Consider the following 72,089-nt stretch of genomic DNA (forward strand, 5'->3'; position numbering starts at 1 on the left):
CAGAAAATTGGTTATTTTGACATCAAGTTAAACTAATAATTCATTCTGCTCTTTTATTAATAGAGACGTACTCATTGAAAAATTGCCATCTGCTAAGTACATCTGCTAAGTAGGCTCTGGAATTTATAGATGAACTCACCACATTTTTTTACTCTCAAGTAAACTGAAATTTTATGGGAGAGAGAGGATGATCAACTTACAAGGACAGTGATTTCACAGGTTACTATGTACTTACTATGCACAATCATGGATGTCAGGAAATTCTTCCTGAATGAGGACTATCTGAGTACAAAAGTATAAGGAATTATCCCAGAGTTTGGGATAGGGTGGACATAGGAGTGGGATGTAGGAAGGCAATAATAAGAGTGAGAGTGGATATGTTGGATTGTGTCATCTCATGTTGCAAATAACGATTCTCAAATTCATGTTTATGCCAGCATTTATAAGAATTTCCATTATTCTACATTCATGCAAATGGTAATATCACTATTTTATTTACTTTTTAAATAATTTCAACTTTATTTAGGCGATACATGTGCAGGTTTGTTACATGGGTGTATCGTGTGATGCTGAGGTTTGCGTTATTAATGACCCCATCATCTAGACAGAGAGAAGTTTGGAAAACAGTTTGGTGTTATATATTAAAGTTAAACATACACAGAATCTATGACTTGACAATCCACTTATAAAGGCATATGCCAGTGGTGTTGTATTTATAGGAGAATGGTTCAAAATAGCCAAATTAGAAAACAAATGTCCACCCACAGAAGATTGGATAAATGAGTTGTGCTATATGCATTGAATGAAATAATATACACCAATAAAATGACCTATAAACAATTAGATGAAATAACATGGATAATCTTCACAAATACAAAGAATAGCAAAAGAAGCCAGATACAAAATTATACACTGTGTAAATCAATTGTGTAAAGTTCAAAAGCAAGAAAAACTATACTGTAGTATTAAAGGAAGTAGTGAAGGGAAACAGGACACAGGAAAAGGCCTTCTGTGCAGACAAAAATCTCCGTCTTAACCTAAGCACTGGTTACGCAGGTGTCTGCTTTGCAATGATTCACTGAACCTGCACATATATTTTTGCCCCCCTTAAGTGTGTTTACTTCCCATAAAAAGTTCAAATTTCATAATCTCCTTAAAATAAATTTATCTTTGAAAGAAATTTTACTTCTGGGAATTTTATTCTTTAGATATAATGTATCAGTATGTTAAAAATCAGGTTCAAGCATTTTTGGTGAAAGCAAAAGACTCAAAGCAACCTAAATACCTATCAGTAGATGACAGGTTCAGTATATTACAGCACATTCAGGAATACTACGGCAACTTTCACAAGAATGAGGCATCTCTATATGTGCGAATACAGGACAATCTCCAACATATTTTTAAGCAATCAGTGGGACGGTGGGTGTGATGGTTAATATTAGTTGTCAGTCTGATTGGATTGAAGGATGCCTAGATAGTTGGTAAAGTATTGTTTTGGGGTGTGTCTGTGAGGGTGTTGCAAGAGGAGATGGACATTTGAGTTGGTGGACTGGGAGAGGAAGACCCGCCCTCAGTGTGGGTGGGCACCATCCAATTGGCTGCCAGCCAAGCTAGAGCAAAGCAGCCAGCACGTCAGACTCCAGGTTTTCCAGCCTTTGAACTCTTTGACTTACACCAGTAGTTCTCCCGGGACTCTTGGGCCTTTGGCCACAGACTGAAGTCTGCATTTTCAGATTCCTTGCTTTTGAGGCTTTTGGACTTAGACTGAGCCACTACTGGATTCTTTTTTCCCCAGCTTGCAGATGGCCTATCGTGGGACTTCACCTTGTGATCATGTGAGCAAATTCTTTCTAATAAACTCTCTTTCACGTATGCATATATCTTATTAGTTCTGTCCCTCTGGAGAACCCTAATACAGTGGGAGATATAAAACAGTGCAGGATATGCAAATGTGTGGTTTATCTTCTGGAAGGATAGGTGAAAAATAAAACTCAGTAATGGTGCTGTCCCTGAAGTGGGAAACTGGAACACTAGAGGTCCTCAATGGAAGGGAAGCCTTTTTTTTTTTTTTTTTTTTAAATACTGTTCTAGTTGACATCATATTAACTTAATCATGTATATATTATTTTTTCAAAATAACAAGGTGATATATATTTTAAAAAAGAATTATGTCAGTGTTGGCTTTATTCACTGCAGTGAGCCATTTAAAAAATCTGTATGGAATTATAAGCTTTAATTATTTTTGTTTTAAGTTGACCGATTTGACCAGGGTGTGTCTTAATACTTTGAATCATGTCTATGTATTTTAACTTCTACAATTTTAGTTTTTTGCACTGTATTCTCCAGAGATCCTTTTTGGATCTTTCAAGGCACTAATTCAATTTTCATCTCTCTTCATTTTTCTAATCTTTCGTCTCTCTTCATCTTCTAATTAATACTTTAAGCAAATGTTTTGCAATCGTATTTTATTGTCCATAAATTCATGTTTCTCCATAAATTCAATCCTGTTTGGGAGGCTTGGCTAACATAAACTGGTCAATTACAACCCAGAAATTGTATATGAAGTGTCAAGCTATGTTTATATTTTGTGTGGATTTATATACTAATATTCTTATGAATTTCATGTGTTGTATGAAACGATTTTTTCCTTTTCTCAATGTTTTATCAGGATAATATGTTAGTGCAAGGTTTGGTTGAATACTCATGACAAAATAAAAGAGTTAAGATACTGCTAATGTACGATAGTGAAGGTACTGTTGCATACTGTTGTCTTTGCCAGTTGAAAATAGTCCATGTCTATATATTTTGTCAAATGAAGACAGATCGTCATCACTTTAATGGCTATATATTCTTTGCCGTGAGATGCTTGATTTGTTTCAGAAGAAAAACCACATGTAGAGCAGCAGCTGCAATTGCAGACACTGATTGATTAAAATGGATCAGGTAGTACAGGAAAGTGAAACTAATTTTAATTTCTGTATTTCGTTGACATTCTGCATAGTCCAAGCTGCCCAGTGAAAGATAAATATAATTTTAAAACCTTGTGTCTATCTGTTCTTAGGTGGGGTCACCAATCTTTCTGAAATCCCATAGTTAAGGTGGGGTTTTATAATTACTGTCATAATTTTGGTTGGGAATGGGAGATTATACGATTTACAGCTGAACCTCTTTACCACTATATTTTCTTTTCCATAAGTGAAGAAGTCAGCAAAAAGTTGCTGTAATTGTAAGAGGTAATTATTTAAGTATAGCCTCTATAACTTGAAGTGACACCTTGTAGGATTCAAAATTTCACAATCAGACATATCATGGTCTAATCGTTTTTTATCATCTGACACTTATTATCATGTATTGTGACTGTTGGACTGGAGTTGCATTGTGGATTCAAGAAACTAGAGTCATTATCAAATAAGCTGTAAAATATTTATGTAGTTCTCTTTCCTCTTATCTGGTTATCTGAATAAATGACATGGATAAATTTAAGAAGATTAGAGGGTAAGATCAATTTACATGTATGTACTATAGAAAGATTCTTCTTCAAGGGTATCGGTCAAGCTGTCACACAATAATACAACAGTTTTTCAATTGATGGGCTGCATTACATTACCTGACCTCAAATTATACTACAAATCTATAGTAAAACAGCATGGTACTGGTATTAAAATAGACACATAGATAAATGAAACAGAAGAGAATACCCCCAAAATAAAGCCACATATCTACAGCCAAATGATATTTGGCAAAGTAGAAAAAAATACACTGGGAAAGCTGCGCATGGTGGTGTATGCCTGTAATCCCAGCATTGTGGGAGGCCGAGATGGGTGGATTATGAGGTCAGGAGTTCAAGACCAGCCTGAGCAATATGGCGAAACCCCATCTCTACTAAAAATACAAAAATTAGCCAGGCCCAGTGGCAGGTGCCTGTAATCCCAGCTACTCAGGAGGCTGAGGCAGGAGAATCACTTGAACCTGGGCAGCGGAGGTTACAGTGAGCTGAGACTGCACCACTGCACTCCAGCCTGGGTGACAGAGTGAGACTCTGTTAAAAATAATAATAATAATAAACACTGAGAAGGCCGGGTGCAGTGGCTCATGCCTGTAATCCCAGCACTTTAGGAGGCTAAGGCAGGTGGATCATGAAGTCAAGAGTTTAAGACCAGCCTGACCAATATGGTGAAACCCCATCTCTACTAAAAATACAAAAATTAGCCGGGTGCAGTGGCAGGTGCCTGTAATGCCAGCTACTCAGGAGGCTGAGGCAGGAGAATCACTTGAATCTGGACAGCAGAAGTTTCAGTGAGCTGAGACTGAGCCACTATACTCCAGCCTGGGTGACAGAGTGAGACTCTGTCTCAGAAAACAAAACAAAACAAACTTTTAAAAAGCACTGGGAAAAAGACACCCTTTTTCTGGACTCCCTATCCTTTTCCTTTCACAAAAATCAACTCAAGATGGAATAAAGACTTAAGTGTAAGACCTGGAACTGTGAAAGTCCTAGAAGAAAACTGAGGCAACACTCTTCTGAATATTGGCCTAGGAAAAGAATTTATGACCAAGTCCTCAAAAATAAACACAATAAAAACAAAAGTAGGCAAATGAGACTTAATTAAACTACAAATCTTCTGTGCAGTGAAAGAAACAGTAAACAGGCAACATAAAGAATGGAAAATGTATTTGCAAACTGCATCTTACAAAGGGTTAATATTTACAATCTGTAAGAAACTCAAAAAACTCAAAAAACAACCCCAATAAAAAGTGGGAAAATGATATGAACAGACAGTTTTCAAAAGAAGACATAGAAGCGCCCAATAAACATGAAAAACTGCTCAACATCAGCAATCATCAGAGAAATGCAAATTAAAACTGCAATGAGAGGTCATGAGACTTTCTGTTTCTGAGTTGTTCACTAAAGATTTAGCCTCCAGTTCCATCCATGTTACTGAAAGACATTATTTCATTCTTTTTGTTTGTTTGTTTTGAGATGGAGTTTCGCTCTTGTTGCCCAGGCTGGAGTGCAACCTCTGCCTCCCAGAATCAAGCAATTCTCCTGCCTCAGCCTCCTGAGTAGCTGGGATTATAGGCACCCACCACCACACCCGGCTAATTTTTTGTATTTTTAGTACAGACGGGGTTTCACCATGTTGGCCAGGCTGGTTTCGAACTTCTGACCTCAGGTGATCCACCCACCTCGGCCTCCCAAAGTGCTGGGATTACAGGCATGAGCCACCATGCCCGGCCTGGCTAAAGAGTATTCCATCGTGTGTGTATGTGTTTACTGTAGAGAGATTATTTATTTCTTTGTATATACATACACAAACCCAAACACATATATGTACACACATCACCATATATATGTGCACATACCACCACCACAATATGTATACAAACCAAATATATATGCACACATATATGTATAGCGTATATATAGTGCATATATATACACACACACCATATATATACACACAGACTTCACCTCTACTCAATATATCCTTGTATACAAAACTGCACTTGTATCCCTTAAATATATGCTAGTAAAAATAAATCAGGTCTGAGAAATGAATGCAGAGTAGTTTTATGGCTAAGTCTGTCTTCTCTCAATAGTACTGTTTTTTGGTTTTTGTTTTTTTTGGTTTTAATTTCATTTTACTTTACTTTCAACTGTGGTATTACTTACAGTAGACTCAGCAAGATGATAAACACTACAAGATATCATTTCAAAGTTTACTTTGCCTAGCATTCTATTTAATTTTAGGGATTTATGAATTGTTAATCATAAGTAGAGGTCCATATTTTTTTTTTGTTTTCTTTTTATTTTATAATTTAAGTACAAATTTAATGGGCTTTATTTCTATCAACCTTATAATTTTTCAACTATAGATGAAGATTCATATTTAGGTCATATGCTTATTAGAATGCTAACTGCAAATGAATCCAGTTGGTTATTATGATACCCATCCCACTGTGTGCCTGGAGGCTACATACATACTTGTACTTAATGCATTCCCACTGAAATCAGGAAGTTAACATGTATTTGTAGTCACTTTCACCAATATCCCTGCTGAAGACAAAATAAGAAAGTTGTTTTAAAAACATTTAGTTGCTACTTTCCCCAATTTATTCCTCAAAATCTGGTATTTTGAGCTTTCTTGGAAACTATTTTTTTTTTTTCTTTGAGATGGAGACTTGCTCTCTCACCCAGGCTGGAGTGCAGTGGCATGATCTTGGCTCACTGCAATCTCCGCCTCCCGGGTTCAAGCAATTCTCCTGCTTCAGCCTCCTGAGTAGCTGAGATTACAGGTGTCTGCCACCATGCCTGGCTAGCTTTTGTATTTTTAGTAGAGACAGGGTTTCACTATGTTGGCCAGGCTTGTCTCGAACTTCTGACCCCAGGTAATCTGCCTGCCTTGGCCTCCCTTACTAGAATGCACTTAAAATTCTAGTGGTTAGTGTAGTCATATTCAGGTCAACATAATAGTTTGAATGGTGCTATGGTTTGAATTTTTGTGTCCCCCCAAAGTTAATATGTTGAAGCCTAATTCCCAATAAGGGTATTACAAGGTGGGGTCTTTAGGAGGTGATTAGTTCATATATGTGGAGCCTTCGTTAATGGGTTTAGCACCCTGGTAAGGGGTTGAAGAGCTCAGAGATTTTCCCTTCTACCATATGCAAACATAGCAAGAAGGTATTATCTATGAACCAGAGTGACCCCATGGCAGCCACCTAATTTGCTGGCACTTTGATCCCAAGATCAAGACTTTCCAGTCTCCACAACTGTGAGAAATGCATTTCTGTTGTTTGTAAGCTGTCCAGTTTATGGTATTTTGTTGTAACAGCACTTACATTGGTCAGAGGCAGTAGGCATTATTTCGTTATCTGCCAATTTTAATATTCTCAATATCATTACAGATATTTTATCCTATGGTAAAGCATGATCACTAATTTGGAAGAAAAAAGAAAGAAAACTTTTTTTTTTTTTTTTTTTTTTTTGTCTGTCAGCCTTGGTACTAAGAAGGTTGGGTAGAAGAATTCAAAGGAACAACAATGAGAGGTCTCTCTCCTTCTTCGAGACGGCTTCCCTGATACGGTTTGGCTCTGTGCCCGCACCAAAATCTCATCTTGTACTTCCCATAATTCCCACATGTTGTGAGAGGGACCCTGTGGGAGATGATTGAATCACAGGGGCAGGTCCTTCTCGTGCTGTTCTCGTGATAGTGAATGGGTCTCATGAGATCTGTTGGTTTTTAAAATGGGAGTTTCTCTGCACAACCTCTCGTTTTGCCTGCTGACATCCACGTAAGTTGTGATTTGCTCCTCTTTGCCTTCTGCCATGATTTTGAGGCCTCTCCAGCCATGTGGAACTGTGAGTTCAATTAATCCTCTTTCTTTTGTAAATTGTCTGGTCTCGGGTATGCCTTTATCAGCAGTGTGAAAACTGACTAATACACCTGCCCTGAAACACCCTCCTCTGTAGTGATGTTGAGGAAATGGTAGACTATGAGAAGCAGAACATGGAACAGAAGACTATTCTGCAAGGCTGAAGGGAAAAGAAGGGAAGAAAAGAAAGAATGCCTAATGTCTAAGAGTGGTTTCCATAATTATGTGTCAAGCAATGTCTTCTGTTTGCAATATACATTCACATGAGAAGGACACAAATACATGTAAAAAGTTTCATATTCACATGAGAAGAACACAAATACATGTCTGAGTTTGAGACTGGCTAGAGTTCAGCAATGTCTAATAGGACTTTTTCTGATGATGAGAATGTTCTATATCTATGATATAGAGCAATAGCCATTAGCCACATGAAGCTGTTTAACATGAAGTGTGGCTACTATGACTAGATTTTTAATTTTATTTCATTTTGATTACTTTTATTCATAATTGACATTAGTAATTGTACATATTTACAGAGCATAATGTGATGTTTCAATGCAAATAGCCCTATGTGATGACTGGTTAATGTATAACACAAGTGACTGCTTTTTTTTTTTTTTTTTAAATACTTAAAGTTCTCGGGTACATGTGCACAACGTGCAGTTTTGTTACATATGTATACATGTGCCATGTTGGTGTGCTGCACCCATTAACTCGTCATTTACATTAGGTATATCTCCTAATGCTACCCCCCCCCAACAATAGGACCTGGTGTGTGATGATCCCCTTCCTGTGTCCAAATGATCTCATTGTTCAGTTCCCACCTATGAGTGAGAACATGTGGTATTTGGTTTTCTGTTCTTGTGATAGTTTGGTGAGAATGATGGTTTCCAGCTGCATCCATGTGCCTACAAAGGACACGAACTCATCCTTTATTATGGCTGCATACTATTCCATGGTATGTATGTGCCACATTTTCTTAATCCAGTCTGTCACCAATGGACATTTGAGTTGATTCCTAGTCTTTGCTATTGTGAATAGTGCCACAATAGACATACTTGTGCATGTGTCTTTATAGCAGCATGACTTATAATCCTTTGGGTATATCCCCAGTAATGGGACGGCTGGGTCAAATGGTATTTCTAGTTCTAGATCCTTGAGGAATCGCCATACTGTTTTCCATAATGGTTGAACTAGTTTACAGTCCCACCAACAGTGTAAAAGTGTTCCTGTTTCTCCATATCCTCTCTAGCACCTGTTGTTTCCTGATTTTTGATGATTGCCGTTCTAATTGGTGTGAGATGGTATCTCATTGTGGTTTTGATTTGCATTTCTCTGATGGCGAGTGATGATCAGCATTTTTTCATGTGTCTGTTGGCTGTATGAATGTCTTCTTTTGAGAAGTGTCTGTTCATATCCTTTGCCTACTTTTTGATGAGATTGTTTTTTTCTTGTAAATTTGATTGAGTTCTTTATAGGTTCTGGATATTAGCCCTTTGTCAGATGAATAGATTGCAAAAACATTCTCCCATTCTGTAGGTTGCCTATTCACTCTGATGGTAGTTTTTTTTGCTGTGCAGAAGCTCTTTTGTTTAATTAGATCCCATTTATCAATTTTGGCTTTTGTTTCCATTGCTTTTGGTGTTTTAGACATGAAGTCCTTGCCCATGCCTATGTCCTGAATGGTATTGCCTAGGATTTCTTCGAGGGTTTTTATGGTTTTAGGTCTAACATTTAAGTCTCTAATCCATCTTGAATTAATTTTCGTATAAGGAGTAAGGAAAGGATCCAGTTTCAGCTTTCTACTTATGGCTAGCCAGTTTTCCCAGCACTATTTATTAAATAGGGAATCTTTTCCCCATTTCTTGTTTTTGTCAGGTTTGTCAAAGATCAGATGGCTGTAGATGTGTGGTATTATTTCTGAGGGCTCTGTTCTGTTTCGTTGGTCTATATCTCTGTTTTGGTACCAGTACCATGCTGTTTTGGTTACTGTAGCCTTGTAGTATAGTTTGAAGTCAGGTAGCGTGATGCCTCCAGCTTTGTGCTTTTGGCTAGGAGTGTCTTGGCAATGCAGGGTCTTTTTTGATTCCATATGAACTTTAAAGCAGTTTTTCCCAATTCTGTGAAGAAAGTCGTTGGTAACCTAACGGGGATGGCATTGAATCTATAAATTACCTTGGACAGTATGTCCATTTTCACAATATTGATTCTTCCTATCCACGAGCATGGAATGTTCTTCCATTTGTTTGTGTCTTCTTTTATTTCACTGAGCAGTGGTTTGTAGTTCTCCTTGAAGAGGTCCTTTTCATCCCTTGTAAGTTGGATTCCTAGGTATTTTATTCTCTTTGAAGCAATTGTGAATGGAAGTTCATTCCTGATTTGGCTCTCTGTTTGTCTGTTACTGGTGTGTAAGAATGCTTGTGATTTTTGCACATTAATTTTGTATCGTGAGACTTTGCTGAAGTTGCTTATCAGCTTGAGATTTTGGGCTGAGACAGTGGGGTTTTCTAAATATACAATCATGTCATCTGCAAAGAGGGACAATTTGACTTCTTCTTTTCCTAACTGAATACCCTTGATTTCTTTCTCTTGCCTAATTGCCCTAGCCAGAACTTCCAACACTATGTTGAATAGGAGTGGTGTGAGAGGGCCTCCCTGTCTTGTGCCAGTTTTCAAAGGGAATTTTTCCAGTTTTTGCCCATTCAGAATGATATTGGCTGTGGGTTTGTCATAAATAGCTCTTATTATTTTGAGATACATTCCATCAATACCAAATTTACTGAGAGCTTTTACCATGAAAGGCTGTTGAATTTTGTCAAAGGCCTTTTCTGCCTCTATCGAGATAATCATGTGGTTTTTGACTTTGGTTCCATTTATATGCTGGATTATGTTTATTGATTTGTGTATGTTGAACCAACCTTGCATCCCAGGGATGATGCCCCTTGGTCATGGTGGATAAGGTTTTTGATGTGCTGCTGGATTCAGTTTGCCAGTATTTTATTGAGGATTTTTGCATCGATGTTCATCAGGGATATTGGTCTAAAATTCTCTTTTTTTGTTGTATCTCTCTCAGGCTTTGGTATCAGGATGATGTTGGCCTCATAAAATAAGTTAGGGAGGATTCCCTCTTTTTCAATTGATTGGAATAGTTTCAGAAGGAATGATACCAACTCCTTCTTGTACCTCTGGTAGAATTTGGCTGTGAATCCATCTGGTCCTGGACTTTTTTTGGTTGGTAGGCTATTAATTATTGCCTCAACTTCAGAGCCTGCTATTGGTCTATTCAGGAATTCAACTTCTTCCTGGTTTAGTCTTGGGAGAGTGTAAGTGTCCAGGAAATTATCCATTTCTTCTGGGTTTTCTAGTTTATTTGTGTAGAGGTTATAGTATTTTCTGATGGTAGTTTGTATTTCTGTGGGGTCAGTGGTGATATCTCCTTTATCATTTTTTATTGCATCTATTTAATTCTTCTCTCTTTTCTTCTTTATTAGTCTTTCTAGTGGCCTATCAATTTTGTTCATCTTTTCAAAAAACCAGCTCCTGGATTCATTGATTTTTTAGAGGTTTTTTTGTGTCTCTATCTCCTTCAGTTCTGCTCTGATCTTAGTTATTTCTTGCCTTCTGCTAGCTTTTGAATGTGTTTGCTCTTGCTTCTCTAGTTCTTTTAATTGTGATGTTAGGGTGTCAACATTAGATCTTTCCTGCTTTCTCTTGTGGGCATTTAGTGCTATAAATTTCCCTCTACACACTGCTTTAAATGTGTCCCAGAGATTCTGGTATGTTGTATCTTTGTTCTCGTTGATTTCAAAGAACATCTTTATTTCTGCCTTCATTTTGTATGTACCCAGTAGTCATTCAGGAGCAGGTTGTTCAGTTTCCATGTAGTTGAGAAGTTTTGATTGAGTTTCTTAGTCCTGAGTTCTAGTTTGATTGCACTGTGGTCTGAGAGACAGTTTGTTATAATTTCTGTTCTTTTACATTTGCTGAGGAGTGCTTTACTTCCAATTACGTGGTCAATTTTGGAGTAAGTATGATGTGGTGCTGAGAAGAATGTATATTCTGTTGATTTGCGGTGAAGAGTTCTGTAGATGTCTATTAGGTCCACTTGGTGCAGAGTTGAGTTCAATTCCTGGATATCCTTGTTAACTTTCTGTCTCATTGATCTGTCTAATGTTGAGAGTGGGGTGTTGAAGTCTCCCATTATTATTGTATGGGAGTCTAAGTCTCTTTGTAATTCTCTAAGGACTTGCTTTATGAATCTAGGTGCTCCTGTTTTGGGTGCATATATATTTAGGATAGTTAGCTCTTCCTGATGAATTGATCCGTTTACCATTATGTAATGGCCTTCTTTGTCTCTTTTGATCTTTGATGGTTTAAAGTCTGTTTTATCAGACACTAGGATTGCAACCCCTGCTTTTTTTTTTTTGTTTTCCATTTACTTGGTAGATCTTCCTCCATCCCTTTATTTTGAGCCTATGTGTGTCTCTGCATGTGAGATGGGTCTCCTGAATACAGCAAACTGATGGGTCTTGACTCTTTATCCAGTTTGCCAGTCTGTGTCTTTTAATTGGATCATTTAGTCCATTTATATTTAAGGTTAATATTGTTAAGTGTGAACTTGATCCTGTCATGATATTAGCTGGTTATTTTGCTTGCTAGTTGATGCAGTTTCTTCCTAGCATCAATGGAGTTTACATTTTGACATGTTTTTGCAATGGCTGGTACTTGTTGTTCCTTTCCATGTTTAGTGCTTCCTTCAGGATCTCTTGTAGGGCAGGCCTGGTGGTGACAAAATCTCTAAGCATTTGCTTGTCTGTAAAGGATTTTATTTCTCCTTCACGTATGAAACTTGGTTTGGCAGGATATGAAATTCTGGGTTGTAAATTCTTTTCTTTAAGAACGTTGAATATTGGCCCCCACTCTCTTCTGGCTTGGAGAGTTTCTGCCAAAAGGTCTGCTGTTAGTCTGATAGGCTTCCCTTTGTGTGTCTTGGTGACAATCCAATGCACCCAAGGATGGATAGGATCCCTATCAACTAGAGGTCCCCCGTTGTACTGCCAACTGTGAACCCTGCTCCTGACCTAGTGGCAGACATGTGACCTGGTTCCAACCACAATCCTGAAGACAATCTCATCAGCCTAAGAACCTAACAGAAAAAGGCCTTAATCTGCAGAAAATGGTCTATATATACTGTAAAAGGTGTTTTTTCCTTCAAAACCACAGACACCATTGCAAGGCTAAACAGATAATAAAGAAATAGGCACACATGAAACCATCAAACGAAACTAATAAAGATCCAGCAACTGGTCCCAAAGGAATGGAGATCTATATATTGTCTGAAACAAAATTCAGAATAATCATCTTAAAGAAGCTCAACGAGATTAAAGAAACACAATTATATGAAATTTAAAAAGACAATGAATAAACAAAACTGGAAGTTTAATAAAACATAGAAACCATAAAAAAGAACCAAATTGAAATTCTGTAGGTGAAGAATACAATAGCAAAACTGAAAATTTTAATAATGAGCTTCAATAGCAGACTTGATGCAGAAGAAAGGATTAGCAATCTCAAAGACAGGTAATTTGAAATTAGGCAATTAGGGAAACAAATCTACAATAGAATAAAAAAGAGTGAAGAAAGAACAAGGGACCTACAGGACAATATCAAGCATATTAGTACTCTAATTATGGGAGTTCCAGAAGTAGAAGACAAAGATAAAGGAAGGAGAAGGTCATATGGTTTGGCCATGTCACCACTCAAATCTCATCTTGAATTTTAGTTCCAATAATCCCCATATGTTGTGAGAAGAACCTGGTGGGAAGTAATTGAACAATGGGGGTGGTTTCCCCCATGCTGTTGTTCTCATGATAGTAGGTGAGTTCTCATGAGATCTGATGGTTTTATGAGAAGCTTTCCCTCCCTCGCTCCGCAGTTCTCCTTCCTGCTATCATGTGAAGGACATATTTGCTTCCCCTTCCACCATGATTGTAAGTTTCCTGAGGCCTCCCAGCTATGTGGAACTGTGAGTCAATTAAATCGCTTTCTTTATAAATTACCCACACTCAGGCAGTTCTTTATAGCAGCATGAGAATGGACTAATACAGACGGCTTCTTTAAAAAACACAATGGCTGAAAAATTTCCAAATCTTATGAGGGAAATAGACATCTAGAGTCATATTTCTCTAAGAATTCCAAGAAAGAGAAACTCAAATAAAATTACAGTCATCCCTCCATATCCATGGGTTCCACATTTGTGGATTCAATCAACTGCTGATCAAAAAATTTGAAAAAATAAATCCAGAAATGTTTTAGAAGCAAAATTTGAATTTGCCTTGCATCAAGTACTACATTGAACTCATGAGAAAGAAGTGATATTAAGGCATTGTATTAGGTACTATAAATAATCTAGAGAGGATTTAAAGTACACAGAATATGCATGGGCTATATGCAAATATGATGCCATTTTATATGAAGAACATGAGCATAAACAGATTTTGGTATCCACAGGGGGTCCTGGAAACAACCCCCCACACTTACAAAGAGAATACTGTTTTATGATACATATATAATCAAGCATAATCCAGCATATAAACAGAACCAAAGACAAGAACCACATGATTATCTCAATAGATGCAGAAAAGGCTTTTGACAAAATTCAACAGCCCTTCAATTTGAAGAAGTCAAATTGTCCCTGTTTGCAGATGACATGATTGTATATTTAGAAAACCCCATTGTCTCAGCCCAAAATCTCCTTAAGCTGATAAGCAACTTCAGCAAAGTCTCAGGATACAAAATTAATGTGCAAAAATCACAAGCATTCTTATACACCAGTAACAGACAAACAGAGAGCCAAATCAGGAATGAACTTCCATTCACAATTGCTTCAAAGAGAATAAAATACCTAGGAATCCAACTTACAAGGGATGTAAAGGACCTCTTCAAGGAGAACTACAAACCACTGCTCAGTGAAATAAAAGAAGACACAAACAAATGGAAGAACATTCCATGCTCATGGATAGGAAGAATCAATATCGTGAAAATGGCCATACTGCCCAAGGTAATTTATAGATTCAATGCCATCCCCATCAAGCTACCAATGAGTTTCTTCACAGAATTGGAAAAAACTGCTTTAAAGTTCATATGGAACCAAAAAAGAGCCCGCATTGCCAAGACAATCCTAAGTCAAAAGAACAAAGCTGGAGGCATCACGCTACCTGACTTCAAACTATACTACAAGGCTACAGTAACCAAAACAGCATGGTACTCGTACCAAAACAGAGATATAGACCAATGGAGCAGAACAGAGTCCTCAGAAATAATACCACACATCTACAGACATCTGATCTTTGACAAACCTGAGAGAAACAAGAAATGGGGAAAGGATTCCCTATTTAATAAATAGTGCTGGGAAAACTGGCTAGCCATAAGTAGAAAGCTGAAACTGGATCCTTTCCTTACTCCTTATACCAAAATAATTCAAGATGTATTAGAGACTTAAATGTTAGACCTAATACCATAAAAACCCTAGAAGAAAACCTAAGTAGTACCATTCAGGACATAGGCATGGGCAAAGACTTCATGTCTAAAACACCAAAAGCAATGGCAGCAAAAGCCAAAATTGACAAATGGGATCTCATTAAACTAAAGAGCTTCTGCACAGCAAAAGAAACTACCATCAGAGTGAACAGGCAACCTACAGAATGGGAGAAAATTTTTGCAATCTACTCATCTGACAAAGGGCTAATATCCAGAACCTACAAAGAACTCAAACAAATTTACAAGAAAAAAACAAACAACCCCATCAAAAAGTGGGCAAAGGATATGAACAGACATTTCTCAAAAGAAGACATTCATACAGCCAACAGACACATGAAAAAATGCTCATCATCACTGGCCATCAGAGAAATGCAAATCAAAACCACAATGAGATACCATCTCACACCAGTTAGAATGGCGATCATTAAAAAGTCAGGAAACAACAGGTGCTGGAGAGGATGTAGAGACATAGGAACACTTTTACACTGTTGGTGGGATTGTAAACTAGTTCAACCATTATGGAAAACAGTATGGCGATTCCTCAAAGATGTAGAACTAGATGTACCATATGACCCAGCCATCCCATTACTGGGTATATACCCAAAGGATTTTAAATCATGCTGCTATAAAGACACATGCACACGTATGTTTATTGCGGCACTATTCACAATAGCAAAGACTTGGAATCAACCCAAATGTCCATCAGTGACAGATTGGATTAAGAAAATGTGGCACATATACACCATGGAATACTATGCAGCCATAAAAAAGGATGAGTTTGTGTCCTTTGTAGGGACATGGATGCAGCTGGAAACCATCATTCTTAGCAAACTATCACAAGAACAGAAAACCAAACACCGCATATTCTCACTCATAGGTGGGAACTGAACAATGAGATCACTTGGACTCGGGAAGGGGAACATCACACACCAGGGCCTATCATGGGGAGGGGGGAAGGGGGAGGGATGGCATTGGGAGTTATACCTGATGTAAATGACGAGTTGATGGGTGCTGACGAGTTGATGGGTGCAGCACAGCAACATGGCACAAGTATACATATGTAACAAACCTGCACGTTATACACATGTACCCTAGAACTTAGAGTATAATAATAATTTTAAATAATAAATAAATAAATAAATAAATGGAACATAACAGAAGCCTCAGAAATAACACCACATATCTACAACCATTTGATCTTTGATAAATCTGACAAAAACAAGCAATGGGGAAAAGATTCCCTATTTAATAAATGGAACTGGGAGAACTGGCTAGTCATATATAGAAAACTGAAACTGGACCACTTCCTTAAACGTTATACAAAAATTAAGTAAAGAAGCGTTAAAGACATAAAAGTGAAACCTAAAACCATAAAAACCCTAGAAGAAAACCTAGGCAATACCATTCAGGACATAGGCATGGGCATAGACTTCATGACTAAAACACCAAAATCAATTGCAACAAAAGCCAAACTTGACAAATGGAATCTAATTAAACTAAAGAGTTTCTGCCCAGCAAAAGAAACTATTATCAGAGTGAACAGGTAACCTACAAAATGTCAGAAAAGTTTTGCAATCTATCAATCTGACAAAGGGCTAATATCCAGAACCTACAAGGAACTTATACAAATTTACAAGAATAAAACAACAATCCCATCAAAAAGTGAGCGAAAGATATGAACAGACACCTCTCAAAAGAAGACATTTATGCAGCCAACAAACATGAAAAAAAGCTCATTATCCCTGGTCAGTAGAGAAATGCAAATCAAAACCACAGTGAGATGTCATCTCATGCCAGTTAGAATGGTGATCATAAAGTGTCTGGAAACAACAGATGCTGATAAGGATGCGGAAAAATAGGAATATTTTTACAGTTGGTTGGAGTGTAAATTAGTTCAACCATTCTAGAAGACAGAAAACCAAAAATACCATTTGACCCAGCAATCCCATTACTGGGTATAGACCCAAAGGATTATAAATCATTCTACTATAAAGACACATGCACACGTCTGTTTATTGCAGCACTATTTACAATAGCAGAGACTTGGAACTAACCCAAATGTCCATCACTGATAGACTGGATAAAGAAAATGTGGCACATGTACACAACTGAATACTATACATCCATACAAAAGAATGAGTTCATGCCTTATGCAGGGACATGGATGAAGCTGGAAATCATAATCCTCAGCAAACTAACACAGGAATGGAAAACCAAACACCACAAGTTCTTACTGATAAGTCGGAGTTGAACAAAGCAAACACATGGACACAGGGAGGGGAAAATCATACACCAGGGCCTGTTGGTGGGTGGGGGACAAGGGGAGGTAGAGCATTAGGACAAATACCTAATGCATGAAGGGCTTAAAACCTAGATGACGGGTTGATAGGTACAGCAAACAACCATGGCAAATGTATAGCTATGTAATGAACCTGCACGTTCAGCACATGTGTCTCAGAACTTAAAGTAAAATAAAATAAAATAATTTCATCCCTGACTTATTTCTTGTATTGTATGTGGTGAGTGTTGAATTAAGTTTTGCTTTGCTTTGTTTTGTTCTGTTTTAGTATTGATCATCAGCCTTGAGTATTTGTGATTCAATTTTTTCTCAATAACATTATAAATTTTATATAATTTAATTATAAAATTATTTTATAAAGTTATAAATTGCAAATATCAACACATAAGGAAACCATACTATTATTTTTGTTGCAATTAATCTAAAACAATAATGTTAAAACCACAGATAACAAGTGATTACTGTAATCCCTTCTACAGACGTAAATTACTCTCTCTCCCCAATACTTCTTTCTTGCCCTCTGAATAGTATCATCCTCTTTTCAAGGCTATCCTTCTCCAGCTCTGTACCCCATCCCCATCTATGATTCAGTATTAGTTTCCTTTTTTTTTTTTTTTAACATTACCTCCACCTCTGGTCAAAATGATTGTTGGAAAGAGTGTGCCGGTGAAACAATCCTGAGTCCTTCCTTGAGCATTAAAAAAAATAGAACTAAGGAGGCCCCTATTGAATCCTGATGAGGTTGACAAGGTGAGCTGGGAGTTACTAGTCAGCGTAATTTCCGCAATGGTAAATGGAATCAGTACACAAAAGAGAGAAAAAGAGAGGGGTAGAGAGAAATCCTGTTGGTTTAACCCCATACTCCAGAGGTCCTAAAAACTAGTTCCAAATCTTTTTGTTTAATTTTTACTAAAAATTTACCTTCTATCTCTTGTTTATTACAGGTATTTCTATCTTCCAAGGCAGAAATTCAAATAATTCCTACTGTTGTTAGCAGATAGGAGTTAGGAGTTATCTATTTGTACTGTTTTTTATTTAAATATATGTAAATTATCATTTCATTATTTTTAATTGTTTAATTATTATCATGGAACCAAATTTATTTAGACACAGTTAATTTTAAAGGTCACATCTCAAAATGATTGATTAATGTCTTTGTGATAATGTTATTTATAAATCTAAAAATGATCAATCCTTGGTAATTTTTATAACAATATAAAGATCACAAAAATAAAATTTTAACTTGACATATAATAAACACACCAAACAAACATAGGAATGTGAGCAATATGCAAAATTTTGGGGATCTAAAGATTAAATAGGTAGAATCCCTAAGCTGAAGTTTCCCAGTGTATTCCTAGAGGAAGAGAGATTGTCAGAGAATGCACAATAGTTAAACTATGAGTTTTTATAAAAGATCTAATTTTTGTAGAAATTACAATAAGCGTAAAGTTATCCATACATTATCATTCTCATGCACCAAGATTTATGTTAATGGGCAGAAAGAGGAGCTGAGCTAGACCTAGGACAACCAGAAAATATTCATAAGAAATGTAAGCATCTTCAGAATCAGAGAAGTCTGAATCTAAGAGACTGTTATTCAAGGGGGGAAATGTGGGCTCCTTTGCTTCCACCATCTGTTTAAATGTCGTTAGTCTTTCTCTCATTACTCTACCTGCTCTGCAAAATCTCATGATATTTAACATACTGATGATTCAGAAATGTATAGCTGCAAGACAAATCATTTTTCAGCTTAAGGTTTGTATATCCAACTGTTAAAATATTTTCAATCAGATGTCCTGCACACACCCAAACCCAACCTTATTCAAAACTATGCATACTATATTCCAAAGTAAATCTGTGTCTTCCGTGCTGTAGGCACTTCTATCTAAGGTCATCCAAACCAGAAATGTGTGAGTGGTCTCCCTAGCACTTACATCTAGCAACATACCATTCATTAATTAGTACTTTTAATGTGACTTGCCCTCATGTAACAGTTACACAGATTCTGATTGCTAAAGAAGACTCATAGAATCCAAAATGAAATGCTGACAAATACCCAGTTTATAGCAGGAAAAGGCAGAACATAGCCACAACATTAAAGTAAAGGTGTGAGTCACAGCCAGAGACAGCTTCACAGCACGGTATCTGGAAAGGCCAGGAGTGAACTACATTTGTCCCCCCTCTGTAAGGGTCATCTCGTAACACACTTTGTTTATTGAGCCAGTAACCATCAAGTGTAAGTGAAACATTTTAGAATAAGAGGGTTCAAACTTCAATCTCAATCAGAGGTTTTATAACTTGTTGCTCATGTAACCATATTCCTGATACATAATCCATGGATCTTAACAAGACAAGAAGCAAATCACAAATTTCACTGTTATCAGATATTTAGAAGCTGACACTTCCAAGACATATGGCCACTAAGCCATAGAAAATCAATTTGTATTTCAGCTAAACAACCCGGGATTCCTAGAATTAACCCTCACAGCACATGGCCCCATCTTTTATCAGACAAAGCTTAAATTTCTTAATATGTTATCAAGATCCACTGTGATTGCTGTTTACTCATCAGCACCATTACTCTCAGTCTTATTAGCTATGCTCTATCAACAATGAATTGCTTGCTACTCTCTGTGTACAGAATGCCATCATCAGTTCGTGCTCAGAGTCTCTCCTGGTGTCCACCAAAATAATGAGCGAATTGCTGCAACATGTGTTATTTGTCACAAGGAAAAAACTTGCTTTTTAAAATTTTTGCAGACATTTGGGATTTTTGTTCCAGAGTATTTACCAGGTAACTTGGAACTGTCAGCTATGAGTTGTGCTTATTATTTAATATATGCTGTAATTTAAGCCTTCTGTCCTTATATAACAGCAGATCAAATGTTGTTCAAAGTATCTATGCTAGACAATGATATTGCAAAGACCCTATGGCAAGTCCTTGTGTACATCTTAGGCACATCTGTAGATTTCTGGAACAAAAATCCTGTGCACATTTTAACTATAGTAGTTTTCCTTGGAGAAATTGCTCCTGGCTAAATAACATTTGATGAGACTGAACCCGATCTTGAAACACCAGAGAGTAACAATGCAACTCAAAACCACCCAATATTAACTTGATACGATTTTTTCCTGCTAGGTAGAAAGTTAGGCAAACCTGACAGCACCAAATAATAGTGTTACATTCAGTGCAAGCCTGAATAGACCCTGAGGTCACATGTAAATTGCCTGTGATAATTGTTCACAATCCTAGAAAGCCTAGTCCTACTAATTGTCATCTCTCTTTCAAAATGATGACCTATGGGATAATCCTTAAAATAACAGAGTGTAAAAACAATTACAGCCTAAGTTTTAGATGGCTCTGCCTGACATGATGCTAATACTAATAAAAGGTATAAATAAATTCTTCCAAAACATAGACCATTTTGTTTCCAGTTTTCATTGAATAGAAAGAAAAGGTAAAAACCTCCCCGATATGAGTTCAGGCCTCGCTGTCGAAACCTGCAAAGTTACAAGATGGGGATGTTTGTGATAAAGTCTGATAAATAGATGTACAGAGGAACTTGTTGCAACAAGCCAAGAGCATGAAAACATTGTGTTCATGCCTATCAACAGGACTACACAGAAGAATGGAAAGGATAACTCTCCCGTTAAATAAAAGCCAGGCTCCTGTACTGGCTATCACCTACTGTTACATGAAATCTCTTTTTCATAACCTTCCACGTTTTTTCTTATCACAAGAGTTAGAAAATGGAAATTTACATTTTTCATAGTCACTCAATTTTGGGCTATGAGTAAAAGTTTGGTTCTGACAGTGAGATGCACGTTTTTGACATTTGAAAGACAACATTAGGCAGAAGACATCAACCAATGGCTATGGTGTTGAAAACAACTTTTCACAAATAGGCAAGCTTGTGGTTGTAAGGCGCCATGTTCCAATGCCTAGTCAAAAGCCTCATGAATGTGTGGAAGTTGAATTGGAGGCAGCAGAGTAGAAGTAACAGCACTTCCAAATTGCAGGTGCAGCACTTTAGCCCTGAATCCAACAGTCAAATTAATGTCCCTGACTTCCATTCATCCATTTCTTTTTTCAACAAATTGATACATAGTAGTTGTATATATATACTGGGTACATGTGACATTTTGATACATGATATAATGTGTTTTGATCAAATTAGGATAATTACGATATGCATCACTTCAAACATCATTTCTCCTTTGAATAATTTTATAAGAATCAATTTTCTTGTTTTAAATATCTTTCTCCTTCATATATGTAGTGTTGTTTCTTTCTCCTGTATTGATTTTTGACACATGCACTTTTTTTCCCCACCATTTCAGGACTTGGCCAATCTTATTATTCTGAAGAAAGTAGCCACATTTTTAGACTTTGAGGCTAAACATATGCTCAACATTGTGTCCCCTTCCTGTCAGAAGGTTTTCTGTTACCATCTCCACTGTTGAGTGCACAGTATTCCAGTGGCAATAGCTCAACCTTAGTCCACAAATAATTTCCTTGAGCAAAGCAGTTAACTGCCTGGCAGCATTTTGTTGCTTTTTAATGGATAGTCAAAAGTTGTCCTCATTTGGGGGCAAAAATAATTTAATTTCCTTTCCCTGTCTCTTGTGTTCTTTCTATATCATCATGTTTTAATCAAACACTGGAAAACCTTCACAAATTGAACTACTCAAAGTATATTAATTCTTTTTGGTTGGTACTTTTATCACTATTTACTTTTTCATCTGTATTCACTACAATATTAACATTTTCTTATCAGATGAGCTCTTCTGGGCGTGTGTGTGTGTGTGTGAATATGTGTTTGTGTATGTGTGCATGTGTGTGTATGTGTGCATGAGTGTGTGTGTGAGAGAGAGAGAGAGAAAGAGAGAAGCAGAAGAAGTATAATGGGGAGGAATTTTTCAAACAGGAAGAAAAATAGATAATGTGATCCCTCCTTTCAAATAACTTATTAAGAGCGTGCACGCACACACACACACGTGCGTGCACACACACAAAACAAAGAAAGATCATCCATTAAATAAATACTAATAATATTGTAAATATTGAGAAAAAAATGAAACAAAGTCCAAGCTGGTTTGGAGAATCAGAATTTTGGAGGTTTTTAGCCATTTTAAGAAAGTAAGAGAAAAATTGGCATATATGCAATACAGGGACATTGACCGCAGAACATTAAATTATTTCTTAATATTCAAATTTCATCACACTTTTAATTTAAAAGGGGCCACGAATCAAAAGGCAATTTCTGTCAGAAGCTGTATAATGCCAATTCATGATCATTCTACTTACTTTAGTAATAACACAAATGAACCAAAAAACACAAATCATCTGCCTTGATAGTACTTTTGTGTAGGTTGTTCTAATAGAGTATAATGATAGTAATAAAAATTCAGAATGAAATCATAGTGGTTTAAAATTTCTGCAGCGATAGACATTTTTATTATCTTCTTAATCCGGGAATACATGGCACTGAAGTTTCCAATCACAAGAGCTAAAATTAGTGCTATTTTTCACAAAATAACTGATGGTGCTGAGCAACGTGGAACACCTTGGACGTTAATTTTTCATTCTGTTGTTCAGTTTTGCTCCATAATTTTTATTAATTTAACTCATATCTTTCTGATAATAAAATTGATCTTTTTAAATATCCATAAAATATTTTATAAATAACTAAACAAACATAAGTCATTTGGAAGGGAAAATACTTTGAGAAAATTTTATCAAGTATTCTACCATATTTTCCTCTCATACGCAGGAAAATAACAGTTTTTAAAACTTCCCCTATTATCTTTACTATCTAGTGGAAAGGTCTTTTATGAGAATGGCAGATAAATTGTCTCCCAGGCATGGTAATGAAAGGATGTTCTTCTATGCTTTGCTGAGCCAGAGAATGGGCTGAATTACGTTAAACAATGCAGTGTCAAGAAGAGTTTTGTATTATTTTAAGAGAAAAATACACATAATCAGGAGGTATAGCTTTGGGCAGGTTTCTAAAAAAATAAAAATAAATAGTATATATCATTAAATATTCCATCCACGCCACATTAAATGCCCAGACTTCCTTTCCCTCTTGTACTAAAAATACAGTATATCCACTACAGCTGGAGGCCAAAGACATGATCCCTTCTCCTTTTGTGAGGAGCTATATCAGTATGATTCAAACTATTATTTGATAGAAGCAAATTCTGATTTAGGGCATTTTAAATCGGAAACAGATACACTCAACAGTTCTTGTAGTATAAAGACTTTTTTTTTTAAGGGTTTTCAAGGACATCTATTTTATCTTTCTCTTTCTACAAAACATTTCTGTTGTCTACCTACTCTGAATAAGTGTCATTTTAAGAATAAATTATTTCCATTTTTATAGGTCCCAATGATCTGAATTTTTTTTAAGACTCAGTTTTTTTTTATTTCATTCTTCACATGTGACAATCACCAATTCTGGCCTGCTTGGAAATTTCTCCACTTCCTTTTCCTATAATTCCATTGTAAACCAGTAGAAAAGCAGTAAGCCCTCTTGGAGAGAGCTGACTTCATTCTCCCATCTCTCCTCTCATTATTCAAATGTTACTTTCCCCAGGTCTAGCCCAAGCTTTCTTTCCATAGTAGGAAATTCTCCAATAAAATCAATCCATTCAATTTTTTCAAAATTTTTATTTACAGTGTTAGTCTCATATAAATTAACAAAATTATGTGATCTATTTATTGTTTTCTAATGTTTTCATGTGTAATTTTTGAATTACTAAATCATTATAAACTTCTTGAAGGCACAGTGAATCTTATATTTTCTGTTTATGTTTATGTTCATCCTTTCCTAGGAGCTCATATGATAAAAAAAGGTAATTGAATATTAATCTCTACCACACAATGATGCCTCAATCTTTTCCACAAATCTTACAAATTATAAAATTCCATAATATGTCTCAAAACCATCTGGATAAAAGTAATTGGCAGAATTCAGGTATTCTATAAGTATTTAATTATTTCAGATTGAATATAAATTAATATTCTTCATTTTCAAAATGGCAATTCATTAAGGTCTATGATTGGAAGTAATAAAATTTTTCACTCTTTGTGAAAAATTGCATTTCCTTTTATTAGAAAATTGAATTAAAATAATTGAATTTTAGGAGTAGGTCGAATTCCAAGTTCATAAAAAAGATATTCACCATCTTTCTATTTATACCTAAAACATTAATAGTTTCCAGATCTCTCTCTCTTTCTTTCTCCCCCTCTCTCTCTCTATATATATGTGTGTGTGGTGTGTATGTATGTATATATAATGTTCTTTTTTAATATCAATTTAAAATTTTGTAATGATTTTAATATTCTAAAAGATATGTTTTTAAAAACTTTTGCTCATAACAGCACTGTGAAGTTCTAAAAGCAATTGAGTGTCAAATTCAGAAACAAAATACAGGTATTACTGTTAATTATTAATCCAGTCATTCATTCATTTTTTAATAAATTCAACAAATAATACATATGCCAGACAATTGGTATACAATTTTTAAAACTCCTATTATCTTTACCATTTAGTGGAAAGGCCTTTTATGTATTAAATATTCACTGAAACAAATGTTAAGTTAAAATATATTCTGAACAGTTATTGGATGACCCTTACTTAGCACATATTAAGAATTGTCAGGAAAGATATCCCGGAGAAAGATACTCTTAAGCTGAAACTAGGGGTAAAAAAACCACTGGTGGTGAAGTGAAAAGCATGTTCCAGGGATAAGAAAGAGGAAGTACTTCCTTTTACCAAAGGGAGTAGGGTACTTACAACTGAATGAAATAATGTTGAAATATTTTGGGCAGAATGAAAGGAGTAGGAAGGAAGCTTATAGGAAGATGATGGAGAAAAATGCCCAAATTATGTAGGGTTTCATTGACTCTGTTAGGGAGGTTTTATGTTAATAAAAAGAAGGCATTTAAATGTATGTGTATGTGTATGTGTGCTTATAACATAATCATGTTTCTATTTCAAAAGATTTTCCTCCCTTCATTAACTTCTTTGGGGTAAATAGACTGGAGCTAGGCAAGGAAACAGATGAATAGATTAGTTAGAACACTTGGCAGTAAGTAAGGTGCTTTGTAGCGAAGAGGTGTCAGAAATGATTAAGAGGAATGAATAGATTTGAGAGATATTTATGGTATAAAATTAATAGTGTAAACCAAAAACAAATTTCTAAGACCTCCGAGGCATCTAAATCAACCCCTCCTCTTGGCCAAGGGCATTCCAAAGTTAACCTGAAAAACTAGTTCAGGCCATGGGAAGTGGAAAGCAGACATGCCTCATTACACACTTCTTAATTTTGGAATCACTAAATCATTGATAGAAGAGACTCTTTAACTCTGATAAGAAACATTTACAATCTATTCTCTCTGAAGCCTGCTACCTAGAGGTTTCATCTGCATGATAAAACCTTGGTCTGCACAACCCATAATTATAACCCAGATATTCCCTTTTACTGATAATAACTCTTAGAGGCAACTGCAAATCAGAAAATACTTAAATCTATCTATGACACAGAACCACCCCCCTAACTCCCTGCTTTGAGTTGTCCTGCCTTTCCAGACTGAACGAATGTACATCTTACACATATTCGTTGATGTCTCATTGTCTCCATAAAATGTATAAAACTGGTCAGGTGCAGTGACTCACGCCTGTAATCCCAGTGATTTGAAAGGCCAAGGCAGGAGGATTGCTTGAGCCCAGGAGTTAAAGATCAGCTTAGACAACATTACAAGACCCCATATCTACTAAAAATACAAAAATTAGCCAGGCATGGTGGTGTGGTCCTGTAGCCCCAGTTACTCAGGAGGCTGAGGTAGCAGGATCACTTGAGCCTGGGAGGTTGAGGCTGCAGTGAACCAAGATCACGCCATTGCACTCTAACCTGGGTGACAGAACAAGACCGTGTTTCAAAAAATAAATCTCTAAGACGAAGCTGTACCCTCACCACCTCAAGCACACGCAGTCAGGACCTCCTGAGGCTTTGTCATGGGTGTGACCTCAACCTTGGCCTAATACACTTTCTGAATTGATTGGGACTCATCTCAGATACTTTTGGTTAATGACATGATTTGGATCTGTGACCCCACAGATCTGTTTAGTAGTAATCCCCAATATTGGAAGTAGGGCCTAGGGGAGGTGATGGGATCATAGGGGTGGTTTTGCATTAGTGTTTAGCACCATCCCCTTTGTGCTGTTCTCATGATAGTGAGCATGTTATTATGAGATCTGGTTGTTTAAAAAGTGTGCAGCACCTCCCCTCCTTTATTGCTTCTACTTTCACCTTGTGATATGTCTGCTCTCCCTTCACTTTCTGCCATGATTGCAGGTTTCCTGAGGCCTCCCCAGAAGCTGAGCAGATGCCAGAATCATGCTTCTCGTACATCACACTTCCTGTACAGAATCATGAGCCAACTGAACCTCTTTTCTTTATAAATTACCCAGTCTCAGGTATTTCTTGATAGCAATGTGAGAACAGGCTAATACCGTGTACAATAGGAATGGGTTTTGGACTGGATATGAGGAGAATGAAAAGGGAGATAACAATGGCCGTGCATAGGTTTCTGATGTTCATAATAATATAAATGCTGCTACTGCTAAGTCAATGGAATGTGGAAAAGAACTGAGTTTTAAAAGAAGAGTTGGAAAAACTATGAGTTAACTTGTGCATATGTTGAGTTTGTGGGGTTTTTGCAAAACTTCACTAGATACGTAAAAGTTTAATAAGATTTTTGCATGTGAAGTTCATTCTTAAGCAAAACTTGTATTCACTGTTTGGAAAAACTTTCCTAGACTCATTGAGATTGACGACTCATTAAATACTTAATTACAAAATTTGATATATGTATACCTAATAGAATATATATGTATAGGTTTCCAAAAAAAAATGTACCATAAAGTTCAAAGCAAATGAGTGCCAAGGCCCTTCAAATTAAAGTGGATAAATAAATTATAATATATTTACACAATGGAACACTAAACAGCAATAGGAATAAGTGGTCCTTAAATCTAGAATTACAATTACTTATATAAAGTATTTTACTCTGCAGTTAAGTTTCTTAACATAAACAATAATCTAGAATAAATAGAGTGGAATTGCATCAAAGTTCATTTAATCACCCTCTTATACACACACAATAAAACTAAACGAAGATAAACGTAAGTGACAGCCATGAAAATAGAAGTTATTATTTGTATTTCTTGGATTTTCAACTCTAAGAGTTGAAGTATAATATTAGTGATTACAAAAATGATTCAAGGAAATGTTCGAGGATTATTTTTACTCCACTCAGTTTTCTGCCTTAGATTCTGTCTTTAGAATCTGTGGCTTATTTTAAATATTATTTTATTTTAGTCTTATTTTCATGCTTTATAAATGTATGGGAAAATTTAATAGAAGGTAATTAAGTGGCGTGATTCAATTTGTTTTTTGACAGTTTATTGAGATATAAAAAATATAGAAAGCACACATATTGTAAGTATACAGATTTGTAAATTTTTAAAAATTTAGCACACATATTTTTTTAAAGAACATATTTGTACCCAAGAAGTTCCTCACCTCAGCTATTGTGAATAGTGCTGCAATGAACATGGGCATGCAGACATCTCTTTAAGATACTGATTTCATTTCCTTTGGATACATACCAAGAACTGGGTTTGTTGGTTCATATGGTAGTTCTATATTTAATTTTTTTGAGGAACCTCCAAGCTGCTTTCTCTAATGGCTTTACTAATATACATTCCCTCTAACATGTCCAAAAGTTCCCTTTCTCCACTATTGTATTAGTCCATTCCCACATTGCTATAAAGAAATACCTGAGACTGAGTGATTTATAAAGAAAAGAGGTTTAATTGACTCACAGTTCTGCAGGCTTTACAGGAAGCATAGCAGCTTCTGCTTCTGGGAAGGCCTCAGGAAGTTTTACTCATCGCAGAAGGCAAACTTGCAAGCAGGTGTCTTACAAAGGGAGGGCAGGATCAAGAAGAGGAGGGATGTGCTACACACTTTTAAACAACCAGATTTTGTGAGAATTCACTCACTGTTGTGACACAATACCAAGCAGAAAACCTGCCCTCACGATCCAGTCACCTCCACTAGGGGATTGCTATTTGACATGAGATTTGGGTGGGATACAGATCAAAACGATACCAGCTATCTCTTGTTCTTTTGATAATTGCCATTCTAATAGGTATCCTCTGACTTTGTTTTTATCTATCAATATCGTGCTCACTACTCTGGGTCTTTTGTCTATCCATATATAGTTTAGAGTCAGTTTGTTAATATTTCCAAAGCAATTTGCTGAAATTTTGATTGAGTTTGTTTTGATTCTGTAGGTCAAGGTGGAAAGAATTAACATATTGACAATATTGAATCTTCGTATCTATATACATGGTGGGGTTCTCAATTTGTTTAGATATTTGAAATTTGTCATCTGAGTTTATTGTTTTCTTTATATAGATCTTGTATTAATATATTTTGGTAAACTAATACTTAAGTATTTGATTTTGGGGGGTGCTAATATCAATGGTATCATGATTATTTTTTAATTTCTTTTTTTTTTTAATTTTTTTTTTTTGAGATGGAGTCTCGCTCTGTGGCCCAGGCTGGAGTGCAGTGGCCAGATCTCAGCTTACTGCAAGCTCCGCCTCCCGGGTTCACGCCATTCTCCTGCCTCAGCCTCCCAAGTAGCTGGGACTACAGGCGCCCGCCACCTCGCCCGGCTAGTTTTTTGTACTTTTTAGTAGAGACGGGGTTTCACCGTATTAACCAGGATGGTCTCGATCTCCTGACCTCGTGATCCGCCCGTCTCGGCCTCCCAAAGTGCTGGGATTACAGGCTTGAGCCACCGCGCCCGGCCCTATTTTTTAATTTCAAACTTGACTTGTTCATTATTGGTGTACAGGAAAGCTATTCATTTTTGAATATCAATCTTGTATCCTGCATCTATGCTATAATCACTTATTAATTAGTCCTAGGAGTTTTTGTGTTTTGATTGGTAATTATTTAGGATTTCCTATAGAAACAACTGTGTCACTTGTAAATACAGACAGTCTTATTTATTCTTTCCCAATTTGTATATATTTCTTTTTTAAAAGTATTTTTTTCTTTTAACTTTTAAGTTCAAGGGTACAAGCTCAGGTTTGTTACATAGGTAAACTTGTGTCATGGGGGTTTGTTGTACAGATTATATCGTCACCTAGGTATTAAGCCTAGTACTCATTAATTATTTTTGCTGATCCTCTCCCTCCTCCTATCTTCCACCCTCCAAAAGGTCCCGGTGTGTGTTGTTCCCCTCTATGTGTCCATGTGTTCTCATCCTTTAGGTCTCACTTACAAGAGAGAACATGCAGTATTTGGTTTTCTGTTCCTGTGTTAATTTGCTATGGATAATAGACTCAGCTCCATCCATGTTCCTGCAAAGGACATAATCTCATTTGTTTATGGCTTCCTAGTATTCCATGGTGTATATGTACCACATTTTCTTTATCCAGTCTATCATTGATGGGCATTTAGGTTGACTCCATGTCTTTGCTATTATGAATAGTACTGCAATGAACATTTGCATGCATGTGTCTTTTTGGCAGAATAATTTATATTCTTTGGATATATGCCCAGTAATGGGGTTGCTGGGTCAAATGGTATTTCTGTCTGTAGGTCTTTAAGGAATTGACACACAGTCTTCCACAACGGTTGAACTAATTTACACTTCCACTAACAGTGTATAAACATTTCTTTTTCTCCAAAACCATGCCAGTATCCATATTTTTGACTTTTTAATAATAGACATTCTAACTGCTATGAGATGGTATCTCATTGTGGTTTTAATTTGCATTTCTCTAAGAATGAGGGATGTTGAGCTTTTTTTCATATGATTGTTGGCTGCATGTATGTCTTCTTTTGAAAGTTTCTGCTCATGTCCTTTGCCCACTTTTTTATGGGGTTGTTTGGGTTTTCTTCTTGTAAATTTGTTTAAATTTCTTATCGATGCTAGATATTAGACTTCTGTCAGATGCATAATTTGCAAAATTTTCTCCCATTCTGTAGGTTGTCTGTTTACTCTGTTGATAGTTTCTTTTGCTGTGTGAAATATCTTTAATTAGATCCCATTTGTCCATTTTTACTTTTGCTGCAATCGCTTTTGGCATCTTTGTTATGAAATCTTTGCCCATGCCTATGTTCTGAATGATATTGCCTAGGTTGTCCTCTGGGGTTTTGATAGTTTTGGGGTTTACATTTAAGTATTTAATCCATCCTGAATTAATTTTTTATGGTGTAAGGAAGGGGTTTAGTTTCCATCTTCTGCATATGGCTAGCCAGTTATCCCAGTACCATTTATTGAATAGAGAATCCATTCCCCATTGCTTGTTTCTTGTCATTTTTGTCAAAGATCAGATAGTCGTAAGTGTGTGGTCTTATTTCTGGTTTCTCTATTCTGTTCCATTGGTCTATGTCTGTTCTTGTTCCAGTACCATGCTGTTTTGGTTACTGTAGCCCTGTAGTGTAGTTTGAAGGCAGGTAGCATGACATCCCCAGTTCTTTTTGCTTAGGATTGCCTCAGCTATTCAGGCTCTCTTTTGGTTTCATATACATTTTAAAATAGTTTTCTCTAGTTTTGTGAAGAATGCCAATGGTAGTTTAATAGGCATAGCATTGAATCTATAAATTCCTTTGGGCAGTATGGCCATTTTCACAATATTGATTCTTCCTATCCATGAGCGTGGAATACTTTGCCATTTGTTTGTGTCTTCTCTAATTTTCTTGAGCAGAGGTTTATAGTTCTCCCTGTAGAGACCTGTCACCTGCCTAGCTAGTGTACTCCTAGGTATTTTTATCTTTTATGTGGCAATTGTCAATAGGAGTTCGTCCTGATTTGGCTCAGCTTGACTGTTATTGGTATATAGGAATGCTAGTGATTTTTGCACATTAATTTTGCATCCTAGATTTTGTTGAAGCTGTTTATCAGCTGAAGAAGTTTTTGGGCTGAGACGATAGGGTTTTCTAGATATAGGATCATGTCATCTGTAAAATGGGATAGTTTGACTTACTCTCTTTCTTTTTGGATGCGCTTTATTTCTCTCTCTTGCCAGATTGCCCTGGCCAGAACTTACAATATTATGTTTAATAGGAGTGGTGAGGGAGAGCCTCCTTTTCTTGTGCTGGTTTTGAAGGGGAATGCTTCCAGCTTTTGCCCATTTAGTATGATGCTGGCTGTGAATTTGTCATATGTGACTCTTATTTTGAGGTATGTTTCTTCAATACCTAGTTTATTTAGAGTTTTTAACATAAATTGATGTTGAATTTTATCAAAAGCCCCTTCTGCATCTATTGAGTTATTAGGTGTTTCTGTCTTTATTTCTATTTACGTGATGCATCACATTTATTGATTTACATATGTTGAGCCAATCTTGCATCTGGGAATGAAGCCTCCTTGATCATGGTAGATAAGCTTTTTAAAGTGCAGCTGGATTTGGTTTGCCAGAATTTTGTTGAGGATTTTTGCATCGATGTTCATCAAGGAGATTGGCCTGAAACTTTCTTTTTTAGTTGTACTTCTGCCAGGTTTTGGTATCAAGATGATGCTGGCCTCATAGAATGAGTTATGAAGGAGCCTCTTCTCCTCAATTTTTTGGAATAGTTTCAGTAGGAATGCTACCAGCTCTTCTTTGTACATCTGGTAGAATTCAGTTATGAATTCATCTGGTCCTGGGTTTTTTAGATTGATGGGCTATTTGTTACTGACTCAATTTCAGAACACATTATTGTTGTGTTCAGTGATTCAGTTTCTTTCTGGCTCAGTCTTGGAAGGGTGGATGTGTCTAGGAATTCATCCATTTCTCCTAGATTTTCTAGTTTGTGTGCATAGAAGTATTCATACTATTCTCTGATGGTTGTTTGTGTTTCTATGGGGTCAGTGGTAATATCCCTCTTGTTATTTCTAATTGTATTTATTTTAATCTTCTCTCTTTTCCTCTTTATTATTCAAACAAGTAGTCTACCTAGCTTTTTTTTTTTTCTATCTTCTAGATTAGTTGATCTTTTGAATGGATTTTTGTGTCTCAATCTCCTTCAGTTCAGCTCTGATTTTGGTCATTTATTGCCTTCTGCTAGCTTTTGCACTTATTTGCTCTCAGTTCTCTAGTTCTTTTACTTGTGATGTTAGGTTGTTAACTTGAAATCTTTCTAACTTTTTGGTATGGGCTTTTAGTGCTATAATTCCCTCTTAACACTACCTTAGCTCTGTCCCAGAGATTTGGTATATTGTATCTTCATCCTCATTAGTTTCAAAGAACTACTTGATTTCTGCCTTAATTTCATTATTGACCCAAAAGTCATTCAGGAGTCATTCAATTTCCATGTAATTGTATGGTTTTAAGTGAATTTCTAAGTCTTAATTTCTAATTGAATTACACTGTGTTCTGAGAGACTGTTATGATTTCAGTTATTTTGCATTTGCTGAGGAGTGTTTTACTTCCAATTATGTGATCAGTTTTAAAGTAAGTGCCATGTGCCAATGAGAAGAATGTATATTCTATTGTGTTTTTTTTTTTTTTTTTTTGGTGGAGAGTTCTGTAGATACCTATCAGGTTCATTTGATCCAGTGCTGAGTTCAGGACCTGAATATCTTTGTTAATTTTCTGTCTCAATTCATCTAATATTTTCAGTGGGGTGTTAAAGTCTCCCACTATTATTGTGTGGGAGTCTAAGTCTGTTTGAAGGTCTCTAGGAATTTGCCTTATGAATTTGGGTACTCCTGTGTTGGGTTTATATATATTTAGGATAGTTAGATCTTCTTCTTGAATTGAACCCTTTAGCGTTATGTAATGACCTTCTTTGTCTTTTATAACTTTTGTTGGTTTAAAATCTGTTTTGTCAGAAACTAGGATTGCAACCACTGTTTTTTTTTGTTTGTTTGTTTTTGTTTTCTGTTTTCCATTTGCTTGGTAGATTTTTCCTCCATCCCTTTATTTTGAGCCTAAGTTTGGAACTGCTAAGTCATCCAAACAGCAAAGATGGAGGCCTGCCTGTCGCTCTGGGAGCTCTGTGCATGGGACTTCTCCAACCTCTGTAGGCCAGAGAACACTGGTGGTGGTGGCTGGAGGCCCCCCTTGGGAGGTCTTGCCCAGGGCAGAATGGGATTGGGGACCTACTTAAAGAAGCAGCCGGGCCACACTTTCGTAGAGCAGCTGTGCTGTGCTGGGGTACTGCTTCTGCTCCGTTGACTTGGGCTTTTCAAAGTCCGCAGGCTGGAATGGCTAAATTGCCCAAACAGCAAAGATGATAGCTTGCCCCTCCCACAAGGAGCTCCATCCCAGGAAGGTGCAACACTGCTACTGCTACTGATGGCTGGCTGGAACTCCAAGCCAGGGTATCTTACCCTGTGAGGTGCCATGGAAGTAGAACCCACAGACTGTCACTGCTCAGCTCTCTGAATTTAGCAACTTTCCTAGGGGTACACACAGGGGTCTGACTTCTTGCTTTGTTTAAGTTGCAGTTACTTTTGCTGGGATGCCCAGAAATCCAGAGTATCTGAAGTTCCTGGGTCTCTGTGAGCATCTAAGCAGCTGCTTAGCGGAGACTCCACATAGCTTTGTGTGTCAAACTGAAGGCCCCAGTGGAGTGCCTTCATGAGGGGGATCTCCTGATCTGAGGTTTGCAAAGATCCATGGGAGAAGCATGGTTTCCTGGGGTCATGCATTCACTCACCACTTCCCTGGGTGGGAGAGGTTCCCTGGCTCCATGTGAGCCATCGTCCTGCCTTGCTTTCCTCAGTTCTCCATGGGTGGAGTTGTTTCCTTGATTAGTACCAATGTGAGTACTTGGACGTTTCTTTTGAAGGTGCTGTAGTTACTCACCCTTTTGCTTCCTCTCCATGAGAACCATGCACCTAAGCTGCTCCTAGTCAGCCATCTTGGCCATTCCCCACTTTTTAAGAATGCCAGATAACACATATGAATAATTTTAGAGGCTCCAGATGGTGTTGGCTTCACCCAGTGTTTACTCACCTTATCTTCTGATGGACAGGAGGCTTGATTAAGTATATGGAGTCAGAAAGTTATCAGACAAAAGGCTAGTTTGAAGTTTTCAACAGGGATGGCCTTCCTGTGTTTTCCCTCACTCCTGTGACCCTCCAGGACTTCCAGTGTAAATGATCAGGTACCTTCTAAGGTCCCTAATATTTGCAAGATCTTGAACCTCAATTTTTGTTTCCTCAATACCAGGAAGTGATTTTAAATGCCATTTTTAAAAGATTCTTTCTGTGTACCTTCTTAGTTTCTTACTATGAGCAGTTTAAGAATTTGGCACATACTTGGAGAGAAAAATTCTCTGAGTTTCTTCCCTTAATCTCTCTTTTCTTGGAGATTGTATCTCTACCAGTTTTGCTACCCTTAGGAACTCTGATTTTTAATTTATGTTTTTCAGGCCCATGAATTTGACAAAATCTCTGCTAGGTGTCTGGCCTTTATCAGCTTGCAGCCTTCATCTCTGCCTGACTTGGGCAATTTTCTGACTGTTACTTTTATCTTACTAAACATTCTCTATATACTCAAGTTCTGGCTACTTCAGAAATTCTTGAACTGTTTAAATCTTTTTTTAAAAAATCTTGCTTTCGAGTTCGTGAAGGAGTTTTGGTATGCTACAAGCTATTCTGTCAGAACTGCAAATGGAAGTCACCTCAATTTTTTAAAAGGAAAATGAGACAGTAGTGATTAACTTCAATTCAATGCATTTTTGTGTGCATCATATTTCACAATTGCTTTACATTGCATAATTGGGGATATTTGGGGGTACAGGTAGAGATAATTTGAATTAAGTGACAACCAAAAAGACATTTAGCTATGTCTTTAAGTGCCTGTCTTTTCTGCTGTATAATTAATTGACTTATCTACCTTCTAGATCACATTTTTGCTTTAAAATTTTGTTTATTTAAGGGAGATAGGGTGTAACTGCTGAATAAAATATTGTGACAATCGAACTATTATTGAAGTGCATGTTTTTAAAATATGTCATTCGACTGACATATTTGGTCAATATAAAAAATAAAAACAGTGTATGTCAGTCTTTTCTGTAACAACTCCTGGCTTTATGCTTTGATAGTTATTGTTTCCAAAAGTAGTATTTGTGAATATAATTATAATCAAAAGAGTTAAATCAGGAAGTTTGGAAAAATTTCTAGGTAATTTACTAATTACCTAAGTTTCCCTGGGAAGTAGGGATGGAAAAAGAGAAATTAAATCATTTCCCTCTAGATAATAAATAATATCAAGTATATATTGATTATTTAAAATTCAATTTTTCAGTTTTCTTTTTCTCTTTTTAAATTTCAGTTCCCTACTTTCAGGTCAATTCATATTTTACTTAAATCTATAATGGAAATTAAGGAAGCAGGAGTAATTAACTACAAAAAGCCAAAGGAGCTCTTTTTTTCAGGTGATTTTTAAAAGTTCTTGTAAAGCTTAGAATAAAAGATTGAGAATAATATAAGTGAGGATAATCATTTATGTTTTATTTCAGTTTAGCATTAATCTGTGTGTATCTTTTAAAATTATCTCTTCTGAAGGTGACAATTATTTTCAACTTGCATTCAACATGTGTAAATATAAATAATGTAATAAATGTATCTGCTTCAAGAAGGAAGTATTATATGTGAATGTGTATATCTATTTATCTCTTTATATAAAAATATATATGGACACATACATAGGTATAGATATAAAGAGAGACAGACAGAAGAGAGAGAAAGAGAGTGAGAGAGCTCTAGAAATATGTATTATTCAAAACAATGAACTTTAACTAGTATTTAATATAGACTGTTACCAAATTAATAAATTTTGATATATTTAAAAATATGTATTTCCCTCTATTTTTAAAACTATGTGTTTTGAGTTCATATGGTGACTTTTATTGAATAGACAAATCTTTGGCTCATTACTCAAAAGAGCTCTACAACTTCCCAACTTTGTAATTTTAGGATAGCAAAAGTCACTGCTGCTGTCATGGTTGCAGATTATCTTAATTTTAATTCAGTAAATGAACCTTAAGTTTTATTTTACTGTGTTTTCATCTACTGACTGAAAAAAAAAAGTGTATTCTGTGTTTTGTTGAAACTCATCTGGGAAATACCATGTTCATTACTTCATCAGAGACATTTGCTCTGAAAGTATATGTTCTATTATTTGAAGAAAATTAAGTTTTGAAAGGTTTTGCTAATCAAAATACAAGTGAATTATCTGTGCCCCCCCACCCCAAAACAGATGTACTTTTTGGCAACTCTACTTTCAAATATCTGTTCTTGTTTGTTTTATTTTGACCCAGTAGGCAAATATTAAAAATAAATGTTTTAAATAGCAAATGTAATCAATTAGAAAAAGGTAGCCAAATTTACCATTGTGATAAGGTAATATTGCATGATGTATTTTTAAAATATTTTAAATTTATAATGGCTACTGCAAATAGTTTCTTAATAGGATATAATCCTTGAAAATCATATGTAAAAATGTAATTAATATATGTGTTATCGAAATGATTTCAACTTAAATTATGCTAGAAATTTTCTTTTATAAAATCAATTCCTTAAAAAATGTTTGTTAATTTATTGCTTATGAATCAGAAATAGAAATGTTTCATATGATGCAAATAGTAAACAATAAAGTGCCTACATGCAGAGATTTTAAATTCTAGTTGATAAAAAATAAACATAATACACAGAAAATTGTATTAAAAATTCAGCAAATGACCTACAGTATGAGGTGTATATTACTTTAAATAACTTGCTCCAGACAGGCCCTCAGAAGAGAAAAGTTAATCAGGATCTTGAAATAAAGAAAGAAGGAAACCATGAAGATATCTAGAGAAGAGAGTGTCAGGTAGAGAAAATAGCACATGAAATGGTAATGTGACAGAAATGGCTGACAGAAGATGAAGAAATCCCAGGGTGAATAGAAAAATATTCCAGAGTATGTACTGTCTTTGATTATACTGTAAGAAGTTTGGATTTTATTCTCAGAGAGAGGAGAATCCATTCGAAGCATGAGCTTCATATAATCCATTTCTATATTAAATATAGCCCCTAGGCTTTTGGATTAAAAAATAGAGTGCATGACAAACATGAGGCAAACAGGTTTGGGGGTAATTAAATTATATCTGTGTCAGTAGCTGTATTATTCTATTTATTCATAAAATTTCTCAGAGTTTTTTTTTTTAATTATAGATTCAGGGATTACATGTGCAGATTTGTGGCATGGATATATTTTGTAATGGTGGGACTTGGCTTCGAATGTACCCATCACTTCGATAGTGAACACTGTACTCAACAGGTAATTTTTAACCGTCACTCCCCTCCCTTCCTTCCTCTCTCCTTCCCTTTCCATTTTTGGAGTCCCCAGTGTCTATTATTTTTATCTTCTTATACATGTGTACCCATTGTTTAGCTCCTGCTTATTTAAAACTCCTATTAGATCTCCAGGTGGAGAAGTTGAAAAGCAGTTGGAGAGTTGGAGAGAGAGTCTCTGCCTCAAAGAAAAAAAAAAGAAAGAAAGGAAGCAGAAAAAAAAGAATGGAACACAAAAGAGGGCTCAGGGTGAAGATGTGGATGGACCAGATGAATGAGACTAGGTAAGATTATTTAAAGAGTGAGCGTTGGCCGGGCGCGGTGGCTCAAGCCTGTAATCCCAGCACTTTGGGAGGCCGAGACGGGTGGATCACGAGGTCAGGAGATCAAGACCATCCTGGCTAACACGGTGAAACCCCATCTCTACTAAAAAATACAAAAAACTAGCCGGGCGAGGTGGCGGGCGCCTGTAGTCCCAGCTACTCAGGAGGCTGAGGCAGGAGAATGGCGTAAACCCGGGAGGTGGAGCTTGCAGTGAGCTGAGATCCGGCCACTGCACCCCAGCCTGGGCGACAGAGCAAGACTCCGTCTCAAAAAAAAAAAAAAAAAAAAAGAGTGAGCATAGCGTAGAGTCAAAGAAGTCTGATGACTAAGCCATGGGGACACTGCAACATTTTAAAATATTTATGTTAAATTGATGCTAAAATGTAAATATCTAACTATTATTAATACATTTGAAAATGAGAAGTGAGACTAAAATTTAATAAGGTAGAAAAATAAAGATTATTCAACTTTCAGCCCCTCACCACCAAAGAGTATTTAAAAAGAACTATTTATGTAATGAAATTTCCATCATTCACGAACCTAGGGAAAAGATTTGAAAGAGAATCTTTGGTATACACCACATGCATTTGGGGGACACAATGAACTACCAAATTTAGCTGCTCTTAGAGCCCAGCAAAGGAAAGGTAAGCTGCAAATAATGTTTTAGGTGTGATTCCAGAGTTGGTTGAACAAGGGATATGCATGTGTTACATGCATCAGACATGACCTAAGAGAGTAATAGTGTTAGCAGATGGTCTGCAATATCTGTTTAAGAGGACGGCTCTTGGGATTACTGAACCTCAGCAAAAGGAGGCTGTAGGTACTGTTGCTAGGTAGCTCGAGAGTGAGGATGAAGTGAATGAAAACCTTGGACAGACTGAGGTTGACTCTTGCAGGTGAGAGATCCTTGATAAAAAAGAACCCATAGGAGAAAAGTCAACATTATAAATCTTCAAGGCCAGAGAACTTGTCATTGGACAAGAGATAGTACACATCTGAACTTCTTTCTTTAATTCCTCAGTGCTTCAACTCTGCAGTCAAAAACAGCAGGTGGCAAGATGAGAGAGGAAGAGTAGAATAGCAAGTTGTAAAGTGCAGAAGTCAACCAGAATTTTCCTCTTTAACTGCAAGTTTCTAGCTTTTGCCAACCCTACAAGGAGAGAGAAAGAAGCCTTCACTGTTAATCAAGATTAAAGTTTCAATCTTTTAAGCCTTGTCAAATAAAGACAGATTTTCTAGAACAGTAGGCATTCTGTACATAGTAAAACAACAAGCTAATGACTGCTTCACCAAAATGAATTTCTAGGTTCAGACAAACATAATGTATTTATCTTCTAGAATTCCTCTAATTCACTAGTTGTTTCTGTTTCCAATTTTGACATGATTTGTAGCTGTGTTTAACTCTTTAAAGTGATTGTTATATTTCTGATGTCAATGTCAGTCCAGGCACCAAACACTATTTCAGAATTTGTGTCAGTGTCTGTGATTTTATGCTTTTGGAAATCCATCCAAAGATATGTTGAAACATCAATGTAATTTGATCACAATGGATGTAGTTTAGTAGTGACCCCTGTGTAAGTAGGGACAATAAAACCAAGACAGATTGGCCAGGCACAGTGGCTTACACCTGTAATCAAAGCACTTTGGGAGACCGAGTTGGGTGGATCACGAGGTCAAGAGATCAAGACCATCTTGGCCAACATGGTGAAACCCCGTCTCTACTAAATATACAAAAATTAGCCGGGTGTGGTGTCACCCACCTGTAGTACCAGCTACTAGGGAGGCTGAGACAGGAGAATTGCTTGAACCTGGTAGGCAGAGGTTGCAGTAAGCAGAGATCACACCACTGCACTCCAGCCTGGTGACAGAGCGAGACTCTGTCTCAAACAACAACAACAACAAACTAAGACAGATTAGTAAAAAGCTTGAAAATCAACTAATTGAAGAACTAATCCCTCATATGGCTGAACAACAAATAAGTAAACAAATCCAGGGGATAGTCACATATATCATCAGGCAATAGTGACAGAAAACGGACCTTGGTTCAAAGAGGCCAATAACCATAACAGCTTAAACACCTTCCTGCAAGTATAGAGATTTTCTGTTGTAAATATATATTTTTATGCTTATGATATTTTTCCTGCTTTTAGTTTAGGTTCAAGGGGTACACGTGTAGGTTTGTTACATGGGTGAATCGTGTATTGCTGAGGTTTGGCGTACAAATGATCCCATCACCAAGGTGGTGAGCATGGTCTAATAAATATAATGCATCTTCTTTTGAGGACAAAGGGTATTTTGTATTCCGAACAGTGAATGGGACCTCAAGTCTACTCCAAAAGAGAAAGTAAATATGTTGAATAGTAAACTCTCACATTACTTTTCCATTTATCATTTAATTCACTTTCTTAATATAACTGCAAACCTGAAAAATGTATGCCAAACTATGATAGGTACTTGGTGCTTGTTCTTTGAATTTAGAGAAATTCATAAAATTGATTGATGTACAAATAAGGCTTTCACTTGAAATGTTGATGCAAATGTATTGGCTGATATTTTCCAATTGAATAACAGTGTATATTTACCCTGAACTGTCAAATCAGGAGATCAATTACATAAGGAGTTGAAGGAATAATAGCAAAAGTGACTATATTGACATATATAGTTATATTTATAGTAAAGGCAACTCAATATCTATATATATGGAAGAGCAGATCATATATATATTGGAATGATAGCATTCACATGAAGTGCTCTATGCAGTATGGTGGGCAATAGCCATATGCAGCTTTCAAAATTAAGTGTACCCATCTGCTTGGGCTGCCATCATATATTATATACTGGGTGTCTTAAACAGTAGAAATTTATTTTCTTATAGTTCTGGAGACTAAAAGTCCAAGATCAAAGTTTTGGCTGATTTGGTTCTGGTGAGGCTCCTCTCCTGGCTTGCAGATGGCCACCCTCTTGCTGTGTTCTCCCATGGCCTTTCCCTGATGCACACAGGGGAAATCTCTCTCTTCCTCTTCTTAGAAGGCTACTAATCCTATTGGATTAGGGTTTCACCCTTATTACTTCATGTAAGCCTAATTATCTCCTAAAGTCCCTATCTCCAAATAAAGTCACATTGGGGGTTAGGGCTTCAACATATGAATTTTGGGGTAATGTAGTTGGTCTTGTAGCATTAAAATATAAAAAACTAACATTGAGCAAAATTTTAAAAACTTAGTTCCTCCATTACTCTAGTCAGATTTCAAGTGCTCAATAACCAAATATACTTATGCTTTTTATGTTGGACATTGCAGATATAGGACATTTCCACCATCACAGAAAATTTGGTTAGCATTGTTCTAGAACATAGCTTCTCATACTTCCAGTTCTTCTAATTCAATTTTAATAAATATAATCTTATAAACTGAAACCTCTAAATTACTAAAACTTGTTTTATCACTCAGCATATGGTTTATCTTGGTGATTATATCAAGTGTACTTAAAATAATGTGTAATCTGAACTTATTAGGTATAATATTTTATGAAAATAGGTAAGAAGGTTGACTGTTGTGTATATCTTCTGTGTTTTTACTGAAGATTTGTTTAATCGTTCTATCAATTGTTGAGAAAGGGTGATAAAATCTCCTAGTATTAGTAAGAAATTTTCTATTTCAACTTTAAATTCCAGAAATATTGTTCTAGCATTTGAAAACTCTATGAGGTGCATAAATATTTATGATTACTGTTTTCCTGATATTTTGACTTGTTTTCATCATTATGAAACACTTTTTGAATCTACTGTTACCCTTTTTAGTCCACATTACATAATATCATAATCTGCACAACTCTCACATTTTTAAATTTTTTTCAAGTTTTTTTCTTTATTGATACATCATAGTTGTTTATACTTTGGTGGTACGTGTGATATTTTGACACATGCATACAATCTTTAATGATCAAAGGTAATTGGGATAACCATCACCTTGAACATTTATCTTTTCTCTATGTTGGGAACATTCCAATTTGTATCTTCTAGCTATTTGAAATATACAATACATTATTGTTAACTAAAGTCACCCCACTGTACTACCACAAACTAAATCTTATTCCTTCTGTCTAACTGTATTTTTATCCCCATTAACCAGCCTCTGGTATACCTTTATTTCTCCATTTCCTTTTTACTGTGTATTTATATTAAAATGTAGTTATTGTAGATAGCTTATAGACAGTTATTGTTTTTTTAAACCATTCTTGAATCTGTGGATTTTGATTGGAGTGTTTAGTTAATTCATGATTTTTAAAAATTTATTTTTAATTTGCATGAGTAGAGAGTGGGTATATATATTTACATTATATATATATATATATGGAGTATGTAGATATTTTGACAAAGGCATACAAGGTATAATAATCACATCAGGGTAAACGGGGTATCGGTAAGTTCAAACATTTATCATTTCTTTGTGTTACAACATTCCAATTATACTCCTTTAGTTATTTTAAATAGTACTGTAAGTTATCATTGACTTTAATCACCCTGTTGGGCTATCAAATGGAACGCGTTATTCATCCGATCTAACTACATTTTTGTACCCATTAACCACTGCAACTTCCCCCACTCCCCGACTACCCATCTCAGCCACTGGTAACCATCATTCTACTCTCTATCTCCGTGAGTTCAACTGTTACAATTTTGAGCCCCCAAAAATGAATGAGAACATGTGATGTTTGTCTTTCTGTGCCTGGCTTCAATAATGTACTGCAGTGAAAGAGTAATGTTTTCTAAGAAAGTAGTTATTATATTGATGACTCAGTGATGAGGAGATAATCATGCCTGCACTGAAAGAGAAAGAATTAAATATAGAGGGATTAAGTGTGTTTTGGTGAAGCTAAACTCTTTCTGCTACTTTATTACTTGCTAATCATGGAGCTACATTTCCCTTTTGCCTTTATTGCCAAATTTCTAGGAGGGTATTCACTGTCTTATTTTTCTACTATTCATTATACAAATTAATGAAATTTGACTTCTATAATTATCAATACTTTCATTGACCTTCTTCTTGTCAAATTCAGGTCACTATCTGATTTTATCTTTGTCGGGCATTTGGCATATCCTCCTACTGTGGCTTCTTCTTTAGCCATGTTTGGTGTTCTTTGTGGGCTCTTCTTTTTTTTTTTTTTCCCCTTTCACAAAATATTGGTGTCCCTTTGTCCTATCTTTGAGCCCTTACATTTTGACATTCCCAATAACTTCTGTTATTTAAGTGTATTTCTTTTCATCTTCTTGCTATTTTATGACTTAGCAACCTAAAATCCTGGTTCCAAACTTATTGCTAACTCCCAGACAAATTTCTTCAGTTATTTACATAATGAGTATGAAAATGAACCCATGTTTCTAAAGAAACTTCAACTTGAATTTTCCATCTCCATGAATGGTGTGCCCATATTTACCTAGTTCACTGGATGTAATGTGGGGTTCCTTGGGCTTCACATTAAATCAATAAAAATTCCTATGTTTAAATTTTCTAAATATCCTTCATTGTCACACCTGTCTGAATGGTTCCAGTAGCCTCCATGCCATTCTCCTTGAAATAAACTTACTTTTCACAAAAATATCCATTACCCTATAGGCAGATGCTTTTCTATTGTTAGAAATTGTGTTTCTTGTTTGAAATTCTACATACTATTAAGGTTAACTCACTCAAAGTAGGTTTTTTACAACTTTTATACAGATCTTATATTTTGTGATGAACAATATTATTTACAATGTGTTTCTGGGTGCAAATCTGGGTAATTTCCATGGAGATAAAGAAATATAGTTGATTATTTATCTTGTGAAAATCCAAGCTAAATTCATGCTTCCTATTACAGTTCTACTCTCCATAGCAAAGAGATCATAAAAATGCAATAAGATTGCATCAACAACTGCCAGAGATGTCCAAAGTCTTCCCTTTGTATGTAGACTAAAATACAAACTTCTTGCCACAGTGGGAAAGTTCCTAGCCTGCCTGTCTTTCTACCTTTCTGACATTTTTCTCAACCCATTTTACCATCAATTTACTACAACTAAACCGGGCTGCTTTTTCTCCTACACTTGGGGATCAGACAATATTTCAATAGCACCTTTTGTTTATTTCCATTATGGTATCTGTAATATTAAGTTGTAATTTGTTTTATTTATGTCTTCTAGAAATGTGACCAGTGGAAAAGAACAGAGGCCTCAGAAATAACACCACACATCTACAACCATCAGATCTTTGACAAACCTGACCAAAAAAACGCAATGGGGAAAAGTTTCCCTATTTAATAGTGTTGGGAAAACTGGATGGCCAGATGCAGAAAGCTGAAACTGGATCCCTTCCTTATGCCTTATACTAAAATTAACTCAACATGGATTAAAGACTTAAATGTAAGACCTAAAACCATAAAAACCCTAGAAGAAAACCCAGGTAATACTATTTAGGGCATAGGCATGGGAAAAGACTTCATGTCTAAAACACCAAAAGCAATGACAACAAAAACCAAAATAGAAAAATGGGTCTAATTAAACTAAAGAGTTCTGCACAGCAAAAGAAATTATCATCAGAGTGAACAGGCAACCTACAGAATGGGAGAAAATCTTTGCAATCCATCCATCTGACGAAGGGCTAATATCCAGAATCTACAAAGAACTCCATCAAATTTACAAGAAAAAAAAAATACATCAAAAAGTGGGTGAAGGATATGAACAGGCACTTCTCAAAAGAAGACATTTATGCAGTCAACAAACATACGAAAAAAAGCTCATCATCACTGGTTATCAGAGAAATGCAAATCAAAACCACAGTGAGATATCATCTCACACCAGTTAGAATGACAATCATTAAAAAGTCAGGAAACAACAGAGCTGGGGAGGAAGTGGAAAAATAGGAACGCTTTTACACTGTTGGTGGGATTGTAAATTAGTTTAACCATTGTGGAAGACAGTGTGGTGATTTCTCAAGGATCTAGAACTAGACATACCATTTGACCCAGCAATCCCATTACTGGGTATATACCCAGTATAAACCCAAAGGATTATAAATCATTCTACTATAAAGACACCTGTACACATATGTTTATTGTGGCACTATTCACAATAGCAATGACTTGGAACCAACCCAAAAACCCATCAGTGATACACTGGATAAAGAAAATGTGGCACATATATACCATGGAATACTATGCAGCCACAAAAAGGATGAGTTCATGTCCTTTGCAGGGACATAGATGATGCTGGAAACCATCATTCTCAGTAAACTAACACAAGAACAGAAAACCAAACCTTATCTTCTGATGGACAGGAGGCTTGATTAAGTATATGGAGTCAGAAAGTTATCAGACAAAAGGCTAGTTTGAAGTTTTCAACAGGGATGGCCTTCCTGTGTTTTCCCTCACTCCTGTGACCCTCCAGGACTTCCAGTGTAAATGATCAGGTACCTTCTAAGGTCCCTAATGTTCTCACTCGTAAGTAGGAGTTGAACAATGAGAACACATGGGTACAGGGAAGGGAACATCACACACCGGGGCCTGTCGGGGAACAGGGGCTAGGGGAGGAATAGCATTAGAAGAAATACCTAATGTAGATGATGGTTGGATGGGTGCAACAATCCACCATGGTACGTGTTTACCTATGTAACAAACCTGCATGTCCTGCACATGTATCCCAGAACTTAAAGTACAATTAAAAAAAAAAAGAAAGAAAGAAATGTGAAGCTAAATAATAGCAGGTGTTCCATAATAATTAACAAATAATAGATAGTGTTCCATAATAATTAACATAATAAATAACAAATAGACGTAAAGTTGAGCAGATATAATAGAGAGAAGAAAGTAAATAGGTTTATCAAGCATAAAGGGGAGATGGATGCTTTATGCATTTTCAGTGATTTCTGGTAGGATTTTGAAGAGTGTGATACATATATTACAGAAGGAATGTTGTAATGAAAACATTGAAATTGTTGATTTTAGTGCCTCCAATTCATATTTGAAGGTATATAAAATTTAGATATTTAAATTTAGTAAAAGTTTTATAAATTGCTTTTTGTTCCTATGTTAAATGACTCTATTTGGAATTAAGGTAGCAAAATACATGTTGGTTTACAAATGTCTTTCTTGAGGGTTAAAATTTTTACATCTAATGGAAACAAGTATTTTTAATGTGAATTCTCTTATACATAAACATTTATTTTGTACTTGTAAAGCTGAGTGCTAAGTATTCAATCATGAAAGAAACTCAGTTTCTGCTCTGGGAGAAATTATTGTCTCATGGAGAAAATAAAACTTGTAAACAAATCAATTATGATGTATACAGTGTGTGATAGTACAGGCATGTTGAAAGTGCAGCAGAGGACATAAAAACTAACAAGATGAACAAATCATTATGGTATCACCAAGAAAAGAAAATGATGCCTTCAATTTCCAATCTTATTTGGGCTCATTAACTGAATTTTCCCTACCCTACTCATGTGTATGTTTTGACACTAAATATTTCTTTGTTTTTTCTTGTTTGAGATGGAGTCTTGCTCTGTTGCCCAGTCGGTAGTTCAGTGGCACACTCTTAGCTCACTGCAACCTCCGCCTCCTGGGTTCAAGAGATTCTGGTGCCTTAGTCTCCCAAGCACCTGGGACTACAGGCATGTGCCACCACACCCGGCTATTTTTTGTATTTTTAGTAAAGACAGTGTTTTGCCATGTTGGGCAGGCTGGTCTCAAACTCCTGGCCTCAAGTGAGCCGCCTGCCTTGGCTTCTCAAAGTGCTGGGATTACAGGAGTGAGTCACCGCGCGAGGCCAACAGTTAATATTTCTATGGAAACAAACATGTTTACAAGTCTTTCTTCTCCCTAAAGTAATGTTCTATTTCTGTTTTTCTCCTAGTAGATCACAGAGAGTATCACAGAATATTTAAGTAATCTTTTCCAAAATCAGAGTCCCCTGAATCTATATGTGACACTTATTAGCTTAATCTCTTTATGTTTTTTGCTTCCCCATTCCTTAAAATGGGAGTGAGAGTAATACTTAGAACACATACTTGGTATAGAAAAACAAATTAATTATTGCAGGGCAAGTTAGGAACAAGCATTCAGTGACTACCAATGGTCTTATCTTCATTGTTAGAATGAGAGTTGCTTGATGGAGGAAGCAGTGTCATATTTTTGGTATATCCCTGGTATAAATGTTCATGCCTATTCCCTACTAAAATGAATATCCTGAAATGTACTTACTTCAGATGATCTCAGGTTTTAGATAAACTGAAAAAAGGTGTTTGCATGTATATGTGTGTGTGTATATGTGTGTGTGTGTGTGCGCGTGTATGTATATGTGTGTGTGTGTGTGTGTAAACATCTTACCTTAAAATATCCTGGCATTTCCAATATTCAGTAATAAAGTTAAGTACCAATAGCTAGCTGTCTTCCTAAAAACAGTTTGAAAAAAATTAATTCGGCACAGGAGACAATGATGGAAGAGATGATGCTAAATGCCCTTTTCATGATGCAGACATCATTGTCCCTCAGGCAGAATACTTTCACTGTGTGGGTGCCCTTCCTCAAGGTGGATGTGACTGAAAACAATTATATTGGTCATAACATGTTTGGCTTGTAGGTTGGCTGCTATTGAGCCCTAGGCTTTACTTCTTTATTCCAGGGAAGTAGCTAAAGCATCTAATTTCAAAATAGCATCCTGGTAAGCAGGATATGAATCACAGAAGCCTATATTTAGCTATTTATTACAATGATTGTTCTTATTATTCTCTTTAGGTATACTTCCCTGAGTCATGTGGGGGTCAGGAGGCATTTTTCAGGGCTCTCTGTCATTCAAGATTGTGCAAGATAGTGCACATTTGTTGTTTAGAAGGCTAAAATCCACTTCTTAATATTTTGACAGTAATATTTTAATTTTGTGGGTGAAAGTATCCTGAGAGCTTCCAGTGAAACCTGTTCGATTCCTAAATTTACACACGTGCACACACACATACACACATCTTGTTGGTTCTATTTCTCTGGAGGACCCTTACTAATATACTAGATTTCTTTCATTTTTTAAATTCATTGGTTTTCAATGCTAAATTTGGTTGATTCATGAAGTAGAATTAAAGGATTGTCTTTTCCTGTTTTTCCAATTTGCTCTGATAAGTCATCCAGACTACATTAGTGAGATTTTGTATGCAAATCTCTAAACTTTTAATTCAAAGGTCTAACCTCTCCTCTGTATAAATAAATTATTGATTGGCTATTAGAAATAATCAATCAAAAATATAATAGTGTCTTGTATTATGTCTTAATAAAATATATTAAGTTTGATAGTAGAGCTAGAAATTTAAGAAGTTTATTAGAGTTAACATCATAAACTAGATACAAGAAGTAAAAATAACTATGTATTTTAAGCTTATTTTCTTCTAATTAGACTTGTATATTTTATCATTCTATATAACATTAAAATTGTTATTAATAAATGGAATTATGATTATCATTACCAAGTTCTAAAAAATGTGATTGTCATGTGATCTTATTTATAATCAATATTTTCCAAAAATAAAATACATTGTTCTGAACCTTTGAATATATTAGAAACACAACATACTTTAAAACTCATTTACTTTAAGAATTCTCTCAAGGCTTATACTTATTACTGTAAATATTAACATTCAAAATCTCTACTTTTGTTCAAACTATGAAAATGAGATTCAGTACTCAGGAATAAAAATTTTTATATTAATTGATATTATATTTTTTTCATATAAAATCAGACCAAACTATATTTCTACAGTTTGATTTTTTAAATTTTGTGGGTACATAGCAGATGTATAATATATGGGGTACACAAAATGTTTTGACAGATGTACAATATTTAATATTAGTAATTACATCATGGAAAATAGGGTATCCATTCCCTCAATCATTTATCCTTTGTGTTATAAACAATCCAGTTATACTCTTTAAAAAAGTTATTTTAAATGTACAATTAAATTATTATTGATTGTAGGCATCATGCTGTGCTGTAAAATACCATGCCTTATTCACTAATTCTAACTACTTTTTGTACCATCCCTACCTCCCTCTCCCCCATTAACCTTCCCAGCCTCTGGTAATCATCCTTCCACTCTCTATCTCCAGGGACTCGATTGTTTTGATTTTTAGATCCTACAAATAAATATGAAAAGATAAATGCAAATCAAAGCTACCATGAGATATCATCTTATTCCAGGTAAAATGGCTTTTATCCAAAAGACAGGTAACAGCAGATGTTGGCAAGGATGTGGAGAAAAGGGAATCCTTGTCAACTCTTGATGGGAATGTAAATTAGAACCACCACTATGGAGAACAGTTTGGAAGTTTCTCAAAAAACTGAAAATAGAGCTACCATACAATCCAGCAATTCCACTGCTGGGTATATACCCAAAAGAAAAGAAATCAGTATATCAGAGTAATATCTGTACTCTCATATTTGTTGCAGCTCTGTTCACAATAGCCAAAATTTGGAAGTAACCTAAGTGTCCATGAACGGATGAATGCATAAAGAAAATGTGGTACTTACACACAATTTTAAGCCATAAAATAAAATCAGATTTGGTCATTTGCAGTAACATATATGGAACTGGAGATCATTATGTTAAGTGAAATAAGTCAGGCACAGAAAGACAAACGATAATTTTTAATGGCACATTTATAAAAAATGTATGACAATGCTTTTATTTCTGGACCATTTATTACCATGCTCATTAAGACTTGCTAAGTTACTGGAGCTCCATCTCAATCAAATACTGTGATGATCCTGCCTATCGAATGACCTGTATTTCCCTATATCTCAACATCTCCAATAGCTTCTAAGTATGAATTTTAGGACACATTGTTTCAATTGTTTTGTTTTTAAGGATTGCTAGAGTAAGAGGTCACTTAGAAAAATCAGTGTTTGAAACAAAAAGGAAGGAATACGAACAAAAATCACTATAAAGATATCAAAGAAATTCATTAAAAAATCAAAAGTGAGTTCACATGGCTGATATTTCTGTTCTTGAAATCTGTGAGAAGTTTACTAGATATTTTGTTTGGTTTTGTGGATCAAAATAAAATATAATAATGTTATACTCTCATAGTTTGCATTTTTCAATATGGTATTTTTACCTTCTCTATAGACTAGCATTTACTGTGTTTTGCTTCCTAATGGGAGAAGTATGTATGCCTTGGTGTATGTGTTTATGTGTGTGTGTATATGTGTTTTGGGAACTTTGCTATGTTGATATAAGAGAAGATTCTCTTCTTCATTGATTCAATTAAGTCCTAGGGTTGCCAAGGGTTGTTTCATTGCCATGAATATAACACTTACTTTGTAACAACAACTATCGTCACTTTTTTGAATAGCTTTGATCCTGGGGAGTCTAGCGTCAGGGTGTTCTTGTCTATCCTAAGAAATAATATGAGCTCTTTAATAAATTTATTTTATGTGCCTTTATTTACCTGTGACTTTCAAATTATGAAAGGGTTTTATCCTGTGCTGTTGTAGCCAAGCATGGGCCAAAACCAGAAAGGCAAGAAAAATGAGTCCTTACATAGTTCTGTGGAGAAAGCTAACCGCCTAGAACCAAATCTTACAAAAATCTCTCACTATAAAATTTACCGTATTTCAGGATGCATTTTATTTTATATAATGAAGAATTAAAACAGGATTGAGAAATGAATGCAATTATTTAATAAGAGAAATGTGTGCATTAAAAATAAAACAAAATGAAAGCAACTGATTTATTAAAGGAATTTAATAAATTCCAAAGTAAGCTAAGAATAGTCCAATGAGCATCTAGGAGAAAGCAGTAGGATGTTCTAAACATAATCTGCATAAATTAAAGAGGCTTAATAAATATGACGAGAGTAAGATAATTTGGAGGAAACAATATACTGGAACTTTTTGGAAAGCTGAATTCAAATTTTTAGGTCTTTTTCTAATAATTGATTCAACACCTTTCATATATAATAATTGTTTTGTTTTTTCTTGCAAACATTATTTTAATAAGAAATCAGAGAGGTTTGAAATAGGCATTTGACCTGATAGGAAATATTAATTTGCTATTGTAAGAATTCTTGTATTTGTACTATATGGTATAGAGATTTGATGAGCTAATTAATTGGCCTGTCTCTTTTCTTTTGGTACCTGTTGATATATCATAGTTGTACATATTTTTAGAGTACATGTGATATTTTGATATTTGTATATGATGTATAATAATCAAAGTAGGGTATTTGGAATATCCATCACCTCAAACATCTATCTTTTCTCTGTATTGGAAACATAATATTTCTTCTAGCTATTTTGAAATATCAAATAAATTATTGTTAACTATAATTTTACTACTGTATTTTTAAATTCTAGAATGTATTATTTCTATCTAACAATATTTGTTTCTTAAAAATCTGTTTTTAAAATGAGTGTATCTTGACTTTGATTCCCTATTTATTTATTGTGGAATTCATATGAAAATTTCTTCTAGAATCAGGTTTTAACCCAAATTTCTATTAGTAAACTCTAGCTCCCTTAGAAAAGTGGTGCTAAGCTTTCTGGTAATATTTTGAAAGACTACTTGGTGAAGTCTACAACTTTTAAGAACAACAAAACTAGAAGCAAACATTCAAGTTTTTTCTTTTCAGACAAGTCTTATCTTCATGAACTAGTTATCTGTTTTTCAACATATTTTATCCACAATATTTATCACGTAAAGCATTGCATTTCTTATCCAAGTCATAATGTAAATTCCAATTTCTGCTACAATGACATATTTTCATTTCTTAGAACTACTATTTTCAGCAAAATTACAAAGAAAGCCAGTAAATTTTTTGGTCAAAATAGGGTTAGGTACAGACTACTTCAAACCTAAACAATTCTATATAACCAGAGCACTAAAAATAATGTTAATAATACTACTAATAAAAATAATAAAATGAACTCTAATATAAACAAAGGACTTTAGGTGATTATGATGTGTCAATGCAGGTTTATCAATTGTAAAAAATGAACCACCCTGGTGGTGGATGTTTACTAAAGGGGAACCCATGCATATGTGAGGGCAAGGGATATATGTGAAATATTTGTAGTCTCTTCTCAATTTTTCTGTGAACCTAAAACTGCCTTAAAAAAATCTATTTTTTAAATGTTAGCTTGGTTTAAAAGACATTTTAAATCACCAATAAGTAAACACTAACAATTATTTATTTTCTCTTTAAAGAAGGCAATGGAAGATTGTGTGAAAAAGGAGTTAAGGCTGCCCAACATAGACATAAAGGGAAATGCGCAAATAAATGCAGAGAACCAGGCAATGAACACTTCCAATACAGTGGCCAAGCAGAACCAAAGAAAGATTGTAGAGTACTGTAATCTCCCAGGTCTTACTTTATTTAGCTCTGTGAATGACAGAACTTCGTAGTCAGCTATAGTCAGCATATGACATAAAACCTAACATGGAGAATATTGATGTCACTTCCATATTCCGTTGATACTGTTTCCCTCAACTGCCTGTTAGCCAGATCACATTACAGAAACATCTTTACCATAATAGATTATATATACTTACGCTCCCAATTATCATATTAATATAGAAATGCAACATAATTTAACTTTCTGACCTGTCCCTCTCCCTTTTCTCATGGAAGAATTCCAGGACTTACACATTTACTGAAAAAAAAAGACATTCATAATATTTGTTTATTATGATTTATTATGGTTTATATTGTGCAATTTCTCAGTTGGTATTGTTCATTTGTAGGTACATGTCTCAGCTTATATGTCCATTGTCCCCATGCCATGGCTATGAGAGACCACTTACTAGGCTACTGAGACCTAGTTGCTTAGTGTCCATCATTGATAGACACTCCAATCAAATCCTTCCATCATAAAGTTGCTGAGGAATTTTGTGTTCAGCCCAAGTAGGCATCCAAACCCACTTTGCTTCTTACATCTTTCTATGTGGAGATGTTGCTTTCATGACCTTGGGTCTTCAATACAATGTTTACTACTTTGCATTCTTCCTTCCCTAGCTAAGTGGACCCCAAAAATCTGAATTCAAAGCTCTCCTTCTTCAAACTTTTATTGTACCTCAGCTATTCTATTATACCTCTTCCTTTGAAATCTTAGATTTTGGACAGCAGTCTAGCTTTGTATTTGTGTTCAGTACCATCCATTTTTGCATGCCTGTATCTTTACACACACACACACACACACACACACACACACACACACACACACACGTGTTTTTCACAGTATGTATCACACAGTGGTCATGAACAAAGCCATCTTATAAAAGTAAGACTATGATATGCTTTGACTGTGTTCCCACTCAAATCTCAAGGTGAAATGCAAAAAGGAAAAAAAAAAAAGATGTATAAGGCAGGGGGAGAGTTTTACCTAAAGAAAAAATGGAATTATTCAGCCATGACCAGAAATTGCTGAGCGTTGGATGGTAGGGATTGGGCAAAAGTGCAAGGGTAAGAATTTTGTTTTGTTTGTTTTATAGACTTAATGGGGTGCATGTTCCAGTTTGTTTCATGGATGTATTTCACAGTGGTGAGGTCTAGGCTTCCAGTGTGTCCCCATCACCTGAAAAGTGAATATTGTACCTAACAAGTAATATTTCAGCCCTGACTCCCTTCCCCGACCCCTTTTGAGGAAGTCTCCAATACATGCAATATTTTAAGACATGTGTACCATGTGCAATGATCAAATCAGGGTAATTAGGATAGCCATGATCTCAAACATTAAACTTTTCTTTGTTTCTAAAGCAATACGTTCTTCTAGTTATTTTAAAATATACAATAAATTATGGTTAACTATAATTTCACAACTCTTTTATCAAGTACTAGAATTTACTGTATGTATCTAACAATATTTGTTTCTCCCATGTGGATATGCTGCCTCTATTATTCCAAGCGACAACTATTCCCCTCTGCACATCCATGTATACCCACTGTTTAGCTCCCATTTAAAAGTGACAACATGTGGTATTTGATTTTCTGCATCTGAGAAATTTCACTCAGTATAACAGCTTCCAGCTGTTATATATCCCATGCATATACATAGTATCCCATGGTGACACAAAGGACTATCAGTTTATGACACAAAAGAAAGGTAAATTGGTATGGACAACCTGAAATGCTGTAGTAGAAAATTTAATCTTAAATTAGTATGTAATTCATTTTTAAGGTTTTTGTTGTTGTTATTGTTGTTTACTGTTAGATTCAGGAAGCTGCAGTTTTGAATATAGTTAATATGTTGATCCCAGGGCTCAAGTTTTCAAAATTTAAAATAAAATGAAAAACTGGGTGTTACTTATGTGTCTCTTTTAGCTCAAAATTTTATGAAATCATGAGATCCCATCTTTCACTACCGGGGGTGGGAGTGCTATTTCTAACAAGTGATAGATTTGAATTCAAAACATTATGTCATAGGTAACTGGTCTAAGAATACTTAAGTTGAGGAAAAACCTTTTTTATCAAAAGAAAAGATGTTTAAAATGACACTTTTTAGTTTATATAGTATATGCATTGCTGGAGGAAGTTTTCTCTTCCAGCCAATATTATACTCTGATGGTGTTAAAATTCTCTAAAATGATCTTTCACAGTATGTATCACATAGTGGTTGTGAACAAAGCCATTTTATAAAAGTAAGGCTATGATATGGTTTGGCTGTGTTCCCACCCAAATCTCATCTTGAACTGTAGTTCCCATAATCCTCAATCCTGTTGTTGTGATAGTGAATTTGTTCTCACAAGATCTGATGGTTTTATAAGGGGCTTCCCCCTTCACTGGGCATCCATTCTTTGGACTAACACAGGCTGTTTCTTAGGATTTGACAGTCTTGCTCACGTTTTCAACTTGGTAAATGTAAAAATTAAAGGTAATAATTCATGTGAAACATAGTGAGAGCAACACATAGTAATTCTACCAAATATTAGCTAATGATATTTTGACTAGATATGAATTCATTGCACTTTTAAAGCAAGAAACTAAAATTGGGGTGAATTAGGTATTGCTTCTAAGATCCTGAATTGGCTAGGTTTAAAATCTATTACTGAGAAAAGCGAGTATATAAAGCATTACTCAGATACTAAAATCAGACAAATATATTACATGAAAAGAAAAAAAATGGGAGTGATATAGACATTATTTCTCATGGATATAGACATAAAAATCCATAACAAAATGAAAGTAAGTTGAATTCAATGGTATATAGAATCAATAATGCATTTTGAATAAGTGGCATTTATGCCAGGAATGCAAAGTGGGTTCTTCATTTGAAAACTAATTAACAGAATTTACAGATTAACAGCCAAAAATGAAAAAAATATATAAAATATATACACACACATATTTTCAATAGATAGAGAAAAGGCATTTGACAAAATGCAGTGTAGCTTTATTTTAAAAATCTCTCAGAGAAATAAGAATAAAATAGATCTTGCTCAATCTGATAAAGTGTGTCTAATGAAATACATAATAATAAAATGCTGAATGCTTTCCTCTCTTCCAATTTTTGATGAAGCTTTAATTCTCACTGGAAGTAGTGAGAGTGTTGAGCTTTAGAAATGGGCTGTGGAATCAGATTTACCAGGGTATGAAGTCAGGTTCTACTGCATTTTACTTTTTGTTATTCTTTGACAAATCATTGAGTCTAAGTTTCAGAGTCTTTGTGCCTAAAACATAAATACTTCATTTATTTGTGTTTTTAAAATAAAATAAAATATATTATACACTAGTCAAGTCCCTGGTATGTCATTAGTGTTTGACATGTTATGTAAAAAAAAAAAGGGGGGGGATTTTTACAGAGTATTATGTAGATTTGGGGAAAAAAGGAAAAGGGAGTCAAAGAAATCAATGTGTAAGAACCAAGCAAGTATCGAGGAGGTTTTACAATTATTTTTGGTTTGCTTATCAAAGAGTTAAATTATTAATAGTACATTTGCAATCATATTGCTTAACTGCAAAACCCCATTTAGAATTTCTACATATAGCAGGCAGCCTCCATGCCAGTGAATGAGATGTGTCTTGGCAAGCAAGCTATTTACTACCGCTCATAAGCCCACATAGGTTGCAAGTTATAATTCAGAAAACTGTATGGGAAACTAAGTGTTGTCAGTAGTGATATAACACATAGCATGAATATTCTGATTTGGAAAAGCTCATTTAGTCAGATGTGCATACATTCTGTATAATGAATTGTCATCCATAAGTAACCTCCCATATGTTGTCTATCCAAGTCACAGTCCAAATGAATGAAATCACTATTTTTTGCTTGTGCCTAAACATAATTGTAAATAAGAATATTTTACAGTAAAAGTAGTTTACCTGAAAGTTTCATTATTTTAAGAAACATTTTCTTGAACTTGTTTATTGAATAACTACATTACCTATCAGAACATTTCAAATTTCTTGATATTATTAAAGTGAAAGTCTGACCATTTTTATGCCTCAGTGATACATCTTGTGGCATTAGAAATACAGTTTGTTTACCTGCTTTATAAACTCAATGAGAATAAACACTGGTATTCTTTAATATTAGGTGTTTAACAAAATTTTATCCAAAACTAGAAAGTCATTTGCTTCATGTAGTCTGAGGAATTAATATCAAATCTGAATAAGGATTTCTTTAATTTTAGTCCAATTCAGTATCTCACTATAAAAATGGCTAAGGAAAATCAATAAAATAATTTTTATTTATCAAAAACAGATGCTATGATAAGAAATAACAGTGAAAATAACATTTTAAAGATCAATGCAAGTCTTAGTGTTGCTAGCTGACTTCTTTTTACTGAAAGAAGGAAACTAGTTAAAACAGCAAGCAGTAGCCTCTTATTTCTAATAATTTACTTTTGGAATAAATTAAAACAGTTCTCTAATGTGAGGTAGAATCTTGGGAGAATTGGACAAGTAAACGAAAGGCATCTTTTGATGGCAAGATAGAATGAGCAGGATGGAAAAGAAAGAAATATAAAATGTCAAAACTCTGAGGTCAGAACCCTGTTCCTGTTGTGTGTGAATGTTTTGAAACCAGACCTATTCTGTTGGCTTTTATGTTTGAAGAAACAACTAAAGACAGAACCAAAAGTAGTCAAGCCTTGTTCCAAGAGGTGCTATTAATACACACCCTGCACTATACACAGCCATCTCTACATGTAATGTGCCATGACAATGAGAATATTCTGTTTCCTTGGAACTGAGAAAAAGAAAAAAGTGATAAGTAGGCCAGGCACGGTGGCTCAAGTCTGTAATCCCAGCACTTTGGAGGCTGAGGCAGGTGGATCATTTGAGGTCAGGAGTTGGAGACCAGACTGGACAACATGGCAAAACCCTGTCTCTACTAAAAGTACAAAAATTATCCAGGTGTGGTAGCACTCACTGTAATCCCAGCTATTTGGGAGGCTGAGTCAGGAGAATCACTTGAATGCAGGAGGTGGAGGTTGCAGTGAGTCAAGACGGTGCCATTGCACTCCAGCCTGAGCAACAGAGAGAGACACTGTCTGAAAAACAAACAAACAAACAAACACACAAAAAAACAGCGATAAGTTAAATTTGCCCATTGAGCATGCACATTAAAAATGTCTGATGGGCCAGGGATGTGGTGGCTCACAGCTATAATCCTAGCACCTTGAAAGGCCAAGGAGAGAAGGTTGCTTGAACACTGGAGTTTGAGAACAGCCTGGGCAACATAATGAGACCTCATCTCTATAAAAAATTTAAAAAATTAGCCAACCATGATGGCATGTATCTGTAGTCCCAGCTACTCTGGTGGCTGAGGTGGGAAGATCGCTTAAGCTCAGCAGGTCAAGGCTGCAGTGAGCCATCATCATGCCACTGCCCTCCAGCATAGATGACACAATGAGACCATGTCTCAAAAAAAGAAATATAAAATAAATTTTTAAAAATATAAAAAAAAATGTTTGATGAATGTGGTGAGTGCATGAGGATGGATTAGAGAACATTACAGTGTTTTTTTTCCTTTGCCCTCAGTTATTTTCAGCTAATTCAGGGGCCACGTGGAACAGCATCTATTATAAATGATGTAAGTTTAGAAGCAGTCATTTCAAATGCCATAGACATTTGAATTAACATTTTCTCCAATACATAATTATTTAATTATTACCAATTAAGAGCATGGCATGAGCATATGGTGACTTCCCATCTGCTTATCTCTTCCTCTCAATTTATTATTGCCATTAGTTTAGTTGATGGTGACAGCGTTTAACCAAATCAAACTAATTAATAACAATCTAGTGAGTCACGGCCTTTCTTTTTGCATCTCATGCTCATTCATCAGCAGCTGACTTCCACAATATGATCGCTCGGGTAGCATGCAACATTTTGGAGACATACAATTTTGGTGATAGATGTATTTGAAGGTTTTAAAATGTATGTTATTCCTAGTTCCTGAAAGTCATATTATTTTGATTATGCCAAATATTTGCATATTCTTTCCCTTGATGTTTTTTGGGTTTTATTTTATGCAAATAAAAATTATATATCCCTCTGTGTATATATGTTACTTTTTTTTGGTCTTAAAAAGGACATAAATATTTTTTATAGTGCATTATACACTTGAGAAGAAATATTATCTTGAGTACTAGCTCTTCCCTGGTGAAAATCACTGCTAACTTTTTTCTCTAATAATGCGATGCTTCTTCTGGAAAAAAAAAAAAAAAAAAAAACTCCTGTTGGACTATCTGCCGTGCATCAGTTATCAGTTTAGGTGGAGGTAAGTGGGTGGAGATACACACACACACACACACACACACACAATCATACATGTACTGCACAACTATTTTATTATTTTTAATAAATGTTTAATTAAAGTAATCATGAAAATTAAAGTACTGATATTAGTTCTATCTATACACCAGATCCTTAAATTTAGAAAACTGAAACTTAAAACTCAACTTCAAATGACTAGATGGATAATTGGACTAAGAAACTCCAATCTTGTCTCCCAAGTTTTACCTTTCCTCAGGGTTCTCTTATACCAGATTTCTGGTGTGTATATATATGTGCATATGTATAATATGTCAACAGAGCTGTACCTGAATAAAGCCCTAAAAAATACAAGTTAATAATGCTTAATGAAATATGCTAACATTATTGACTATGAGCAATACTAAAGACATAGTTCCCATTCTCAAGTAGCTGATGATTTAAAAAAGAAAAAAATAGATACATAGATATCACAGTAGCCATGGTGTACAGATAAACTCTGTGACACTGGCATAAAACTAATGAAAACAGGTGTAATTACTCATTGTTATTTTATTTCCAACATTCTGTTGTTAAACTGGTCAAACAATATTATCTTAGAGAAAAAACAGTGTGCAGAGTCACTAGCACATTACAATTAAGTGATTTTAAAAGAATGTTGGTAATACATAGACTGAAAAATGAGGACCACAGGCTCAAGATTGCGTGCATCTCTGGAATGTGGGAATAACATGTCAAATGCACTTTTAATGTTGAAATATATCAAAACAAGCAAACATAAAATGATACGATTGTGTGATTTTTAAAATGAATTGTAATGCTAGATAGGACAAGGCATTTCTCTTTATTCCATATTTGCTCAAATACTTTTTAAAATATTATCAGAAAAGTATAAATAGTATAGGTTTATGTATGCCAATTTTTGAATACTTATGTTACAGTCAACATATTAATGTATTGACAGAAGCCATTGATAATAAATGTGGCCTTTTTGAAAGAAATGACTGAATAGTGAAGAAGTGGCCATACTTTATCATAGAAAGTGTGATCTTGTAAATGGCACAGAAGCATTTCAATACCAGTAACAATAAGGAGTGATGCTTAAATGAATTATTCAGGTTTTATCACAGTCTGAAAGCCAAGTCCAAAGAGAAAATCCTATTCATTCTTCATGATTTTGATTCAAAACCCATCTTACGAAGATGTTACATCTTCAGTACTTACATCTTCAGTAGTAGATGTAACTGTTCTAGTCCTTGATAAGCTTTAGTCTGTATTATACTTTAATATAATGGCTTTACAGTTTCTGAGTCTTTTCTAACTAACCTTTTCTATACTAGATTTTTTATTTTAGTTTTGCTGTAGAGTTTCTGCTTAGGTTTCATTGTTTCCATTTTTAGACTTCTGTCCCATTCAGCTAGCAACTATATTTTTCATTTGACAATTCTGAAACCTGCTCTTTATTTTTAAAAAATTAATTTAAAAATTTTAAATGTTTTCCAAAAATAGTTGAGATTTAGAGCAACATATCTTATAAAAAAATCAATTGAATTTCTATCCTAGATTTTGGCATAAACTCTAGCCCTTATTTTAGATGTTTGACCAGGAAATTTTTTATCATTGATAGAAAACAAATTTAACAGTATAGTGATATAGATTTTCCTTGAAAATATTCATTTTTGTAGGTGTGCATAGGTGTGGAAGAGGAGATAATTATAAGTGTGCAGTTTTATTTCTGGATTCTCTATTAGATCACTGGTCTAGAAACCTGTTTTTGTATCAGTGTCATGCTGTTTTGATTACTGTAGCCCTTTAGTATAGTTTGAAGTCTGGTAATGTGATGCCTCCAGATTTGTTCTTTTGTTCAGGATTGCCTTGGATATTCAGGCTCACTTTTGGTTCCATATCAATTTCAAAATAGTTTTTTTCTAGTTACATGAAGAATGTCATTGGTAGTTTAATAAGAATAACATTGAATCTGTAAATTGCTTTGGGCAATATGGCCATTTTAATGATATTGATTCTTCCTATCCCCGAGCATCAGCCATCTGATCTTTGACAAATCTGACAAAAACAAGCAATGAGGAAAAGACTCCCTATTCAATAGATGGTGCTGGGATAACTGGTTAGCCATATAAAGATGATTGAAACTGGACCTCTTTCTTACACCATCTACAAAAGTCAACCCAAGATGGATTACAGATTTAATGTAAAACCCAAAACTATAAAAACCCTGGAAGATAACCTAGGCAATACCATCTTGGATATAGGAACATGCAAATATTTTATGACAAAGATGCCAAAAGCAATTGAAACGAAAGCAAAAATTGACAAATTGGATCTATTTAAACTAAAGAGCTTCTGCATAGCAAAAAAATAAAAATAAAAAATAAAAATACTAGTAATGGAGTAAACAGACAGTCGACAGAATTAGAGAAAATGTTTGACAACTATGCATCTGACAAAGGTCTAATATCCAGCATCCTTAAGGAACTTAAATTTACAAGAGTAAGATAACCCCGTAAAAAAGTGGACAAAGGACATGAACATACACTTCTTAAAAGAAGACATATATGCGGCCAAAATGCATATAGAAAAAAAGCTCAATATCATTGCTCATTAGAGAAATGCAAATCAAAAGCACAATAAGATACCATCTCACGTCAGTCAGAATGGCCATTATTAAAAGGTCAAAAAATAACAGATACTGGCAAAGTTGCAGAGAAATGGAAACACTTACACACTATTGGTGGGAGTGTAAATTAGTCCAACCATGGTGGAAAGCAGTGTGATGATTCCTCAAACAGCTGAAAGTAGAACTACCATTTGAACCAGCAATCCCATTACTGGGTATATCAAGAGGAATATAAATTATTTCACCATGAAGATTCATATATACAAATGTTCGTTGCAGCACTATTCACAGTAGCAAAGACATGGAATCAACCTAAATGTCCGTCAGTGACAAATTGGATAAAGGAAATGTGATACATATACATCATGGAATACTATAAAACCATAAAAAATGAGATTATATCTTTTGAGGGAACATGGATGGAGCTGGAGGTTCTCATCCTTAGCAAAATGACACATGAACAGAAAACCAAATATCTCATGTTCTCACTTATAAATGGAAACTAAATGAAGAGAATTCATGACCATAAAGAAAAGAATAACAGATAGTGGGGTATCTATTTGAGGGTGGAGGGTGGATGAAGAGGTGTAGAAAAAATAACTATGGGGTACTAGGATTAGTACCTGGGTGATAAAATAATCTGTACAACAATCTCTTGTCACACAAATTTACTTATATAACAAACCTTCCTGTGTATCCCTGAACCTAAAATAAAAGTTAAAAATAAGTAAATAATTAAGATTATTCCAAAAGAAAAAAAAATATTTTCTTCTCATTTATAAGATAATAAAGCTGAACAATGTTAACATGTCTCTATTTTACTAGAACAGAATATAAATTTTAATGAAGTCAAATTCAATAAATTTCACTGATTACAGAAAATTATTTAATTTCTAATTTCAGATCCAGATTTTTCCACAGAAATTTAATTGATATAAATATTTTCTTATTAGTCATTTGTGTTTTATAGACAAGGTCTCACTATAGTGCTTAGGCTGGTCTGCAACTCCTGAGCTCAAGGGATTCCTCCCACCTTAACTTCCTGAGTACCTGGGACTAAACGCAAGCACCACTGCACCTGGCTTAATTTCTATATTAATACATATATAATAATACTTTATAGCATGGTTCACTGTGGTACATCTTGCATTTGAGAATATTTTGCAAAATTTCAAGTTATTTTCATATGCACGTTGTATTTTATGCTTTCTATTCATAATGGCAGTAGTAATACACTCAAAGACTTTGATTGTGTGAAATCACACTGGGTATTCTTCATACTGTGGGCTCTGTGCCTGGATTCACAGAACTGCAACCCTGCATCCTGATCTGACTGCATTATGTGCAAATGTTGCCCAGTGACCCAGGACTAATAGCACCTTTCCACAGAAGTCTTAATTTGCTTATTTTCTTTCAAACATAATCAGAGTGTGGAATAGATAAAGCTGGGAACTAGCTTGAAGCCATTCAAAAGCCTAGAATACCCTGGACATATTAAAGGGAAATAATTTAATTTGAACATTGCCATACAGAAACGATTGTTGTTTTTTTGTTTTGTTTTATTTTGTTTGTTTTTCCAAGGTGGCAAATTGGAGGCATTTTTAGCATGCCTCTTCCACTTGGAAAGATAAAATGGTGTGTAGAGATTCATGATGTATACTTTTTACCAAGAAGCAATGCAGGAACTTAGCAGATATCCTGAAAGAAACCACAGACATTTTGAAAGAGGTGGCAGGCTGCAGCCTACACTATGAGCCAGGTGGAAAATTGTAAGTCCCCAGAGTGTGAGGAGGGTAAACTGCCTCTGGGATGTACACTCCCATTGGGGAACCTAGCAATCCAGGCCATTAGGGAAGCCCTTAACCCTAGCTAGTGCTGAAGCTGATTTAGTCAGTGGCGGGGAATATATAAGAGCAGCATTGAGAGGCCCTTTGTGAATGTTCCCAGTCTCCAGTGGGGTCAAGGGAATCCATTCCTTTTTTTTTTTTTTTAACTTTTAAGTTCAAGAGTAGAAGTGCAGGTTTGTTACATAGGTAAACTTGTGTTATGGGGGCTTGTTGTACAGACTGTCTCATCACCCAGGTATTAAGACTAATACCTATTAGTAATTTTTCCTGATCCTCTCTCTCCTCCCACTCTCCACCCTCTGATAGACCCCAGTGCATGTTGTTCCTCTGTATGTGTCCATGTGTTCTCATCCTTTAGCTCCCACTTATAAGTGAAAACATGCAGTATTTGGTTTCTCTGTTCCTGTGTTAGTTCACTATAGATAATGGACTCCAGCTCTATCTATGTACCTGCAAAGGACATGGTCGCATTCTTTTTTATGGCTGCATAGTATTCCATGGTGTATATGCACCACATTTTCTTTATCTGGTCTATCATTAATGAGCATTGAGGTTGATTCCATGTCTTTGCTATTGTGAAGAGTGCTGGAAGGCAAGTGTGGCAATTCCTTAAAGACAGAAAAACCATTTGATCCAGCAATCCCATTACTAAGTATATACCCAAAGGAATATAAATCATTCTATTATAAAGGGAAATCATTCCGATCCTAGCTCATAGGGGACCTCCCAGAAGTCTGCCAGCCTACTGAGGCAGTGGTCACAGGTTGAGAGAAGCTCTAAACTGAGATTCACAGTATAATCTTGAATGGGAATGAACTCTCTTGGCCAGAACTGAGGGGCAAGTGGGAAGTGTGCTGCAGCCAAGAGCACAGGAGCTGGGTGCCACTGCTTCATGGGTAGACCGGGAGGGGCATGGCTTGAAAGCCTGGTTTCTGTTTCCTTGGGGAAGGCTTATGGCCTAAAGCAGTTTTCAGTTTTGAGTGCAGACTGCCTGGAACCTAGTTACCTGTTGCTAGTGGAACACTGTGTGTGTGAGACCTGACTTTCCAACTGCATGGGGGCTGGATTGGACTTATGGCCACCTGCTTCTTTCCACTCCCAGATGAGTGTGGACTCTTCTGTACAGCAAAGGCAACTGTGCTCCTCCCTGGAACATTTCTCTAGTGGCCAGAGAACAGCCCTCAGATTCCCCACTGGGACTGCTACTTGTCCTGCACGTGGAGATTCAAAGTGCAGACTTGCCTGACCCGGCCCACACCTGGCATTACTCCTTCACTCACCCTGGTAGCTTAACACAAAGGATGGAAACTTTCGGGAGCTCTATGGCTCTGCACATTGCCTGAGACACCAGAGCACCTCTTCAGGGTAACATAAGGCAGACATAAATCCCATTGGTACCCTGCAGCTGCCACTCTTTTGCAAGTACCACGTCCTGGCTGGAGGGCAGCCAACACAGTCCATTACAGCATCTGCAGGAACACAGTTCATAATACCATCTGCAGATAGAATAACACAGTGCACAGTAAAGAGAAAATCTGTGCCTGACCTCTGCTGTCACCACTGCTCACATTATCCTGGCCAACCAGGAGGTCCTGAACCTGCCCATGTGACCAGTTCATTACTACTATAAACAGAATTTGAGAAAGCCAACACACTAAGGCTATTCATAACTAAGGAATCTCATAGAGCCTGCTTCCCTCCCCTGACACTCCTATCAGAGCTGGTTCTGGTACCCTCTGCTGGGAGACTTGAGGACAGGTCACATCACTGATCCCTTGCAGACATTCCCCAATACTAGCCTGTTGTGTTGCAGTCTGGCTGGGTGGATAGACTCAGAGGAGCATCCGCATTCACAGTAGTCTGGGTCTCAGGGACTCCTACTCCTAGGGGAGGGAGGAGTATACCACATCAAGGGAGCAGCATGTGGGACAAGAGAATCCAGATGGTAGGCCTTGAGTCCCAGAACTTTCCATTCGTGGGAAGTTTCTTTCAGCAGAGGCACCAGTGTAGTGCTGGGATCAGCAGGGAAAGTCTTAAATTCTACCCAAACAATCAGGCAACCCTGGTGCTCATAAGGAGTCCTGGAGAAGGGGAGGGGACTTCTTTTCCCCCTTGTCCACCACTGCAGACATAGCTGGGGCTTCTCTCATGGGAGCTTGGTGTGGGTATACCTGCAGCTGGCCATTCTGGAACACTTCAGGGTGACTGTATCCCTGCAGAAGGTATGCCTTTCAGGATCAGGCTTGCACAAGGGGTAGAGTCACAATCCATCTCTATATGAAACATTAACATCCCTGAAGATGAAAAGCAGTACCTGTTTGATCTGAATAGCCAGAACACTGGGTCAGGAGTGTGACTGGGAGGTGGATCACTTTCCTGCTGGACTAGCAAAGGAGCTAATATGGCTCTCTCTCTCTTCTGCCCACAAAGACCTCAGTATGTTTCACTGGCAGTCCCCAGCTCCTGCTGTTAAGGCTGGGAGCTCTGCCCAACATTGGGTATTACATTAACCCACCTGCTTTAGCTACAACCAGTATTTGCTGATAGACACCTCCCCAACTGGCCTGAAGCCTGAACCATTCAACCCAGTAAATAAAATACTGTGGAAAATATAAATAAATAAAAAGTACACACCATTGGGAGAATGAGATAAGCTTCAAGAGACCGCTGGCATTCCAACCCCATAGGACATGGTAAACCTGCTCACACACCAAACACATTCCTATTATTAAAACATCCAGCATCTGAGAAAGCCACCATACAAAGACCCACTATAACCAAGTAACTCATCCAGAGTTTTCATCCCTGACAGCATCAAGTATCAAATTAGGCTATGATAAACTATCAACATTAAAAATCACATCCTCAAGGGGGAAAAAAGAAAATAAAGAAGAATATAGTCAAATCAAAAAAAAATTCAAAAATAATTAGAAGAAATAATCTATGAAAAGAAACCAGAAAACAATTCTGTCAATATGACAAAACAGCATTTTATCACACCCCCAAAATATCACACTAGCCCAAAAAGGACACTAGCAATGGATCCAAACCAAGATGAAATCTTGGAATTACCACACAAAAAATTCAAAAGGGTGATTATTAAGCTACCCAAGGAGATAATAGAGAAAGGTGAATACCAACGTAAAAAAACAAAAAATTTGTAAATCAGAATACAAATCAGAAATTTTCCAAAACATAGATATTTTAAAGAAAAATTAATCAGAACTTCTGGAAATGAAGGACACACTTAGGGAATTACAAAAATGCAGCACAATGTTTTAACAATAGACAAGATCAAGTAAAAGAAAGAATTGCAGAGCTTGAAGATGAGGCTTTTGCATTAACACAATCAAACAAAATTTTAAAAAAAGAATTAAAAGAAATGAATAAGATTTCCAAGAAATATGGAATTATGTGAAACTGACAAACCTAAGAATCATTGGTGTTTCTGAGGGAGAAGAGAAAGCAAAAAGCTTTGAAATTATTTGAGGGAATAATTGAAGAAAAGTTGCCTGGCCTTAAATATCCAAATGCAAGAAGCTGAAAGAATACCTAGGAGTTCACTGTAGAAAGGACAGCACCAAGGTATATAGTTATCAGGCTATCTAAAGTCAACATGAAGGAGAGAATTCTAAAAGCAGTGAGACAAAATCATCAGGTAACCTGTAAAGAAAAACCGCTCAGACGAACAGGAGATTTCTCAGCAGAAACTTTACAAGCCAGAATGGATCAGGGTCCTAACTTTAGCCTCCTTAAACAAAATAGCAGTCAGCCAAGAATTTTGTATCCAGCAAAACTAAGTTTTATAAATGAAGGAGAAATAATGCCTTTTTTACACAAGTAAATGCTGAGGGAATTTGTTACTACCAGACTAGCCGTACAAGAAATGCTAAAATGAGTTATAAACCTTGAAACAAAAGCTTGATATGCACCAGAACAGAATATCTTGAAAGCATAAAACTCACAGAGCCTATACAGCAATAACACAATGAAGAAAATAAAGTAGCCAGATTATAATCAACACGATGAATGGAATAGTACCTCACATCTTAATATTAACATTGAATGTAAATGGTCTAAATGCCCCATTTAAAAGACAGAGATTGTCATAATTGAGAAAAAAAATCACAAAACAAGTATCTGTTGTCTTTCACACTCAAGTTACACATAGAATTCTTAAATAATCAAGGTAAAGGAGTGGAAAAAGATATTCCATGCAAATGGAAACTAAAAGTTAGCAGGAGTATCTATTCTAATATAAGATAAAGCAGGCTTTAAAGCAACAGCAGTAAAATAGACAAAGAAGGTTGGTCAGGCGCAGTGGCTCATGCCTGTAATCCCAGCAATTTGGGAGGCCAAGGAGGGTGGATCACGAGGTCAGGAGATCGAGACCATCCTGGTTAACATGGTGAAAACCCATCTCTACTAAAAACAAAACAAAAAAACAGCCGGCGTGGTGGCGGACGCCTGTAGTCCCAGCTACTAGGGAGGGTGAGGCAGGAGAATGGCCTGAACCTGGGAGGTGGAGCCTGCAGTGAGCCGAGATCATGCCACTGCATTCCAGCCTGGGCGACAGAAAAAAAATTAAAATAATAATTATAATAATAACAAATAAAAAGACAAAGAAGGTCATTATATAATGATAAAAGAATCAATCTGACAAAGGATATTAAAATTCTACATATATATGTTCCTAACTTTGGAACTCCCAGATTCAAAAACAAGTACTATTATACCTATAGAAAAGAGGTAAACTGCAACACAATAATAGTGGGGGAAATCAACACGCCACTAACAGCACTAGACAAATCGTTGAGGCAGAAAGTTAACAAAGAAATATCGAATGTAAACTGCACTCTTGAACAAATGGACCTAAGAGATATTTACAGAGAAGTCTACCCAAGAGCTGCAGAATGTATATCCTTGTTATCAGCATATGGAATGTTTTCTAACATAGACCATATAATAGACCACAAAACAAGTCTAAATAAATTTTTAAAAATCAAAATCATATCAAGTATTTTCTCAGACCACAGTGTAGCAAAACTAGAAATCAACTCCATAGGGAACCCTCAAAACTATAGAAATACGTGGAAATTAATCAATCTTCCCCTGAATGGGTTTTGGGTTAACAGTGAAATCAAGATGGAAATTTAAAAATTATGTGAAATGAAGTGTAATAGTGGCAAGTAGTCAAAACCTCTGGGATACAGCAAAAGCAGTGCAGAAAAGAGAAATGTAATTGAAACAAAAAAATTGAAGACAAATGAAACAAAAAAATTGTTCCTTGAAAAGATAAACAAAATTAATAGATCATTAGCTAGATTAACAAAGATGAGAGAAGACTCAAATAATTTCAATTAGAAATGAAAATGAATACCTTACAACTGACATCATATAAATATGAAAGATTATTCAAGACTAATTAACAATTCTATGCACACAAACTAGAAAATCTAGAGAAAATGAATAAATTCCTGGAAATATACCTCTCTCCTAGATTAAATCATTAATACATAAAAATCCTGAGCAGTCCAATAATAAGCAGTGAGACGGAATCAATAATAAAAATATTGCCAACACAAAAGGCCCAGGGACAGATGGATTCACAGCCAAATTCTTTTTTTTTCTTTTAAATTTATTTATTATTATTATACTTTAAGTTGTAGGGTCCATGTGCATAACGTGCAGGTTTGTTACATATGTATACTTGTGCCATGTTGGTGTGCTGCACCCATCAACTTGTCATTTACATCAGGTATAACTCCCAATGCAAACCCTCCCCCCTCCCCCCTCCCCATGACAGGCCCCAGTGTGTGATGTTCCCCTTCCTGAGTCCAAGTGATCTCATTGTTCAGTTCCCACCTATGAGTGAGAACATGCGGTGTTTGGTTTTCTGTTCTTGTGATAGATTGCTAAGAATGATGGTTTCCAGCTGCATCCTACAAAGGACACAAACTCATCCTTTTTGATGGCTGCATAGTATTCCATGGTGTATATGTGCCACATTTTCTTAATCCAATCTGTCACTGATGGACATTTGGGTTGATTCCAAGTCTTTGCTATTGTGAATAGTGCTGCAATAAACATACGAGTGCATGTGTCTTTATAGCAGCATAATTTATAATCCTTTGGGTATATACCCAGTAATGGGATGGCTGGATCATATGGTACATCTAGTTCTAGATCCTTGAGGAATCGCCATACTGTTTTCCATAATGGTTGAACTAGTTTACAATCCCACCAACAGTGTAAAAGTGTTCCTATTTCTCCACATCCTCTCCAGCACCTGTTGTTTCCTGACTTTTTAATGATCGCCATTCTAACTGGTGTGAGATGGTATCTCATTGTGGTTTTGATTTGCATTTCTCTGATGGCCAGTGATGATGAGCATTTTTTCATGTGTCTGTTGGCTGTATGAATGTCTTCTTTTGAGAAATGTCTGTTCATATCCTTTGCCCACTTTTTGATGGGGTTGTTTGTTTTTTTCTTGTAAATTTGTTTGAGTTCTTTGTAGGTTCTGGATAGTAGCCCTTTGTCAGATGAGTAGATTGCAAAAATTTTCTCCCATTCTGTAGGTTGCCTGTTCACTCTGATGGTAGTTTCTTTTGCTGTGCAGAAGCTCTTTAGTTTAATGAGATCCCATTTGTCAATTTTGGCTTTTGCTGCCGTTGCTTTTGGTGTTTTAGACATGAAGTCTTTGCCCATGCCTATGTCCTGAATGGTACTACCTAGGTTTTCCTCTAGGATTTTTATGGTATTAGGTCTAACATTTAAGTCTCTAATCCATCTTGAATTAATTTTCGTATAAGGAGTAAGGAAAGGATCCAGTTTCATCTTTCTACTTATGGCTAGCCAATTTTCCCAGCACCATTTATTAAATAGGGAATCCTTTCCCCATTTCTTGTTTCTCTCAGGTTTGTCAAAGATCAGATGGCTGTAGATGTGTGGTATTATTTCTGAGGACTCTGTTCTGTTCCATTGGTCTATATCTCTGTTTTGGTACCAGTACCATGCTGTTTTGGTTACTGTAGCCTTGTAGTATAGTTTGAAGTCAGGTAGTGTGATGCCTCCAGCTTTGTTCTTTTGACTTAGGATTGTCTTGGAGATGCGGGCTCTTTTTTGGTTCCATATGAACTTTAAAGCAGTTTTTTCCAATTCTGTGAAGAAACTCATTGGTAGCTTGATGGGGATGGCATTGAATCTATAAATTACCTTGGGCAGTATGGCCATTTTCATGATATTGATTCTTCCTATCCATGAGCATGGTATGTTCTTCCATTTGTTTGTGTCCTCTTTTATTTCACTGAGCAGTGGTTTGTAGTTCTCCTTGAAGAGGTCCTTTACATCCCTTGTAAGTTGGATTCCTAGGTATTTTATTCTCTTTGAAGCAATTGTGAATGGAAGTTCATTCCTGATTTGGCTCTCTGTTTGTCTGTTACTGGTGTATAAGAATGCTTGTGATTTTTGCACATTAATGTTGTATCCTGAGACTTTGCTGAAGTTGCTTATCAGCTTAAGGAGATTTTGGGCTGAGACAATGGGGTTTTCTAAATACACAATCATGTCATCTGCAAACAGAGACAGTTTGACTTCTTTTCCTAACCGAATACCCTTGATTTCTTTCTCTTGCCTGATGGCCCTAGCCAGAACTTCCAACACTATGTTGAATAGGAGTGGTGAGAGAGGGCATCCCTGTCTTGTGCCAGTTTTCAAAGGGAATTTTTCCAGTTTTTGCCCATTCAGTATGATATTGGCTGTGGGTTTGTTATAGATAGCTCTTATTATTTTGAGGTACGTTCCATCGATACCGAATTTATTGAGCGTTTTTAGCATGAAGGGCTGTTGAATTTTGTCAAAAGCCTTTTCTGCATCTATTGAGATAATCATGTGGTTCTTGTCTTTGGTTCTGTTTATATGCTGGATTATGTTTATTGATTTGCGAATGTTGAACCAGCCTTGCATCCCAGGGATGAAGCCCACTTGATCATGGTGGATAAGCTTTTTGATGTGTTGCTGAATCCGGTTTGCCAGTATTTTATTGAGGATTTTTGCATTGATGTTCATCAGGGATATTGGTCTAAAATTCTCATTTTTTGTTGTGTCTCTGCCAGGCTTTGGTATCAGGATGATGTTGGCCTCATAAAATGAGTTAGGGAGGATTCCCTCTTTTTCTATTGATTGGAATAGTTTCAGAAGGAATGGTACCAACTCCTCCTTGTACCTCTGGTAGAATTCAGCTGTGAATCCATCTGGTCCTGGACTTTTTTTGGTTGGTAGGCTATTAATTATTGCCTCAATTTCAGAGCCTGCTATTGGTCTATTCAGGGATTCAACTTCTTCCTGGTTTAGTCTTGGAAGAGTGTAAGTGTCCAGGAAATTATCCATTTCTTCTAGATTTTCCAGTTTATTTGCGTAGAGGTGTTTATAGTATTCTCTGATGGTAGTTTGTATTTCTGTGGGGTCGGTGGTGATATCCCCTTTATCATTTTTAATTGCGTTGATTTGATTCTTCTCTCTTTTCTTCTTTATTAGTCTTGCTAGTGGTCTGTCAATTTTGTTGATCTTTTCAAAAAACCAACTCCTGGATTCATTGATTTTTTTGGAGAGTTTTTTGTGTCTCTATCTCCTCCAGTTCTGCTCCGATCTTAGTTATTTCTAGCCTTCTGCTAGCTTTCAAATGTGTTTGCTCTTGCTTCTCTAGTTCTTTTAATTGCGATGTTAGAGTGTCAATTTTAGATCTTTCCTGCTTTCTCTTGTGGGCATTTAGTGCTATAAATTTCCCTCTACACACTGCTTTAAATGTGTCCCAGAGATTCTGGTATGTTGTATCTTTGTTCTCATTGGTTTCAAAGAACATCTTTATTTCTGCCTTCATTTCGTTATGTACCCAGTAGTCATTCAGGAGCAGGTTGTTCAGTTTCCATGTAGTTGAGCGGTTTTGATTGAGTTTCTTAGTCCTGAGTTCTAGTTTGATTG

At 35.9% G+C, this 72,089-nt stretch overlaps 1 long non-coding RNA gene across 1 annotated transcript; it reads left to right on the forward strand.

Moving 5' to 3' along the window:
• Positions 1 to 1,607: 1,607 nt before the first annotated feature.
• LOC144340989 (uncharacterized) lies at positions 1,608 to 48,468 on the forward strand. The gene is made up of 2 exons (XR_013417528.1): positions 1,608 to 1,835; positions 44,080 to 48,468. It is a non-coding gene; the product is annotated as an uncharacterized LOC144340989 (long non-coding RNA).
• Positions 48,469 to 72,089: the final 23,621 nt, after the last annotated feature.

This window comes from Macaca mulatta, chromosome 5 (genome assembly GCF_049350105.2).
Source record: "Macaca mulatta isolate MMU2019108-1 chromosome 5, T2T-MMU8v2.0, whole genome shotgun sequence".
Lineage (NCBI taxonomy): Eukaryota > Metazoa > Chordata > Mammalia > Primates > Cercopithecidae > Macaca > Macaca mulatta.